The sequence below is a fragment of the Sus scrofa genome, chromosome 16 (assembly GCF_000003025.6).
Source record: "Sus scrofa isolate TJ Tabasco breed Duroc chromosome 16, Sscrofa11.1, whole genome shotgun sequence".
Lineage (NCBI taxonomy): Eukaryota > Metazoa > Chordata > Mammalia > Artiodactyla > Suidae > Sus > Sus scrofa.
In genome coordinates, this window is record NC_010458.4 from 78,273,628 (window position 1) to 78,343,319 (window position 69,692).

At 52.2% G+C, this 69,692-nt stretch overlaps 2 protein-coding genes across 7 annotated transcripts; one reads left to right on the plus strand and one right to left on the minus strand.

The window, feature by feature from the left end:
• On the minus strand, positions 28,038 to 32,119 carry C16H5orf38 (chromosome 16 C5orf38 homolog). Of its 4 annotated transcripts, none has more exons than XR_001301976.2 (5): positions 31,318 to 32,113; positions 31,021 to 31,138; positions 30,431 to 30,524; positions 28,958 to 29,292; positions 28,039 to 28,792 (listed from the first exon to the last, which is right to left on the minus strand). XR_001301976.2 is itself a non-coding variant. In XM_013984941.2 (5 exons), the coding sequence occupies exons 1-5, from the start codon at positions 31,613 to 31,615 to the stop codon at positions 28,424 to 28,426; spliced, it is 1,131 nt and encodes a 376-aa protein (XP_013840395.1). In that variant the 5' UTR covers positions 31,616 to 32,119; the 3' UTR covers positions 28,039 to 28,423. The 4 variants fall into 4 exon arrangements, 2 of the variants coding, with proteins under 2 accessions (XP_013840395.1, XP_013840396.1); XM_013984941.2 differs by having other exon boundaries at positions 29,041 to 29,292; positions 31,318 to 32,119; XR_001301978.2 differs by lacking the exon at positions 30,431 to 30,524 and having other exon boundaries at positions 28,038 to 29,292; positions 31,318 to 32,100.
• On the plus strand, positions 32,242 to 49,149 carry IRX2 (iroquois homeobox 2). Of its 3 annotated transcripts, none has more exons than XM_021076829.1 (5): positions 32,242 to 32,595; positions 33,924 to 34,329; positions 34,573 to 35,286; positions 36,085 to 36,159; positions 49,131 to 49,149. In XM_021076829.1, the coding sequence occupies exons 1-4, from the start codon at positions 32,347 to 32,349 to the stop codon at positions 36,135 to 36,137; spliced, it is 1,422 nt and encodes a 473-aa protein (XP_020932488.1). In that variant the 5' UTR covers positions 32,242 to 32,346; the 3' UTR covers positions 36,138 to 36,159; positions 49,131 to 49,149. The 3 variants fall into 3 exon arrangements, with proteins under 3 accessions (XP_020932488.1, XP_020932487.1, XP_020932486.1); XM_021076828.1 differs by lacking the exon at positions 49,131 to 49,149 and adding an exon at positions 36,831 to 36,948; XM_021076827.1 differs by lacking the exon at positions 49,131 to 49,149 and having other exon boundaries at positions 36,085 to 37,430.

Consider the following 69,692-nt stretch of genomic DNA (forward strand, 5'->3'; position numbering starts at 1 on the left):
GAGAAGTCCTGTCTCGGGAAGGAAACGCCTTACTGACACCTGCTTCTCCCGTGTGGACAGGGCAGTCGCAGGTGTCGGCAGAGGTTTTAAGTTCTGCAAACATTAGCTTTATCTGAAATCAATTTCCAAGGCAAAAAGTAAGGTGATTGGTATATAAAGTTTTGGGGGGTTTTTTTTGGTTGGCCATCCCTGCAGCACACGGAAGTTCCTAGGCCAGGGATAGAATCCGAGGCACACCTGCAGCAGGGCTGGGTCCTTCACCCACTGCACTGCAGCGGGAACTCCAGTCTTGGCTTTTCAAACACCCTTCCAGGCCAAGAGCCAGTAGAGAACTTCCTGATCCCTCTCGAGAAACTCCTGAGGAGCACAGCAGGCAGGAGGGGGGTTGAGAGGGAAGGCCTGGGCGGAGAACTGCACTGGAACACAGACCCGGCTGGGCCTCCATCACCGCCAGGCTCCCGTTAACTCTCGTTCTTTGAAGTCTGAGTAAATGACTTAGAAAAATCTTCCCAGAAGATCCCTCCACCCCCTGCCCCAGGGTCCCAGCCTCGCCTGTCATGGAGGAAGGTAAACGCAGAGAAGATTACATACGAATTGAACCCCTGATTTCAAGGGTTGAACATCATTTCAGGGACGTGCTACGAGGCTCAGTAATTGAGCCAGATGTTGTTGCCAACAAGGCGTCCATGGGATGAGGTGGGCTGTGGCAAAGCCTAGGAAAATAAAGACAGGGGAGATATGAATACCACAGACAGAACACACTGACCGAACACGCGACACGGTAGGCGTCTGCCCAGCGCACAGAGGCTCCGCGCCACCGGGAACCAACAGAGCCGCTGAAGGTGAGCTGATGCATCGGACACCTGCTGCCGCAGAAGCCCCCTGGACCAAACGCAGCACGGCCTGGTCCTCCGGTCCGTCGCGTGGAGTCCACACGCAGACTTTCCAGAAGGCCTGAGCAGCGCCTCCTTGAATGTAGATTACCGACTTCACTGAAGTGCTCAAACAGCACCCCCCTTTTTCCAGGCTGTTAAAATGTCACTGAATGAAAATAGCAGGTACAAAAAAAGGATGCGCCCCCCCCCCCAAAATAATATTTCAACGCGAACAAACTTGCTCTTTGCAGACTTGACGCATGGATCTGCCTGGTCAAGATGATTTCGGCAGCAGCTACAGGAATGAATCCCACAAAGGGACTAAGTTTAATCATCCAATCCCAGACTGTATTGATTTGGGGACTACTTGCAATGACTATATAAATAAGCCATTTCTTTGCAACTATCTACAGCCGGTCATGAACCCAAAACCTTCACAACCTGGTCCAAAGTGAATTATGCCCTGGAGAAATAAATTAATAAAACTAACACAGCCGGGCTCCTCCACCAACTTATTTTCACGTTTCAAGAGCTTAAAAATATAAAATCAATAATCATTTAGTCATAAGGGTAAATGAAGCGACATAACATCAAAGTATACCCTTTAGCCATTCAAGTCATCCTGGGTAATTTATCTCATCAAAAGGCAGTGGTAATAATCCTTTCCACTCGGAGACAAGCTGCCACACAGCTGCTGTATTATCCTAGAGTAAACAAGTTGGGAGAAAATATTAAAAATCAATATCTGTTTCCTTCTATCAGACCAGATGGCATCCATCATAAATCCGGCCCCGTAAAGTGTTCTTGGAGCTGGGTGCCCAGAGTGAGGAAGACGACGGAATTAACAACATAAAACGAAGCTCTGCTCAGTGGGGAGTGACAGCTGGATTTCTTTTAAAAATGCAGTATTTTACAATTGCAAAATTTTTGCTGAAATTATAATTATGGGGAAAAAAATCTATCGTAGCCATAGGGCACAGGGAGGAAGCAATTACCAGCCCTGTGAAGTGAAAATGCAAACGGCAGCTTTCAATAGTTCCTGCAAGTAGTCCCAGTTATTTGATTGATTGATTGGGTCATTCTTTCATTCATTCTTGCAGCCTGATGTCTTCAGTGGTGATGTTCAGGCACTGGCCCCTCCACCTGGAGAAGTTACCGTGTTGTCACCTCGCTGTCACCCGCCCCCCCCACGTTCGCTCCCAAGACACTATGCAGTTTCGACCAGCCTTTTCGGATCGCATGGCCAGAGCAGGAATAGCCGAGGTGCTGAATCTCAGCAAAGTCTGTCCCCCAAGATGGGGGCGGGGGGAGCTGCGTGATCCGGGGCCACAGCAGTGTGACTTTTCCCTTGACACACTGGGATGTGGGGCACCCTGACTGGGCCGGGAGCTGGGGCATCATGACCGCAGCCTGAGGCCTCTGCCTGGCGTGGACCAGGGGTGTGCTGGAGACAATACTGGACAGGCCCTTCCAAAGAGCGAAAACACAACAGCCCTCAAACGCAATCACGGTTCAGGACTGATCGACTCAAGTCTTTGCAAATCTGGTTTCAGCCGCCTCCACGCTGATAAACCATTCTTAGCTCACATAACCCATTGCAGACCGAATCGTTTTCCTAAATTCTGACACACGCCCCACCCCTACCCCGCAGCCTAGAATGTGACTCTTTGGTGATGGGCCCTTTTAATATAATAAACAGGTGACTGTCAAGTGAGGTCAGAAAGGCGAGCCTGACTCACCAGGGCTGGTGTCCTAACGAGAGGAGAAGATAGATACCGAGGGTGCTGTCTGCAGCCACAGAGAGAGGCGTCCATGGAAACACTGCAGTTGGCACCCTGGGCTGGGACCAGCAGCCTTACAACTGTGCGAAAGTAAAGTCCCGCTGTGTAAGATGCTCCACCTGCGATATTGTGTTAGGGCCGCCCCGGCAAACGTACACATCATCCTCGTAATTAACCACACTTTCAGCTCAGAATAACTGCTTCCTGAGTGTGACGGTTTTATGCACAAGAGAGGTTCATAAAGAGGGTCCTTATGTAACTGAAGAAGTAACCCCTTGAAGGGACCCCCAAATAAATCTCTTCCGGAGGGAGTCCTACTTTATGTCAGTTTATGGGATGACACCCATATTTTATTCTATAGTAAAAGCTTTCTCTCTCTCTGTCCCAGTAGCTGAAATGTCCTCAGGCCCGTTGTTCCCATCTTTAACGACACACTCACATTAAGGGCGCTATTCAGGTATCTCTGACAGGTGATCACAGCCTCCTGGTTCAGATCTTGACACCTGGTATTTGTAAACAAGAACTGAGATAAAATCAGGTTGTGGGAGAACCCTCATCGTCACTGATTTATTGGAAGTTGCTATTTAATCAAAAGCCCTTAATCATTTTCCCACATATTCCCATTCAGAGATTCAGTATTCATCACCTATGTGAGATTTTGAAGCTGCGTTTTTAAAAATCTAGATACAAGCCCTTAGATTTTCCTAGCAAATGTGACCTTAGGCTTCACTCTTCGCTTGAGCTTAAGGAACGTTCTCTGTGGGTCTTGGCTCTTTGGTGGTGAGTTTCCTGCTATTTGAATGAGATACAAGGTCATTCCAGAGAGAGTGGAGGGCAGAGCGCACAGAACATCTGGAACCGCGATGCCCACTGACGCAGAGCCGAGACCTCCACGGAATTCCACAGGTTCCCCCTCCCTCTGCCTGCGGGTGTTCCGAGGTCTCCTACGGGCCTGCAGCTGCACAGGCTAAGGCAGAGCAGGTGGAGGAACCACTGCCTTGCACGGGGTCAGAAAGTAAGAGGACGCTTCATGATTCCAAAACATGCCAAGTTCGAAGCACATTACAAACCACAAACTACAGCCAAAGTCTAAAGCAGAGTGCTGTATTAGAAGCCTTCACTCTAAAAGGAGCTCCCACCATGGCCCAGGCCTTAATAAACCCGACTAGCATCCATGAGGACACAGGGTCGAACCCTAGCCTCGCTCAGTGGATTAAGGATCCGGCGTTGCCGTGAGCTGTGGTGTAGGTTGCAGATGCGGCTCAGATCCTTCATTGCCATGGCTGTGGTGTAGGCGGGTGGCCATAGCTCCCATTCAACCCATAAATTCCATATGCTGCAGGTGTGGCCCTACAAAGAAAAACAGAACAAAACAAAACAAAAACTAAATTGGGCACTTTCTTGTACAAAGTGCTGGGAGTAGGATGCTATCTGTAAAATGATTTCATGCTTCAACTGTAACTTTTCTTTCATAGAAATGAAGAGCTGAGCTCTTGTTATCTTCTTGGTTCAGAACCAAAAATAAATATATGGGTTTTTGAGCGTTGAATTATCAGTTCTCTGAAATATCACATTAGCTCTCACATAACACTATTCATCAAATCATCTAATGGATTACAAATGAGACTCACTTGGGGAAAGTCACCGAAGCCCAGGGAACGCCACCCCAGAGCCTGACGCATAGCGTCTCTCACCAAGACGGCTGTGAAGGTGGACCATACATCACAACTGCCGCCAAGCTGAGGCCATCCATCACGGGAGCCTTCCGTGGGCCCCCAAGCCGATGATGCTCAGGACCTTTCTTTTAGGAACCATTTAATCATTGACACACTTCTCAATGGGTATTAAGGGAATGAACTCTTTAAATCCCTGTGGTTGCTAAGAGACTGATAGTCAACATATGAAATTTTTCATCTATATCAGATATGTTCTTTTTTTTTTTTTTTTGATGGCAGACAGGATCTTGAGATCTGCCGAGAGGCTTAAAATATGATTTGTATGGGGAAAAATTATACAATTTCATAAATGCTAGGCCCTTTTTTCTATAAACGATTCTTTTCAAGTCTAATTTACTAATGAACTTCCAGCATACACATTCTGGCTAATTACCATTATTTACTTTTATTTAGTGATTGACTATTTGACAGGGGAAATATCTACGTGCTGGCTAAGATTTTTCTATGTATGTCTTTCTTTCCTGCTTAGCTTAGACTAAGATATTTCCTAAGCCAGATTTGAGAACATGAATGAGATGGATAAATAATAAGAATAACAGCCATTTCTAAAACTGCAGCCATAAGGAAAAACAAATCTAAATAAACCTGTATATTTTTTAATTGATTCATTGGTCAAATACCAATCTTCTGCATCATCACCATTATCACCTCACCACCACCATCACCATTACCTCCACCTCCACCACCACCACCACCACCATCAACAGCACCTCTACCACCGTCACCTCCACCATCATCACCACCATCATCACATCATCACCACCACCACCACCACCACCATCACCATCAATCAACATCACCTCCACCACCAGCACCATCACCATCACCATCACCTCCACCATCGTCACCACCATTATCAACATCATCTCCACCACCACCACCATCACCATCACCATCAATCAACATCACCTCGACCACCACCACCATCACCATCACCATCACCAACAGCACCTCTACCACCATCACCTCCACCATCGTCACCACCATTATCAACATCATCACCACCACCACCACCACCATCACCATCAATCAACATCACCTCCACCACCTCCACCATCATCACCACATTATCAACATCATCACCACAACCACCACCACCATCACCACCACCATCACCATCACCTCCACCATCATCACCACCATTATCACATCACCTCCACCACCACCACCACCATCACCATCACCTCCACCATCATCACCACCATTATCACATCACCTCCACCACCACCACCACCATCACCATCACCTCCACCATCATCACCACCATTATCACATCACCACCACCATCACCATCAACATCACCATCAACATCACCACCAGCACCATCACCAGACTCAGATGGTACATCTAGTGGAGCTGAAGAAACCATGTCTTAAAATCTTATGCCTTCTAATCTTGTATTTCCTCTTAATTATAAACTATAAGATTAATTAAGGCACATATATTCACATACTACAGTAGCATCACATCTTCTTCCTATGAAATTTAGCATATATTTAACACCAAATAAGTATATATTTTTACATACAAACACATGCATTTTTTATTTTGGTCACCTATTTATATTATAATAAACTTTCTACGTTGTGCTTTCTCACTCTACACCTAATAAAAATCCATCCAAGAGCCAAATGAAACTTTCAGAGATAAGAAGTCAATATCTGAAATTAAAAAAAAAAAACAATCAATGGTGGATTCAGCAGGTTAAGTACCTCAAGAAATTATAATTTGGAAAGTAGAGGGAAATTGGAGGGGACATCCAGCAAGGAAGGAAAAGAGAAAAAGACTTCTAAAATAAGACATGTGACATTATCACATTTATTATTTGGCATAAGTTTATGAGTGTATAATCAAATAGATATATTTAAGACAGAATATTTGGAAATAATTTTGAAATTAAAAAATACATATGTCTTTGACTAAGAAATCCCATACCTGAGACCCTATCACACAGAAATAAAAGTACATAAGAATATACGTACAAAGATGTTTGCTGCAGGATCACTGCAAATAGAAAACAACTAGAAACAGTATAGTGCCTTTAATTAGGGAAATGAGTGAATAAATTATGGTATTCTACTTTCATGTCATGGAGTACAATGAAATCATCAAAAAGAATGAGATCAAGCTATACACTGCAGAAGTAAAGCTTAGGGAACTTAAAGATGTAGCAATCTAATGTATTCAAGAAGAGGTACCAGGAGGAGGAAATAAGACTTTTTAAAAGACTGGCATCTTGGTAACCTGGGGAAAATATCAAACAATCTAATATAAGTACATTTGGAGTCCCTGAAGGAGGAAAGGGCTAGAAACATATTTGAATAAATAGTGATTGATATTTTACCAAACTGATGAAAACTCTGAACACGGAGATGGAAGAAACCTATCCAAGCCCTATCAGGATAAGTGCAAAGAAAACTGCACAAGGAATACACAGACTTCTCTTCAGAAGCAATGAGGCCAGAAGATAATGAAAAAACCTATAATTAAGTGTCCAGGGAATCATCTTTCACAAGTAGGGCAAAATAAAGATTTCTCCAGATAAATAAAATCTGAAAGAATTGATGGCCTATAAGCAACATTAATAGAAAAACTTCCATGGTGAAGTTACACAATGCCCGATGGGAACTTGGATCTACATAAAAGGAATAAAGAATTCTGGAAATGGTAAATATATAGATAAATATTGAAATAGTCTCAATTTCAATATGCAACATTGAAATTGAATATTGAATTTTTAAAGGATAATTGACTAATTAAAGCAAAATGTAATATATTATGTGCTTTATACCATAGGTATTAATAAAATATATAACATTGGCAAATGGAAGCATATTCTTATAAAGGTCTCATATTATGTATTAGAAATATAATATTTAAAGGCAGATTCTATTGAATTAGAGTGGCATATTGTAAACTCAAAAAGTCACTAAAGGTATATAATTAAAAAGAGTGAGCCAATAATAGAGATAAAGAAAAATGATAAAAATTCTCAATCTAAAACAGGCAGAAAAAGTTGAACAAGAAAAGTGACAGATGGGACGAATAGCAATAAGGTAGATGCACGTCACCTCATAACAATAATTACATTAAATATAAGAGAGCTAAAGTCACCAGTTAAAAGACAGAGATTGTTAGTCTTGATAGACAAGACCCAACCATGTATGTCTATAAGAAATAAGCTGCGAGTATAGACACAGAGCTACATTAAAATAAAAGAATGGGAAAGAGTATACAATGCAAACTCTAATCCTAAGAGCACTCAACTGACTGTCTTGGTATTGGACAATGCAGATTTAGGACTATGGGTATTATTATGAACACAGAAAAGTATCACATAATGATAATACTGTCAATTAATCAAGAAAATAAAGGAATTGTAAATTTGTATAAACCTAATAACAATGCATTGAAATTCATGAGGCAAAAAACTGATCAAGTGAAGAAATAGACAAAGATTGTTGGTAATATTAACATGGTTTTCTGAGCACTCGCTCGAACAAGCAGACAGAAAATCACTAAGAACATAGAAGACCTAAACAATACAATCAACCAACTTTAATAAATTGATCTTTACAGCCTACTCTATCTTGGGATAGCAGAAATCATACCCCATAAGTGAATCTAAAATTTCTCCCAAATGGACCATATAATGGACCATGGGGTAAGTTTCAATAAATTTAGGAGGGATAAAATTATACTTCATCTAATATGATGACATTAAATTTTAAATAAACAATAAGAATACATTTATGAAAATCCCAAATACTTGGAAATTTAGCAAAATAACTTTAAATAACCCAATGGTCAAAGAAGAGCAAGCACAAAGGAAAGTTAGAAAATATTTTTAACTAAACAAAAATGAAAACCCATTTTTTCAAGCTTTAGCGAAAGGAAGTGCCTAGAAGGGAATTTATCACATTAAATGTTTGTGTTAGAAAAGATGAAAAGTCTAAAACAGTCTAAACCTCCATCTTCAGAAGCTCAGCAACAATTAAAAAAAGACCATCAATGTAAGGCCAAAATAAGAGAAGGAAGAAAATAAAGACCAGAGCTAAAGCCAATGAAATATAAAAAGGAAAAATCAATGAAACCAAAAATTTGTTCTTTGAAAAAATCAATAAAATTCATAAATCTCCAGTAGACTGAACAAGAGAAAAGGAGAAGATAAAACACACCAATATCAAGAATCAAAAAGGGCACATCTCAACAGATTCCACAAATATAAAAAAGACGATAAGGAAATATTATAAAAAGATTTATGCCAATACATTCAATCACTTACATGAAATGGAGACATCTCTTGAAAGGTATTCATTGCAAGAAAGCATAGAAAATCTGAATTGTTCTGTATCTATCTAAAAGTTATATTTACAATTTAAAACCTTCCCATAAAGAAAATTCTAGGCCCACATGACTTTGATGTTAAAATTTATCAACATTTTGAGATGAAATAATACACACAATCTTTCAGAAAACAGGGGGAGGGGAATTCTTCACAATACATTTTGTGGGACCAGAACTGCTGGGATACCAAGATACCACAACCATACAAAAAGGTAAGAAAACAAAACTACTAAAACCCATCATGAGAAAAAGGATGACCATTCCTTTACAAAATATGAGCAAATTAAAAGAAACTACAAAAAGAAAATACATTTTGACCAAATGGCATTCATCTAAAAAATTTAAGCTGAACACAATATTTAAAAGTCAGCATAATTCACTGCATTCATAAAACAAATAAGAGAAACTACATGGTTACTTCCACAGATGGAGAAAATGCTCTTGACCGAAGTCCACACCCGCTCATGACTAAAAACTCCACGAAGGGAAGCAGGGGCCATCCTCGACCTCAAAACCCACCTGCACATCACCCACAGTTTACATCACATTCGAAGATGAAGGACCACACGCCTTCCTCTTAGGACCAGCACAGGGCAAGGACGTCTGGTCCCACCACTTCGGTCAGCACTGTATCAGAGGATCTGCTAGTGAAATAAGACAAGAAAAAGAGGCAAAAGTCGTGCAAATGGCAAAAAAAAAAAGAAAGAAAGAAAGAAAGAAAGAAAGAAAGAAAGAAAGTCCACTCGTCCTCATTTGTAGATAACAAAAGGTTGTATGTTGTAAATCCCAAGAAACCTATAAAAGTTTCTCGAATTAAGAAATGAATTTAGTAAGGCAATATAATAAAAAGTCAATATACAATAATTAATTATATGTTTCTATGCTAGCAATAAGCAATGAGAAAATGAATTTTTTAAAAATATTCGTTATCAACTGCATCAAAAATATTTTGTAGGAACAAAGATAACAGAATATTTGTAGTATCTATATGCTGAAAACTCCAGAATATTGCTCAGAAAAATGAAAGAAATCTAAAGAGACAGGAAGCTTTCTAAAATGTATATGAAAAGGATTTAGGATAGCTAAGTCCATTTTAAAATAGATTAGAGATAGAGGACTTAGCCTGATTCCAAAGTTTGTCACAGCAGAAATGGTATCAGCATTAAAAGAGACGTGCAGCTCAGTGAAACAGAATACATAACCTAGCCAGATGCACACTCAAGCAGTCAACTGCTTTTCTGCAAAGATGGTAAGCAGGTTAGTGAGGGAAAGACAGTCTTTTTAATAAATGGTATAGGAGAACTGTATATCAGTTTAAAAAAAAAAAAAAAGCATGCCAAACACAAAAATGAATCACAGGCTTAAATATAAAACTATAAAACCACTTGAAGAATTAACAGAAAATCTTCATGACATTGACCCAGTCAAAGGTTACTTAAAATAAAAAAGCATAAACCCATAAAATAGAAATTGATGCATTGAATCTGGACAGAATTAAAAACTTCCGCTCTTGGAAAGATTTCCCCCCAAATGAAAAGACATGCCATACACTGGGGCATATATTCACAATTCATATATCAGACCAAGGGGTAACATCCAAAATATATAAGGAACTCTTATAACTCAATACCGGGAATACAAACAGCCAATACTTTTAAATGTTGGCAAAGATTTCAACTTGTCATATATAAACAAAAGATGTAAGGATCGATAAGCACATGAATAAAGGTTTATCATCTTATCAGAGCAATGAAAATTAAAATCACGAGATGTCAGTACAGATCCATTGGAACAGTAAAACAAATAAATTAAAAAAATAGAAAAACTTGAAGATGTCAAGTGTTGGCGTAGATTTAAAGCAATGCAACTCTCTCCATTTCTGGTGGAAACCGTCTGCTCGTGGGAAAACAGCTAGAAAGGTCTTATAAAGTCGGAGGTTCATTTACTAGACAGCCCTTGCGCAATATCCCACTTGCGCTCCTAGCTAATTACCCAAGAGAAATGAAAACACTCTACATCAAACTTGCGCATGAATTTCACAGCAGTTTCATTCTCAGCAGCCCACCCAGTGAGCACATCTAAAATCAGCCCTTCCTCCAGGGCCGAGGAGCAGCCTGGGAGGACAGGGCGGAGTTGGGGAAGGTGGCGGGAACTGGAAGCCTGGGGTTAAGACTCCAGCGGCCTCATCTCCAGGCCACCCGCCCCTCCCACCGCGGGAAAGGCCTGGAGGCTCCACGGGAGCAGAGAGCAGGTTGGGCCGCGCAGGCGCAGGTGGGCAGGATGCCCCTGGATGGCAGCATCCGGAACGCAGGCGGGGGGCGGGGTGGGGGGCTGGACCGGCCTCTGACGGAAGCCCCAGGGCCCGGCACGGGGCGGGGCGGCTCCCTCCCGGGGCGACGAGCCCCACGTGGAAACAGGTCCAACCAGTTGTGCTCTCTAGAGCCTGCCACCAGCGCTGGGGGTGTGGGACTGCAGGGCACATTCCTGCAGCGGCAGGGCAGCGGGCTGGTGGGGGGAGTGGCGAGGGGGTGCCAGGGCCAAGGCAGCGCGGGGAGATGGCCCCCCCGAAACAAATGAGAGCGTGCCCCGAATTTAGACGGTGACTTCAGCAGGCGCCGTGGTCCTGAGGGGTGCCAGCTGGCCCTCGCCTCTGCCTGGGGTGAGGTGGGGGGCGGGTTTGTGTCCTCAGCGGGAACTCTCCGTGCCCAGAGGGCCCCCTGGGTCTCCCACCCCAGGCGCACACCGCCCTGCCTGCAGCACGCCGTCCTGGGGCAGGCACGCTGGGCTCAATCCCCCCTGAAGTCTGTGTTCCCCACGTGTGTACTTGGTTGAAAAGTGCCCCCTTTCCTCCCTGGCAAGATAAATCTGCCAGGGACCTGCCAATTCTACCTCATTCAGAAATAGGGTCTTCGTGGATGTGATTAAGGTAAAAGCATTGGCCTGGATTAAGGAGGGTTCAAGGCCAAGTCCCCGAGTCCTTCCCAGATGAGACTGCCCACAGTGAGGCGGGGGTGGGGGGGGTGGGACGACAGGAGGCAGAGCTTGGAGGGAGGCAGTTGGGAGCCAAGACTGGGGGTGGAGTGGGGGGTGGAGGGGGACTTGATTTAGGACCTGTGGCCTCCAGAAGGGTGAAGGTAAATCCCTGCTGTTTCAAGCCACCCCTTGCCTTTGGGGCCGTTCTCATATCAGTCACAGGGAATGAACCCAACTGGCGCGCAGCTCTGCCCCCTGCAGGACTTTGGGGGCCCGTGCCCGCGTCCCCGCGTGCGCCTGGCTCCCACACCTCGGGAAGCTCTCGCCCTGCCACTTAGCTTTCTGCACAGCAGTCACCTTGTCCACGTGACCTCTCACGGCCTCTGACAAAACAGCCCTCCGGACACTAGACCTGTTGTCGTATCTCCCCGGCACGTCTCACTACCTAAGGAAAAAGGATGAATCCAGCAGATTCTCCGAGTTCTCTTGGATCCGTGTCTCAGCACCAGTGCCCAGCCAGGCCTGGCTCCAGCCTTTGCTACAGACCCTGTGAGCGGCCGCTCTCTAACGGGTTGTTGGCCAGGTTTGCGCCTGTCCCCGCCATGAAGCCCCATGGGATGGACCCCAAAGGCAAGCCCTACCTGCCAGCAGAGACCTGCTCGGGGCCTTCAGGTAGAGCTCCCGTCCTCACTGAGCTCTTAGGGTGCAAGCCTGGAGGTCACGCGGGTGGAGGAGAGCAGCCCCTGGCAAAAGCCCCTGAGGTGTTACTCCATCCAGCAGGAAGGGTGATGGGGCCCAGGGCTTAGGTCACAGTGGATGAAAAACCAGGTTGGACGTGGATACAGGTGAAGAGGAGGCCGGAAGGGCGACACTGCAATCCTTTTTTGTCTTTTTTGGCCCCGCCGCGTGCAGGGGCTCTGGCGTGGAGTGGCAGTTCCCAGATGAAGGATTGAGACCGCTGCAGTGGTGAAACCAGCGAGGCCCCAGCTCTAGGCTGCGGGAAACTCCCAACACTGTAATACTTTCAACAGGAAAAGCACGTTTAAGCTTCAGAAGGATGAGCACCCCCTTCGGCAGAGCTGAGCGGGAGTGAGCGGAAGCAGAGGCGCGTCAGTGATGCAGGCGTGGGAGTCTGAACACCGCCGTGCATGGGCGTGCCTGCAAACACATCCCAGAGAGGCGGGTCACCACAGGCGACGGGGCCTCAGGCGGCTGGAGTCACGTGGGACGTCCGCAGGAGACGCAGAACTCTTTGCTCTGCGGCATCTTACACGTTACTTAACCTGGTGACTGTGGGCGTGTCTCCGTGTCTCCTCGCGGGTCTCAGAAGAAATGTGTGCGTTGTGGTCTCTCTCCCCTCAATGCTGAGTTGTGCGCAAAGCCATCAGCCACTAAGGGAATGACGTTAGGTTTCACCGACAGCCCTTCTCACCCAATGTGTGCCAAGCTGGGGGCAGGGCTCAGCGCCCACATCCGACCTGGCACTGGGTGTGTGGAGTGTGGAGCTGCTTGCTGTCACCCCCAGTCTGCCGGTTGAACACCGTGACTTATATTTTGAGCCCCATATCCAGGGACACATCTGCTGGGAAGTAGAAGTGGCCAGTCGGGGAGTTTCCATTGTGGAGCAGTGGTTAATGAATCCAACTAGGAACCATGAGCTTGTGGGCTCAATCCCTGGCCTTGCTCAGTGGGTTAAGGATCCAGTGTTGCTGTGAGCTGTGGTGTAGGTTGTAGACGCGGCTCGGATCAAGTGTTGCTGTGGCTCTGGCGTACGCTGTCAACTACAGCTCTGATTCGACCCCTAGCCTGGGAACCTCCATATGCTGCAGGAGCGGCCCAAGAAATGGCAAAAAGACAAAAAAAAAAAAAAAAAAAAAGGGAAAGAAAAAAAAAAGAAGTGGCCAGTCAGGTTGTCTTTTAAGTTGATTGTGGGGTGGGATGTTGCCAGCTGGGAGGAAGACAGCGGTTGGGGTCAGGGAGGCAGTGGGAGGCTCCCGTGGACGTGGGTGCTGGTGACTTGGTGAATTCCTGCCTTAGCCCCAGTTGAGAATAAACACCATGTAGCCACACTTCTTTTCTTCCTGCTCACAGGCAGTGATAGAGGCTGGCCTCGTGGCTCTTTGTGCTTCGTGCAGGTGCTTGTAATACCTGTTTGGGTTCCATGACAAAGTCCCAGGACTGCGTGGCTTAAACAATAGGAATTTATTTTCACACGTTTCTGGAGGCCAGAGGTCCAAGATTGGGTGTCCACAGGGCGGCTTCCTCCCAGGCGTGTCGATGGGCCTCCTCCCCCTCCCCCCACCCCTGTCTTTGTCCTTACATGTTACTCCCCCACACGTGTCTGTGTCCTGACCTCTGCTCCTCACAAGGACACCAGTCCTATGGCCTCAGGACTCACTCCAGTGGCCTGAGCTCCTTTAAAGTCTGAATCTCCAATACAGTCACGTTCGGAGATGCAGGGGGCTAGGACGGCCACCTGTGAGTTTGGTAAGTACTCACTGTACCCCCTACAGTTCTCCAAAAGTATGTGTTGGCATATCTGACTGACTCATTAACAGAAAAAGGAAAACAAGTCAAACGCCATTTCAGATTCTCTTACCCCCTCAGGCATGAGGACAGACGGTCCCCGGGCAGGACCAGTGTCAGGTCAGGTGCAAAGGATGGAGCAGAAGATGGGGAGCCTGTCGCCCCAGAGATACATTGCAGAGTGGCCCAGGCTTGATGGTGATGCGCTCACTTGTGCACAGTGGACCACAACCTAACGCTCCCACTCATGGGTATTGGGCTTGTCTCCAGTTTGGGGCCATAACAAATAGCGCAGCAAGAAAGGTGGGTCAGCTGGTGGTCAGGGCACATGTTTCCTTTTTCTTCAGGAGACCTGAGAGCAGAATTTCCCGGGCAAGTGGGAAGAGTATGTTGAGTTTCAGACTGCACTGCCCAAACGGTTTTCTGAAAGGCTGGTTCGATTTCGCATCTCCACCAGCACTGTTGGAGAGTCTCAGTAGCGCCTCCTTATGGTCAGCACTTGATCTTGTCAGACCTCTTAATTTTAGTCTGATTCCACAGTGTGAGCAGTAAGTGGTGCCTCACTGTGACAGAAGTTTGAGCTTCTCTTAGGACTGCTGGTTGCTCCCATTTTTGACATTATGTATTTTTTGATGAGTGTCTTTTTAAGACTCATACTCATTTTTTACCAGACTCCTCATTCTTATCCCTTTTTCTTTTAAGGATATTCTCTATATTCTCTCTCTCTCCTCTTTTTTTTTTTTTTTTTTTTTTTTTTTTTTGGCTGTGCCTTCAGCATGCAGAAATTCCTGGGCCAGTGATTGAACCCAAGCAACAGCAATGACGATGCCGAATCCTTAACCGCGATGCCACCAGGGGACTCCTTAAGAACGTTCTTGTGTGTGTTTTAGCCAAGGACTATTTGCAGACCTCTAAATTGTGCAAAGTTACTCCTATGCTTAGGAGTAAGATCTATATGAAAATCATTTTGTACATGATGTGAGGAAGTGATTATTTTTTTCCCATATGGATATTGAGTTATTCTAACACCACGGCACTTTTTAAAAAAAAGTTAAGGACTCATAGACCTGTAGATCTATTTCTTGGCTCTCTATTCTGTTCTGTTCATTTGTGTGTCTATCTTTTCACCAATAGCTGACTACCAATGTCTTAATTACCTAAAGTCATAATAAGGCTTGAAATCAAGTAGCAGAAGCTCTGCAGGCTGGTTCTTCTTCAAAATTATTTGAAACTCCAAATAAGCTTTAGACTCAATGTGTTAGATTTTACAAAAATTCTTATTGAAATTTTGATTGGCATCGTATTCAATTTACGTATCAGTTTGGGGAGAAGGAATATCTTAACAACATGAAGTTTTCAGTCCCTGATTCATTATATCTCCCTTATTATGTATTAATTCCTTTAATTGCTCTCAGTACAACTTTGCAGTTTTCCACGTTGTTTTTGTATTTTACATTGGATTTAATTTCTTTCTACTTATTTAGTATTTCGACAATCTTTTAAATGGAATTTTAAAAATTAAAATCTCCCAGTTCCCGTCACAGCTCAGTGGGTTAAGAACCCAACTAGTATCCATGAGGATGTGGGTTCCATCTCAGGCCCCGCTCAGTGGGTTAAAGGATCCAACGTTGCCATGAGCTGTGGTGTAAGTCACAGACGCAGCTCAGATCTGGTGTTGCTGTGGCTGTGGTGTTGGCCGGCAGCTGCAGCTGCAATTTGACCCCCAGCCCAGAAACTTCCATATGCCTCAGTTGTAGCCCTAAAAAGAAAAAAAATTAAAATTTCTCATTAATTGTCACCTCTTTGTGGAAATACGATTGCTTGTCTTTAGTGTGGGCTTGGTGCCTTGCGACCTTGTTAAATTTACATGTTGTCGTAGATATTTTGTTTTTCATAGACAATCATGTTGTCTAGGAGACCTCTCCAAATTGTCTCCTTCTGCTTTGCTTGTGATTTCTTCGTTATCTTATCACAACGGTCAACATTGCCAGGATGATGATGGACAGAAGTGGCCGTCCTCACGTCTTTCCCAGGCTTGAGGGCACCATCTCTCGAAACTAACAGAGGTGTCGGCTTTAGGTGTATGCTGATGTCTTTTGTCAATCTGAACATTTAATTCTACCCATGGTTTTCCAGACATTGTTCATAAAGGAGTTGTAAGTTTTGACAAGAGTAGTTTCTGCATCTATTGGAATAATCCTATTGTCTTTCTCCTGTGCCCTGTTAACCTGAGGAATTACGTTGGTTGACTTTCCCAAATTGAGTCAATCTTAACTTCCTAAGAGACACCCCATTTGTGCATGAAATGTTACCTTTGATAAATTGCTGAACTCAATTTATTAATATATTCAAAGATGTGTGTTTTTATCTTCATGAGACATATAGGCCTATAAAATGATAATTTAACCATGACCAGGTAAGGTTAATCTCACTAATGCAAGGCTGGTTTGACATCTGAACATCAATTAGTGTAACACATCATAGTAAGAGAATTAAAATTTTTAAATATGTTTATTCAATAGACACAGAAGAATCATTTCCATGAAAAGGCCACTGCCATCGATGATTAAAAATTCTTAGCCACCTAAGTCAAGACACAAAAATCACTTGCACTTCTACGTAAAAAACAATTTGAAATATGCTGTCAAAATACGTTCCCAATGGCTTAAATATGTAAATAAATTTAATTCTAGTAATTAATAAGTGCTCAGATTTTCTAAAAACTATAAAATGCTCCTGAGAAAAATGTTAAAAGGCCTAAATAAATGGAAAGGTGACTGAGCCAACATTTTTTCAGAAGAGCGGATTTCCACAAATAAATCAAATTCCCATCAAACCCTTTAGACCTTTTTGTAAAAATGGAGGAACTACTGCTGTGCAGCGCCGGGAACTGTATCCAGTCTTGTGGTGGAACATGACGGAGGGAAAGTGAGAAAAAGAATGTGTGCCTATGTGGAACTGGGTCCCTCTGCTGTACAGCGGAAGTTGACAGAACATTGTAAATCGACTATAAAAAAAAAAGAAAAAAATTGAGGAATGAATTCCAAATTTACACGGAAATACAAAGGACTTGGAATTTCCAAAACTAATTTATGAAAGAAAAATAAAGCCAAACGACTTATACCACCAAATTTAAGACTTACTGTAAAGAGATAAAAACAAAACAATATGGTATTGATCTGAGGACAGACAGAGGTTTCAATGGGACCTTGTTGAGAAGCCAGAAATACAGCCACAGTCAAACGGGCAATTGTTTTCTCAGCAAAAGTGCCAAGATAATTCACTGGGTGAAGCGTAATCCTCAATAGCTGGCACAGAAGCAACGATGCACTGGATGGGACAAAGCTCACGTCGGCCCTCACCACATACCCGACAGAAAATTACTCCAAAATGAATCACAATGGGCCTAAATTTAAGAGCTAACATCATAAAAAAAATTGCAAAAATTACATAGAACGCCTCATGACCTTGGGTTAGGGAAGTGTTTCTTTAAAAGGATACACACACAGAGCTCATAAAGCAAAAAAAAATTTTTTGAAAATTGAATTTGATCAAAATTAGATGTTTTGCTTGTTGGAAAAACTCCAATGATAAAATTAAAGTTTTGAAACTGCAAGCCACCCATTGGGAGATAATATCCTCAAAGCATCTGTCTGAACAAGGACTTGTCTTTGGAGTCTACAAAGAACTCTTATAATGTAATAATTAGAAGAGCAATGGGATTTTAAAAATGACCGCAAGAATTGTACGGCCACTTCAGAAAAGAAAGTGTGTGCGTGGCCAGTAAGCCCATGACTAGAGGGTCAACACCGTTAATTCCTTGGAAAATTCCCATTAAACCTAATGACACGCCACTTCGTTCTCAAACTTACAGGTGGGTTTTCTCTCAGGGAGACAAGGGAGTTCCAACCCTGAGAGCTTAATGCCGTTGAAAGAAGACTGTATCACTCACATTTCCTGGAAAAAGAGGGCCAGCCACACAGCCACAGATTCTGGCCAGGAGGCAGACACACCAGAGGGTGGGGTTCAGGTGTGTCTCAGGTGTGAGGACAGGGTTCAGGCCAGAGCCCCTATTAGGGTTTCCTTGGAGGAGCGAGGTGGGGCAGGGTCACAGCTTAGGGTTGGCGAGTTTGGACCATGGCGGGGGCCTTGGGGCAGAGGGGTGGTGTCCTCCGCCTGGCACCTGTGGCTCTGGGGGGTTCCGAGGGAGGGCATCACTGGCTCCGGTGTGAGAGCCAGACGAGGAGGGAGGGTGCAGGTGGAAGGACGGGCGGTTTGCCCCCGGCCGAGCCCTTGTTTACCTTGAAGGATCCACTGGCTCCTGGAGGGATGGTCTCTCCCTGGGTCTGTAAGGCCCGCAAATGCCAGAGCACGGAGATATAGAAAAGAAGGAAGCATCGTTCACATAATTGGCACTGTGACAAATGAGGCAGAGAGACAGGTAGAAAATCAAAGGAAAACACAGACACCCCTCAACTGAAGAGACCAACTCTGCCCAGTGGGGACGAGAGTTTGAGCCTCAGGAGGGAGACCCCAAATGGTGCAGTCACTTCGGAATATGGTTTAGCAGTTTCTCTACAAGTCAAATATCCACTTACCCTAACCCAGCAATTCCACCCCTAAGGAGTTACCCAAAGACGCGTCCGCACAGACCCCTGTGCACTGATGTTCCCGGCAGCGTGAGTCAAAATAATGTTTAAAAAAGAAAGAACACAAGTGTCCGTGAACCGGAAACCGTGAAAAATGTGATATATGCACACGATGGATAAAAAGTCGTGACTCTCTGGTTCGGGCAGCGCTGTGTACAGGCAGACATGACTGTGACAGGCAGACATGACTTCGCAGGCACTCAGACACCACAGGTTTTACCAATGGCAAGTTTCCGGCAGCCCTGCGTCAAGCCCGTCTGTAGGCACCGTTTCTCCAACAGGATTGTCCTCGCTTCATGTCTCTGGGCCACATGCTACCAATTCTCGCAGTCGCCCAAACTCTTTCATTATGGTATTTGTCCTGATGATCTGTGATCTTGGATGTTACTACTGAGCCTCACTGAAGGCTCCGAGGATGGCCAGCATGGCTTTTTCTTTTTTACGGCCGTGCCTGTGGCATATGGAAGTTCCCGGGCTGGGGGTGGAATTGGCGCCGCAGCGGCTGAACCACACCCCAGCCCCAGCCACGCCAGATCGGAGCTGTGCCGGAGACCTGCGCCGAGCTTGCAGCAACACCCGATCCTTAGCCAGCAGGGCCAAGGATTGAAGCTGTGTCCTCCCAGAGACAAGGCCCGGTCCTTAGCTGGCAGAGCCACAGTAGGAACTCCACCTAGCATTTTTTAAATTTAATTTAATTGTTAACGTTTTAATCCATAAAGTATTTTTAGGTAGGTCGTACACTTTTTAGACATAATGCCCTTGCACACGTAGGAGACTGCAGTGCCTATGCACGCACAAGCTTTATGTGCACTGGGAAACCAAGCATGAGTGTGCGTGTACGAGTGTGTGTGTGTCTGCGTGTGTGTGAGTCTCTTTACTGTGATGCCTACCTTACTGGGTGGTCTGGGACCAAACCCGCCGCACTCAGGGGTTGCCTGTGTAAATTTCAAAAAACACCAGGCTCGCTGCAAAAGTCAAACAGAAGACAGCATTGTCCCTGAGCCACTGACAGTGCATCTAGACAATGCAGTGACAGAGCACCTCTGTGGCCTCTGGGGTAGGGACACACCCCTAAAACGGGATTGTGGGTTCGCTGCCCAAATTCATCAACCTGTGCACTCAAAATTACTGAATTTAATGGTAAGTCATTCCTCCCCAAAGCTCTTTGAATGCCCCAATGAGATCCTACTTTTCACATATCGGATTAGACAGAATCCGGGGTTTCCTTAAGCAGTCGATGCTGCTTAGGCTACGAGGAAACGTTCGGTCTCACACCACGTGGAATACAAAGCAGAAGAGAAATTAGACGGTTCCAGGTGAGGCTGCATGTTCAGCCTAGGACCCAGCCACTCTGGTCAAGCCGAGCCTTCGCCCGTGAGAAGCAGCCCCTGAGGGTGCTGCCCGCCGCGGCGCTGCTAGCAAACCAGAAGCTTCTAAGGGGCACAGACACCCTTCACCAGGGGCTGGCCAAGCACCTAGGAGGCGCCCCTAAAGGAAAGCAGGTACTTTTGAGCAAAAGAGGAAATCTCTAGAGAGTGATTTGTAGTGACGTCCTTGAGCCCCTGTCCAAAGACGGAGGCAACCCCAGAAAGAAAGGAGGGGTTCATTGACTTCTTGCCGTGAACTGGGCACATGTTCACGCGCAGCTGCAAGAAGCAATGGAGGAGCACTTGTCAGACGCCGACGAGGGCAAGGACCAAGACGGACAAACAGGGGACAAGAGAGACCGATGGGGGGATGAGAGGGGCCGAGGCTGCTGAGCACAGCTTCCAGAGCGTTTAAAGCAGGACTGAATTCAGAAGTCACTGCATTACAAAAATGCAGCTCGGTCAGGAAGCTCTTAAATTAATACAGGCAGAAAAAAGAAATCTCTCTCAGTATAAAACTGGTGACAGACAAAATTCTATTTTCAGTGAATTGCGAACACTGCTGAGGGCATCCCAAGCGTGCTGTTTTCTAGGTGCGAAAAGATTTGCAAAGGAGGAGAAAGCTACTCAGTGATTCACTGTTCAGAGTAATGTTGACATCAGAGTTTGGAAACTTTTATGCGTATTTTAAAAGAAACCAAGTGCATATGAAGGAAACAAGACTTCACTATACGGGGAGGGATCTAAATAAAAGTATTGTAATAGTAAATATGAATTAAAATGTATGGGGGCTTATCTCAGATATGATTTATTATCCACCATAATTCAGGATCTAAATTGAAAAGCTGGCCCTAAATATTCTTCTCAGACCAATGTAAGAATCTAGGAACGTCAGAGATTTCAAAAGATAAATATAAAAATATGCTCTTCTTCTCACTCTATTATAGTGTACACCCAACTCATCATTTTCGTATATAACTTTTGTTACATGCAAAATTTTGTATATAGCTTTAAATTTTTCTGTGGCCTTATGGTGGCTCAGTGGATTAAGAACCCGAGCTGTCTCCTCAAGGATAAGGGTTCAATCCCTGGCCTCTCTCAGTGGGTTAAGGACCCAGCATTGCCACGAGTTGCAATGTAGGTCACAGATGCGGGCTTGGATCCAGTGTCGCTGTGGCTTTAGCGAAAGCTGGCCGCTGCAACTCCGATTTGACCCCTAGGCTGGGAACTTCCATAGGCTGCAAGTGCAACCTTAAAAAGCAAAATAAATAAATAAATAAATAAAGTAGAGTTGATTTACAATGTTGTGTTAGTCTCATGTGTGTAGCAGCACAGTGATACAGTTACACACACGCAGGCGCGCGTGCGCGCACACACACACACATATATAGGTTGCTACAAAAGACTGAATGATGTTCATCTGTGTCGTATGCAGCGGTGTGTCTGTTAACCCTAAGCTCCCTCCCCAAGCCCCATACCTAACTCTGAAAAGTCAAAAAGGTCAAAAAATAGAGAAGGTGGTTCCCGGCTTTGCATTTGCGGAAGGATGCTGCCTCTGCCTTCTCACTCGGCCTGCCCTCCCACCGTCTCCAGCCCTCACGCCTTGAAGGGCTCTGGGGACACACACAGGCAAGGTGCCAGCTCTTCTCTCCTCAAGGGCCCCTCTTGTTCCCTTGTATACACACACCTACCCCCATCCTGGCCACCCCCAACCGTCCCACCTTGTTCCTCAGGCCAGGCAACCACCCAACTGGTCTCTAGTTCTTTCTGTAATTTCCACAATGTCCTGTGAGCAGAGCCACGCCGTGTGTAACCTTTGGGATTGGCCTTTATCCCTCCGCCTCAGGCTCTGGACACGCATGCACGTTGCTGCGTGGACCAGGAGCTCACTTCTGGGCATGGCTGAGCGTCAGCTCCACCACCGAGGGACCTCCGGGCTGATTCCGGTGTCTGTCTATCACAAACAAAGTGGCCGGGAACGCCAGAGCAGAGGGTTTGTGTGAGTACAGGTTTCTGCTTCTCCGGGAACATGGCCCAAGAACGCAATTGCTCGGTTGCGTGGTAGTTGCAAGTTCAGGTTTTATGAGAAACTGTCAAACTGATTTCCAGAATGAATTTCCCGTGCGATGTCCCCACCAGGAATATATGAATGATCTGGTGTCTCTGCATCCTCGCCAGCTCTTGGTGTGGCCACTATTTCTTTATTTCAGTCCCTCTGTTGGGTGGCTGCATTTACTGGGGTTTTAATTTGCATTTTCTTGATGGCGAATGACACTGAACACCTTTCCTGGGCTCATTTGCCATCTGTACAGACTCTTTGGCGAAATGTCCCTTGACTTAAATTCTAATTGGATTTTTTTTTGCGTTTTTTTGTTTCACTGTGGAGCTTTGAATATTCTTTATATATTCTAGATATTAGTCCTTTGTTGGATATATGGTTTGCAAACATTTTCTCTCAGGTTGCAACTTAGCTTTTCACATTCTTTCAGAGAACAAAAGTTTAAAATTGGATGAAGCCCAGCTGATCAAATTGTCCTGTTACAGACTGCTCTTCCGGTGTCTGGTCTACAGCGATGTTCCCTTGCCCTGGGGCCTGACGACCTTCTTCTTTTGCTAAAGGCTTCATCATTTGACATGAAAGTCTGTGGCGCATGTTTAGTTAATTACTGCCGAGCGTGTGAGACTTGGGTTGGAGCTTACGGACGTCCAATGGCTCCAGCACCATTTGTTGAAAAGTCTAACTTTCCTGCATTGAATTGCTTTGCGCTTTTGCCAACGTAGGTCAGGAATATGCATTCGGTTTCTGCATCCTCTGTTCTCTTCCAAGGATCTCCAGGTCTAGCCCTACCCCGACATCACACCCTCTTGACTCCTGTAGCCCTGCAATGTCTTGAAATCTGCAGACTGCTTCCCTCCACTTAACCCTGCTCCGTCAAAACTGTTCTGGCTAACCTAAGGGTCATGCTGTAAAAAAATCTATTTTATAATAAGCTTGTCTATATCGACAGAACCTTTGCTGGGATCTAATAGGTCCTTTTTTTTTTTTGTCTTTTGTTTTTTTAGGGGCTGCACCCACGGCATATGGAGGTTCCCAGGCCAGGGGTTGAATTGGAGCTGTAGCTGCCGGCCTACGCTAGAGCCACAGCAATGCCAGAGCCGAGCTGCGTCTGCAACCTACACCACAGCTCACGGCAGTGATGGATCCTTAACCCACTGAGCAAGGCCAGGGATCGAACCCACAACCTCATGGTTCCTCGTCGGATTCATTTCCGTCGCGCCACCACAGGAACTCCCTAATCAGTGCTCTAACCACTCCCTCTTTCTCACTCTGAATTTTTCAGTAAAAATATCCCAAGTCCAGTGTGCTTTTGCCAAGGTTCCGTTTCCCCAGATCTGTGTGCCAGGAGTGGTCCAGGTCACGCGGGATGTGGACATGAAAACGCAGCTCACTTTCCTCAGGGAATACAGCGTTTGGGGCCGATTGCTCACTCAGGAATTTATTTGAAAAGCTGCATGTTATTTTAGCTGTGCCTTTCTATCAGACCCTAAAATTTAACATCCCAAGGCGACCGTGCTTGTCACTGGAGAGCCAGGGCTCCTGAGGGTGATCAGATCTGCCTGGCTGACCAGTGTCAAGGACAATGTCGGGTGCAGAGGCCTGTGGGACGAGAAGAGCTGAGAAGGAGGTGAGTCCCTTTGCTTTTTCTGTTGTCTCCATCAACCCCCTGCTGTACCTTTTAGAAGTAACTGTGAATAACCAAGGGCAGGCCATTCGCTCATTCTTTTTTTTTTTTTTTTTTTTTTTTTCTTAATGGCCACACCTGCAACATACAAAAGTTCCTGGGCCACAGCCACAGCCACACCAGATCCAAGCCATGCCTGTGACCTACAGCACTTCTCATGGCAACGCCGGATTCTTAACCCCTGAGTGAGGCTGGGGATCGAACCTTCATCCTCATGGATACTAGTTGGGTTCATTACCGCTGAGCCACAATGGGAACTCATTCATTCATTCATTCATTCATTCATTCAATGTTTCTCCAGTACCTCTGGTTTGCCAGGCCTGGAGTCAGGGTGGCCCTGAGGTCAGAGAACCCTCACACCAGGCCTCCAGCAGCTCTGGGCATGGCAGCCACATGACCTCGAGAGAGAAGGGACATCTTGGGTAGATGCTCAGGGGAGCAGCTTGCAGAGGCTGGTGGGGCAGGGGCTGCCGGCAGACAGGCCAGGGGGCCCGAGCAGAGAGCGAGGGGCAGCTAGCCCCACAGCTTGGGCAGAAGCAAGGCCCAGGGAGCCCAGGCCTGATGGGTGCAGGAACTTCTGGAAACTGGTGGTTCGGGGAAGCAGCACCCTCTTCCCAGCCTGGCTCGGCGCAGCATGAGGAGCAGCGTGAAACGCAGAGGTCTCCGTCATCACGGATGGGCCAGGCTGCCCGCCTCTCGGCTTCAGCAGATTGCGCCGGAAAAGCCCAGTCCCTCTGGATGCAGTGGAGAGAATGGGAGCAGCAGCAGCGTGGGGGTCAGAAAAGCAGGGAGTCCTACTCTGGGAGTGAAGAGGTGTGTGTGGGGAAGGGGCTGTGGCAGCTGTGGCGAGGTGGGGGGGCGGCCCCTTCTCTTCTCCTACCTCTGCGGGCTGCACTCAGCTCTCCCCCAGCTTGCCGTCTCCTCACAGCCCCGTCTCTAGTCTGGACTCGAATTTTCTGAAATACACTGTGTTCAGAGAGAAGATGCAAAATTTGGGGCAAAGGCCTCCAGCTCCCCGCAGAGGCGTGCAGGTGGCCGGTGGCAGCAAGGCTGTCTTTCCCTCCAGAGGCCTCGCTGATGGTGCCTCGGCTGAACAGAGCGAGTATCCAGGCCTCTGCCTCCCATGGCTGAGCCACTGACCTGCAGGTCCCCGACGGGTGCCCAGGGCCCTTGGGTGCCATCCTGTCCGGGAGGCCTGTCTCTCCTGCTGCACGCTCTGGATGACGGCACAGTGACCATCCGTTTAGAGGCTACACCCCAGCTCCCCGACTGTTTATCTTCATGTTTGCAAGGGTGAGGGGATGAAGTCGGGAAGAAAGAGACGAGGAGTGTACTTTTTTGAGAATTTTTTTTTTTTAAGAAACTATTCCTGAATTGGTTTACTATATACTTCTGTGCCATGACACGTCTTTTAAATGATAACACTTATTTTTAATTTCCAAGCATGAAATAGTTCACATGTAGGAATGCACAGAGAACCGTAACCCCAGGTAACCATCACGCCAGGGGAATGTTTGTGATGTTTGCAGCAGATACATTTTTCAGAAATAAAACACTGCTACCAGAGTGGCCCTCCCCCCAGGCACTCAGTAGGCCCGCAGCGGAGGGAGACCCTCCTTCCCACAGCCCCACCCCCCACCTGTGAACAGCACCCTGACTGCTGTGCTTCTGTAAAATCCCACCAGTACCATCCAGGGGCCCATTATAATTTTATTATTATCATTATCATGATCATGACTGCTGTTCCCATTCAACCTTATGTGTTTAGGCTTAACCTTGTCCCTAGGAGCAGAGCTGCCTCATTCACTTTCAGTCCGGGGAACGCCCTGTTCCATGGACCACATGCATCCAGGCTGCCCTCACCTGCCCTTGGGGACGTTGCCAGGTCTATGCTCTGCAAACAGCGCTGCAGGGCTGTGCTGGGGCCTCCGTGCCCCAGCCTGGGATCTTCCCAGGGTGCACAATGAGGCAGGGAGTCCAGGGTGAGAGTGAGTGGCATCTCCTGCCCTTTCAGGTGGTCCTAAGGTCGCCCTAATTCCTTTGCAGCCATTGCAACTAACACAGCAGGGAAGCAGTGCCTCTTTGCTCAGCCCAGGCCTTGCTTGGTGTCATCAGTGGGTGTGAAGTGGCATCTTACACACGGTATGATTTCCGTGTCAAGAGTGAATGGGGGCCTCTGAGAATTTGGCTTTTAGGTTCTCCCCTGTGTAGAGAGTCTGCCTGCATCCCTGACCCATTTTCCCATTGGATGGCTTGGCCTCACCCATGGACTGGGGGCCCCTTCCTGACCCGACGCATGGTCTTTGTCATTATTAACATGTGCTGCAAATCTCTTCTCCCTGGGTTGGTGTCAGCAATTTAGTTTCTGTTCCACTAAAGTTTTTAGTTTGAAGGCAATCAAATGTATCAATTTTTTTCTGCCTTCTCTCCAACATTTACGAAGGAAAAAAAAAAAAAAATCCTCCCTTTCCCCTGGCTCTGCAACCCAGCTGTGTCAGAGTGTGTGAGAGATTTTAGGAAGGGCTGGTGTGTGCATGTGACTACGTGCCACCGAATCGTGGTCTGGGCGCGGTATTTGGGTACGTAAACCGAATTAAGAGTTAGCAAAAGGATATGAAACATGGCCCCAGACAAACGCCTTGCTTCTCTGATCTAAATAACTCTTCCTCTTCTTGCAATGTTTTCTTGCCAGCAGGGATCCTACCTGCATTCTCCGAAGCCTCCTTGGGGTGCTCACCCCCTCATGGCAAGCGCGCCTAGAGGGTCGCTCGAGTGTAAAACCGAGACCTCGAAGCCAGCCAGGGAGCAGGTGCAGGAGAAACTGGGGCGGGGGGCGGTGAGATACGTTCTTCCAAAGACTGTGTTGCAGGAGAACTTAAAAGATAAAAAAAAAAAAAAAAAAAAAAAAAAAGGAAAGGAAAGAACGAAGGAGGGAGGGAAGGAAGGAAGGAAGAGAGAAAGGGGAAGGAAGGAAGGAAAGAGGGAAAGAAAGAGAGAGGGGAGAAAGAAAAGAAAAGAAAAGAAAAGAAAAGAAAGAAAGAAAGAAAGAAAGAAAGAAAGAAAGAAAGAAAGAAAGAAAGAAAGAAAGAAAGAAAGAAAGAAAGAGAAAAGAAAAGAAAGAGAAAAAGAGAAAAAGCAAGCGAGCGCGGACAACTCCGTGCCTCTCCACTTGCCCAGATCCGCTCCCGCGGCGCGCGGACCTCCCCAGGCAGCGCGAGCGCGCGCGTGTGTCTGGGCCGCCGGTGTGCGCGGCCCTGAACGTGGAAGGCCGAGGACTCCGGGGCACTTCTCCTTCCAAACAGCCCACGATTGAAAAACGAGGGCGCGCGGGTCTCCGCTGCTCCGGAAACGGGTCCCTGGACCCTCGGATCCCTCCTCCCGGCCCGGCCCGCGCCGCTCCCATCCCCCACCCCGCGTCGCGCTCGGGGCCCGAGGAGCGCGGTCGCCTGCGGGGACCTGGGGCAGGAGGGGCCGCGGACCTGGGCGGGCGGGGAGCGGGGAAGAGCGGGGAGGCCCGAGACGGCGCCTGCAGGATGCTTAGAAATGGCGAGGAAAGGAATCTCTGGCTGCCGCGCCGGAGAAAGTTCCGGAAGCACGTTGGAGGCGGGGCGTCCGCTAAAAGCTGAGAACTTGCTGCGCGAAAGGGAACCGGGAGGACGATCTCGCCGGCCTTCGGGCGAAGGGCTCGGGCCGGCGAGTGCGGAGCCGGGTCGTCGGCGGAGCCCAGCATGTGCAGAGGCGCCTTCCCTGAATCCTCGGGCCCGGCCAGGCCACCCGGGTCCCGGCCTCGGGTCCCCTCCCGCGGTGCAGTCCGGAGGGCCTAGGCCTCAGAGTCCCTTTGAGAAGCGCGAGCCCCGTCCTCTCTCGGGGTTCTCGGACGGGAGCGGCGGGGACCCCTTAGCCTCTGCGGCTTGGGCTCCAACCTTGTTTCCACCTGCTGCATCAGAAGCGAGTTTGAGAACCTCTGACACCCATCAAACGTATGCATGGAACAGTGAGAGGGCTCGACGCCGCTTGAAAGATATTTGTTTCATTTTGACTTTAATTTTGTACAATTTATAGCGACAAAAAAAAAAAAAAAAAAAAAGAGAGAGAGAGAGAAGCAAAGAAAAAGGCCGACCGGAACTCTCGTGCTTTTCCCCTCGCGTTCTTGCTGTCTCTCGCTCCGCAGTCCCGCCTAGAAGTTCTGGGGCCTGAGGAAACTGGATTAGGAAACTCGATTAGGGAACACGCTGGAAATGTGCCTTGATACCCTGCAACGACTCACACTGCAGATGTTCCTTCATGGGGGGGGGTCTATGTAAATGTGTCTGCCTAATCGTAATTGACACCCCCCCATTTACACACTCCCGAATGGTGCCTGACAACCTCCGCCTGAGACAGGGCGACGGGCGGAGTGAGAGAAGGGTCGAGTGCGGCTCAGGTTTTATTGAAATGCTGCCGCGGTACTGTCCTTCCCCGATTTAAGCCCACGAGGGGGGAGGCAGGGCCGGAGCGCCCGCCGCCCATCGGTGGCCAGGGCCGCCGCTGCGGGGACGAGGTGGCAGCCGCGAGCCACAGCGCCCCCTCGCCGCCCGCGCGCACGACTTCGGGCCGCGCCACTGCTCGGCCTGCCTGCCTGCCCGCCGGCCGGGAACCCCAGGACTGGCCGCGCGTGTGGAGGGCGCCTTGGCCCGCGCCACCGCCGCTTCCCGGGAAGGACTGGGACGGCAAGCCCGCGATTTTGCCCTTTCCCAGAGCTTGGCCTCCAGGAAACCTGCATGTCCACGCCGACTTGTTCCAAACGCATCGGCCACTGTTGGGACAAGACACAGAAATGTGACCGCCTTAACCAGTGCCCCCCGCCCCCGCGCGTCCTTTTTAAACGCCCGCCCGCAAGGGGCCTAGGGGAGGATCCTGCATAAACCAGAAACCGTGCCCAGGGTAATCGCTCCTTTTGAGCGCGCTTTCGGGCAATTACCCGGTTGGCCCTGCGTGCATTCTCTTCCCTTCCAGCTCGGAGGGCAAAAATCAAAGCAACAGAAGCCAAGTGCCCATCGGTACCCAGGTGATCCAGAGGCCTTGAACACCCTCCTCGCCCTTGAGCGAAGCATCTAGGTCCCTGCTGCCTGAGATAGGCGGCCGTGGGGCCCGGGCACAGCCGAGCGCTCCCCGCGGTGAACGGAGACGCAGTTCCAACGAATCCTGGGCACCCTTGCAGGCGGCCGCGCGCGGAGCACCGCGTCGCGTCCCGATGCTTGCAGACTGCTCTTTCGACTGATTTTTTTTTTTTAAGAAGACCAAGCCAACTTTAATCTAGAAAAGGGAAAGTGATTTTTAAAAATCGGAGACCTTTAAAGCGAAACGGAGTTTATATATCCCGATAACAATGCAAAGCCTAAGTTTTAATGTCTCTGCGCAGGCATTTTAATTTGCTACAGTCGCTACCAATAAAAACGGCGTGTAGCGCGATTCGACTGTTTAATAGTGCGAGGTAGACGGTTTTTATTAGTAGCAGGCAGCAGTACGGAAAATTTAGATTTCAGTGGAGGAGTATAATTGCTGGAGGAAAAAAAAATACACTCAGAGCAGAGACCGTCTTAGGAATCGGCAGCGCTGAGCTGCAGGGCGGGCGAGGAGCCGGCGGCCGTTTCTGGAGATGCACCCTGGCGACGTGGGACCCTCCAAAGCCACGTGCCCATGTCTGGTTATACACTTAATTGATGTCAAAATCGAGTGTATCGGAGCTTCTGCTTCAAACGGGGGATGTTTTTGTAATAATTCGCTCTTTTCTTTTCTGCCCCTGGCAGAGATGGGGGTGGGGAGTTGTGGGGGGGGGCAAGGGGGAGCCAGTCCCAAATGCTAATGAAACACTACCAGGAGCTGGTCTTTAGAAATGGAAGTTCTTGGGGCCAGTGCTCCTTGGAGATAAAAATTAGACCAGATTTTTTTTCACTTAAACGGTGTAATTGGAAGCAAACCTGAGGCCTGTAACCTGATCTGTGGCTGTTTAAGTTGCTGGGCTAACGTGGGCCTGTCTCACCTATGGCCTCTTCCTGGCCGACTTCCCTCCTAGGAAGACACAAAGGCCATGGATCCTGTGAAAGGCGCTCTCCGCGGGGCTGCTGGGGCCTCTGGCTCTCTTTCTCTTTCCTTTTTAATGCTGCAATCATTGACTTAAAATCTGGTCCTGAACTGAATCAGAACATCCTCCTCGGGGGTCACAGCATTGTGGAAACTGCCCTGCTGGTCCTTGCACTGGCCCAGAGTGCGAGTGCGTGGGGAGCAGTGTGTGGCGTGGGCTGGGCATGGGGGCAGCAGAGGAGTGTTTGGGGGTGAGGTGGAGGGTGCCAGCTGGGGTATGTAAGAAGCTTGGTGGGGGGGAGCAGGTGTGGAGGACAGGTTGGGGCAAGTGGTTTGGGGGTGAGTGGGGGAGGCAGCTGGTGTGACTTGCCTGGACCCGACCCACCAGGAGCAAGGCGCCTGCGGCCCAAGGCGGATGGGTCTGCTCAAGCCCTGCGCTGCAGTTTACAATGGGTCCCTTGGACCTAGGGAAAGACAAATGCTGCCTGGCTGCCTTCAAGGCTCTGCAGAGGGTCAGGCCAGGGCTAGAGCATAGTGCTTGCTCCTGAGCTACAGCGGCGCCCAGCAGAGGGATGCGGGCACTACCTGGACCGAAATGCTACAACTTTGGCCACTCCTGGAGCCGCCTAAACTACCCAGCTGGGAGCCTAGAGCTGCCAGTGGGGAGTGGGGGGTAGGGAGCCTCAGGCCTGAGCTGCCACCTACAGAGTTCTCCCCAGCAGGTCAACCCCCCAAGAAGGCCTCCCAGGAAGTGGCACCTGCCGGCCCCTCCGTGGGTGTCCTGAATGCCCACCAGGGAGCCTCCCCTGACCCCCTCCCCCAACTGGGTCGCCAGACGCCCTCTTCCACTGGCCTCAGTGAGGGAGGGTGGAGGAGGTATGGGGCCAGGGTGTTTTCCAGGGCCCTCTGCTAAGCATCTTGCCCCCTGGCCCTGCTAGGCACCTCCAGGTCGCATGTTACCTGAGCCACCTGTGCTGCCAACTGCGCCGGCCGTCCCACCAGCCTGTCGCTTTCTCGTCCCTTCCGAGTGACGGCGAGGTTTCAGCGGTCTGTCCGGTGACAATCATTCGCCCGAGTGCTTTACAACACAAATCCGAGAGAGGAGACAACTTATTAAAACATAATAAAACAAAAAACCCTTTGGGGGCGGCGTCTTGCCGGCTGAAGCACGGAGGCGAACGCTGGAACACTTTCTAGAGCGCAGAGCCCTAACACTCGGACGGGGTTTCCACAAGGACTTTGGGGCAAAAAGCTCACCTCCGGGCCCTCCTGGCAGTTCGCCAGGAAAGCACCCCGGATCCGGGTCCCGCGGGGACATGTCGGGCGGCGGGGCAGGCGACCAAACGCGCGGCCACGCAGGGAGCCTTGCGCCGTGCTGCGGGCTGGACGGACCGAGGAAGGTGGAAGCGAGAGCCGCGCACGCCCCCCCCAGGAGGACACGGGCCTCGGTGCCACACCGCTTCCACTTCGCCGTGGCTCCCGGCCCGGACACTGGTGTCCCGTGCGCAGTCACCTGGGCCGACCTCCTCGCGGCGAAGAGGGGGGCACGGGCCATTCGTCCCCCAAGTGGAAGCGGATGGCCTCTGCCTGGTCCTTGCGGGCCGAACTGGGGCGGATCAGGGGCAGAGGGCCCGCGCGACGGGGGCCGGGGGGCTGGCCGCGGAAGGTGGGGGCGGGGGGGCGGGGGCGGGGGCCGGGAGTCCGCGCGAGTGGGAGGGGTGCGCACCGCTCGGCCAGGCCGGGCTGCGGGGCCGCGGGCCGCGGGCTAGGGCTGCGCGAGAGGCGACTGCGCCACAAAAGCCTGTGCGTCGCTCCCGCCTCCCGCTCCCTCCCTCCCTGCCTCCCGCCTCCTGCTCCCCGCCCGCCCCTCCTCCGGCCGCGACCGGGCGGCGGGTGCGGGCGGAGCGGGCGGAGCAGGGGAGGGGGCGGGCACCCGAATATGCAGATGAGCGCGTGACGGACAGCTCCGCGTTCCAATGTCCCTCGGAAACTCGAGCGCTCCTTCCTCAACTCCTCACTCCCGACTCCAGACTCCCCCAAACCCCGACCGCCGGCCTGGCGCGCGGCTGCGCCCACCGGCTCCGCGCTGCCGCCGCCGCCGCCGCCGCCGCAGCCCCGCCGCTCCCCCGGCCCGCGGGCCGCCCGGGCTAGTGCGCGGGCCGGCCAGTCTCGGCCCGCGGTCCCCGCGCCCGCCGCCGCGCCGCGCCCCGGCCGGGCGTGGATGGAGGGCGCCGCGCGCCCTGCCCGCTGCTCGGCGTGACGCGGGCCCCGCGCCCCGCGCCCACCATGTCCTACCCGCAGGGCTACCTGTACCAGGCGCCCGGCTCGCTGGCGCTCTACTCGTGCCCGGCGTACGGCGCTTCGGCACTGGCGGCGCCGCGCAGCGAGGAGCTGGCGCGCTCGGCGTCGGGCTCGGCGTTCAGCCCTTACCCGGGCTCCGCGGCCTTCACCGCGCAGGCGGCCACGGGCTTCGGGAGCCCGCTGCAGTACTCGGCCGACGCCGCCGCCGCCGCCGCCGGCTTCCCGTCCTACATGGTAACCGCGCGCGGGAGAGCGGGCTGGGAGGCGGAAGATCCCGATCGTGGCGCGGGCGGAGCGGGGCCGGGCAGAGGCGAGCGGGGCCGCGGGGAACGAGCCGTGGGCGGTGGCTCTGGAGCCGCCGCGCCGCTGGCGGGACGAGAGGCCGGGGCGAGGGGCAGGGCGGCTGGCCGGAGACGATCTCGAGCGCGCCGCGCTGCTTCCCCTGGGCTCCCGGGGTCGTTTTCCTCCGGAGCCTGTGAAGTGCGGCTCCGCTGGGGTCGGGATGGGATCTGCGCTAGGTTGTCCTTTCTCGCGCCGAAGCCGGGCGAGGCGTCCACAGCGGCCGGGGCTGGGTTCTCTGGGAGAAGCGCGCGAGGGTCGGGGCCACTGGGGCTTCCGGGGCGATGGCAGGGCGTTTAGCATTCGCTTGCGGGGCTCGGGGTCGCCAGGCTGGGGAAGGGAGGGGAGCATCGGGCGGCGGCCCCGGGGCCCGGCCTGGTCGGGCCAGGTCTCAGACTTAATCTGTCCCACAGGCCGCGCTTTCGAAAAACGTGTCGGAGGCCATATGGCCCGCAAGTGCCGCCTCGGTGCCCCGCGCACCGAGAGCAGGTCCCACATCCCCGACCCGGGGTGGGCCCGCGCTCTTTGGCTTCTGCGGCTGGGCCCGGCCCGGGTGGTGGCAAAGCGCGTTTTACACCTTGGAGGCCGTTTCGGGGGGGTTGTGGCCACCTCCCGCCCTCGGCTGAATTCCAGGGCAGCGACGGAGTAGCGGGGGCCCGGGCAAAGGCTGTAAAAGTCTGGAATTTAAACGTTACAGGCTGAATTAAAATGCTAATTACCGCGTATTTGAAGAATTCGAAACGGTGACTGGCTTCTGAGTTGCAAATTGGATTTGCCGAGCTTTAGAGCGGTGAATAGCGGAGCGGGGGCTCCGGGGTGGTTTTTTAACCGTAGAAGGGCGGGGAAGGGGGGCCGGGGGAGGCTGCAGCACTTGGAAGGGCTGGAGAAATTTAGATATCAAGAAGCTACCTGTGGGCCTGTGCGTGCGTCTGTATTCGCGTCGGGCTGTACCCCGAGGCTCAGAGGCGTTTGGGGGAAAATACGCCATCACCGGAAAGTGAAATCGTTCGAAAATTCGAGGGTAAAACTGCAGCGCTGTTCGTGATCAACAGCTGGCCTGAAAAGACCTGCTGTGTCCTTTTGCTCTGTTGCTGAGGGAAGCACAGCTCCAGCGCGGGGGACACCGTGGGAAAGGCGGCCGCGGGCGGGCGGAGGGGTCGCCTTCGCGCTGATGCCTGTCACGTCCCCCGGCAACCCGCTCACCAGGCTCCTGTCGGTTGCAGGGCGCGCCGTACGACGCACACACCACCGGGATGTCTGGCGCCATCAGCTACCACCCTTACGGCAGCGCGGCCTACCCGTACCAGCTCAACGACCCAGCCTACCGCAAGAACGCCACGCGGGACGCCACGGCCACGCTCAAGGCCTGGCTCAACGAGCACCGCAAGAACCCCTACCCCACCAAGGGCGAGAAGATCATGCTGGCCATCATCACCAAGATGACCCTCACGCAGGTGTCCACCTGGTTCGCCAACGCGCGCCGGCGCCTCAAGAAGGAGAACAAGATGACGTGGGCCCCCAGGAACAAAAGCGAGGACGAGGACGAGGACGAGGGCGACGCGGCCAGGGGCAAGGAGGAGAGTCCCGACAAGGCGCAGGAGGGCACCGAGACGTCGGCGGAGGACGAAGGTGAGCGGCGCGCAGGGGGGCCGAGGGCGCGGGAGCGTTCTTCCCAGGCGGGCCGCGGCGCGGGAGGGCGCGGGGGCGGGGGACGAGGCCCGCCGGCCGACCCTTCAGATCTGGGCCTGGAGTCCAGGGGCTCCCGGGAGAGCCCTTCCCGCTGGGACGCCGCTGGGGTGGGGTCAGGGCGAGGGAGCCGGGGGGAGGGGGCAGAGGGGCCCGGCTGCCACAGACGTGCCCGCGCCCCTGCAGGGATCAGTCTGCACGTCGACTCGCTCACGGATCACTCGTGCTCCGCCGAGTCGGACGGGGAGAAGCTGCCGTGCCGCGCCGGGGACCCCCTGTGCGAGTCGGGCTCCGAGTGCAAGGATAAGTACGACGACCTGGAGGACGACGAGGACGACGACGACGAGGGCGAGCGGGACCTGGCGCCGCCCAAGCCCGTGACCTCGTCGCCGCTCACCGGCGTGGAGGCGCCGCTGCTGAGCCCCCCGCCCGAAGCCGCGCCCCGCGGCGGCGGCGGCGGCAAGACGCCCCTGGGCAGCCGGACGTCACCGGGCGCGCCGCAACCCGCCAGCAAGCCCAAGCTGTGGTCTCTGGCCGAGATCGCCACGTCGGACCTCAAGCAGCCGAGCCTGGGCCCGGGCTGCGCGCCGCCGGGGCTGCCCGCGGCCGCCGCGCCCGCCTCGTCCGGGGCGCCGCCGGGCGGCTCGCCCTACCCCGCGTCGCCGCTGCTCGGCCGCCATCTCTACTACACGTCGCCCTTCTACGGCAACTACACAAACTACGGGAACTTGAACGCCGCGCTGCAGGGCCAGGGCCTCCTGCGCTACAACTCGGCGGCCGGGGCCCCCGGAGAGGCGCTGCACGCCGCGCCCAAGGCCGCCAGCGACGCGGGCAAGGCGGGCGCGCACCCGCTGGAGGCGCACTACCGGCCCCCGGGCGGCGGCTACGAGCCCAAGAAAGGTAGGCGGCCGGCGGCCCGCGGGGCCCCTGGGGGGGCGAGCCGGTGGGCCCCTGGGGGGGGGAGCGCTCCCGGGGCGCCGGGGAAGAGGCCGGGGCCCCGGTAGGCCCGGCTGGGAGAAGCCCTGTCCCTGGAAGGGGGGCGATCCCCGAGCGAGGGAGGATGGCCGCCCTGGGGACTCCGAGGCGGGAGACGCGAGGGGGTCGGGCAGGCAGAAAGCGCGTGGGGGTGGGGCGACCCCTGCCTTTCCGCGGGCCTCGCCCGTATTGTTGACTTGCCATTTGATGTATTGTCACTGCCGTTATTAGCATTATCGCGACTGTTTTCGTTTTGGCAAACCCGCCTCGCCACTAGATGCAAATGACGGCTTTTCTCCCTGCGGACTGAGCCTAAGCCTCGTGCTTTCTGTGGCTAATAGAGCTTGGCGGCACCTCCTCCCCTGCCTTGGGCTGGAAGGAAGCAAAACGTCGCGGTTCCTCCCCGAGGCCTTAGGTTTTCACGTCTTCAAGACGGAACACAGGGCCCATTTTCTTCCTCTCCTTCTCTTTCTGTCCCTCTGACGCCCCTAGGTCAGGGGGGAGCCTGTAAGACCTGGAACAGCAGGTCAAGGGGGAGGAGGACCCAGGACCAAAGGGTGTCTCTCAGACAGTGGCGGTGGAGACAGGTCCCCCAAACTGCTTGCGGGGTGCCAGGGGCAAGGTCACAGCGTGGGGGTGCGGGCTGGTAGCTGTGCGGCTTTCTGGGAGACAGATGGCTCGCTCTGGGGTCAGGTTCTGACTAACTGCCCCCTCCCCCGACAGATGCCAGTGAGGGCTGCACCATGGTTGGTGGGGGCGTCCAGCCCTACCTATAGAAGGGCCGCATGCAGAATGCAAGTAAGTGGGCTCCCTGGGGTCCCCCCTCTTGGGGAGCTCCTGGACCAATTGCTCTGGAAACGTGCTTAATGTCTATTTCTTGCTTCTTGTCACGGGGTCTGGGGACGGGGCATTGCAGTCTTCCCTGGTTTTTATCTCTTAAGAGGAGAGTGGCCCGGGCTTAGAGAGCCTCTCTTTTTCACTCAAGATCTGCTTTAAAGAATCACTCCTTTAACTGGAATGTATTTATTGCACCCCTGCAGTTGTTTTCTCTTTGGAAAAATAGATGATTAACTTCGTGTTTGTATGCAATTTAACCCCCCCTTTTTAAAACTACACGAGACACTTAGTAGACCCTTGCTTTGGTGAGCTTGAGCTCCCGAAACTTGGGGGAGCAAAGCCCTTTATGGATGATGTTGCAGAGCCAGCCTGGGGAGACACAGAAGCACTGGCCTTTGATCAGGTCACCCCTGTGCCCACATGGGCTAAGCAGGACCAGGCAGTTTGCCTGGCCGACAGCACGATTTCAAAAAAAATAAAAAATTGTACTTTACACGTAGGCAAAACTATTGCTCACAGCTCTTGAGGATGTGGAAGGGGCGAACGCATTTCAGGCGGACTCTGTATAATGAGATGGTGTTGCTGGGGGACTGGAGGATTTGGGATGACTTGGTTTTTTCCTTGGTCCACAGGTAGGTGTCACAATTGCTTTGGAAAAAAAAAAGTCAGCAGGCCATTCTTTCTTCCCAAGTTCGTACATATACAGATATAAAAAAATCAGTCTCAATCCAGACCGCAGCTTGTGCCCAAGTAAAAGAAGGATCCACAGGGCACTGCCAACCCACAGACTCTATGGGAACAGACTTTTGTTGGACATACGTGAATTTGTTGGCATAGAATAGCTTCCCCGATGTATGTGTGACTTTTGAAAACAATCTTTTTTCTCAGGATATCTTGAATTGATCACTTCATTGCCACGGTATATATTCTATAGGTGTGATAGGACTTACTGTAAAATTTATTTGTAAAAGATGTACACAGTAGAAATAAAATGTGATTATAGAACTTGAGTACTTAAGAAGTGGAGACAAATTTGATATTTATTTTTATAATGATATAAAGCTTCTAGTAATTTATGCAAGTTGTATTGCAATGGAATCTAAACTTTTTTGTAAATAAATTCTGCCTGGTTTTTATTTGAACATCGCTGGTTATACAATCTTTGTTGGTTGTTTAACAACAATTCTTTACTAATTTATATCTTAAATTGTAAATAAAAGCAAACTAGTCTACAACAACGTGGTGTTTGGGGCTCTTTGTCCTGGAAGAGTGACTTGGGCAGGGAGCCTGGCAGATAGTCACCCCTCCCCCCAGGTGTCTGACCTCAGGGTTTTTAATGAAACTGTAAAATTATCTCTCCCTTCTCCTGCTTATACAGAAAGGCAGATGGAAGAGAAGTGTACGCAGTGGGGAGATACATGATTTTAGATTATTCATAAGCACATAGGTTGTAAAAAAAAATCCCCATTCTGTGTTCTGAATATGCAAACAGCTTGTTTGGGTGGGTACACTTTAAAAGCCTGGCAAAATAAAATGATGCAGAAATGACGAGTTGGGATGTTGGGATCCATTTTGCATTTATTCTGGTCCAGGCTTACTGAGCCTCCTCGGTGACTTAGGCAACGGTGGTAACGTGGATATTAATAGTTACCCCCGCCATAAATTATTGAGGAAAACAATTGCTCGTTGTAACCTTGAATTATCCAAATTGGTGTAGATTATTCAGATTTATTGAACGACTCCTAATGCTCCTTTTCATAGAACTCACATTAAACACAAGGCAAAAATCTGGGAGGAGAGATTTATTTTCCTTTCAATGGCCCTTTTACCCTTACCCCGGGGGAAAGAAAAGTTTAAAGAACCTTAGACTATTGCCTTGCTATTGTGTTACTCACTATCTAATTATAGGACAAGCCTAGAATTTGTAGTCAGGGAACATATTCCCTTTGATTAGTATCATAAAAGCAGCAAAACTGTCACTTTAATTTTCAGCAGAATTATATGGATATCCATATAATATAATTTCAGAAAAGAAATGAACAATCATTTATTTCCTCTCCGAAGATAAATTGAGTGAATATAACTTACGGTTATAAAACAAGAATAATAGCTTCTTAGATTGCCCTTTAATCAATCATACACTTATTTTTCAAGAGGTTCATCTATTTTATTCCATGATTAATAATGTTGCAGCCTGAGAGCATTATTGGATCCCAGCGGGGGGCGTCCCGGATGCTTTTAGCTGCTTTGGAATGGTCAGTTGGGGTTCATTATGGGCTGATATTGAACAATTTATAAAATCTTGTCTAAACATCTGCCAGCTCCGATAGGCCGATGTGTCTGAGGATGGGAAATTGCTGGACCAGTTGATATTGACAAACGGATCTCTCTCCAGTGGCTTTTTGTGCTGTAGAAATTAGTGGCCTCTTGCTGGGGTCTTGTTAGAAGGGGTATTTGAAAGTAATCTCAGATACTTGAGGCGAAGCCAGGGGGCTGTGAACTGGTCACAGAGCCGCGCCCGTGGGGAGGAGCCATGTGGTCTGACTGCAGGGGCAGGGCCTGACCAAGGTTCCCATTTTCTGTTCCTTCTCGGGCATTTTGTTGGCTTTGAGTAGACAGGCACTTGGAGGTGAGCAGGAAGCGAATCTCTGGGGTAGAGAACTATTTTTCTCTCCTCGGGCCTCCCCTCGTGAGAGATCTGGCCTTGTTTGCATCCCAGCTATCTCTTGGCGAAGGGGGGATTTCTCACGTGGGCAGCCTGGCTACTCCGTGGCAGCACGTCTGGAAGAACACAAATTCCAGTCCGGGGACATCATAAAAGTGAGCCCGGTGCTCCTCTGCTTGTTTTGTCTTAGATGAAACCTCTGTAGAAGGTCCGTGAAGATAATGATTTTCCCTCCAGATAGCTTGTCACACTGCACTACTAAGGCATGAAGTAGTTGGCTTTCATTAATATTAGCCACATTTCCAAGATCAGCAGGGAATACAAAGCACATGGCAGCAATGGCTCTGTTCTGTGGACTATTATCATTTGAGTATTTTGAAGACTTCAGTGAAATGCATGAAAGTTAACAATATTTAACAAATGAAGCACCGACAGGTCCTGCCACCCAATGGAGACACACACTGACAGCAGTCCATCTAGGAAAACGTGGCGAGTGGAAACCCCAAGTAAAAATTGATCTCCTTGCATATGTTCAGAAATTGAAGCCTGGACAAAAGCTGCTCCCTTTGGAACAGAAGATTGTTTTACCTGGCCATCCGATCCCTTCCCTGCACACATGCACACGCGCACACACACACACACACACACACACGCACACGCACACACACACACACACACACACACATTCCCCAGGCCTCCTCAGGGACAACGTGCACCTTTCAGTTGGTGAAAACTCAAAGCAGCTCAGGAGATTAGCCCCGCTAACGAATCCTCTTTGAAGTTTATATGTCCAACAAATTATGAGAGATTTCCATAACTTACCCACCCTGCCTCCTGACCTGAATTTCCTTCTGGAAAACTTGATTTTTAAATGCGCACTAAGCACATAAAACCTGCAGGTGTTTAGAGGAATCTTTTTAAGGACGCGCAGAGTGAGTTAGGATTTCTCCACACAGATCAGTAGGAAGGAGGGGAGAAGAAGAAATGAGACAGAGGGACGGAGACAGAGGAAGCGACCCTCCTTGGGGAAGGAGGCTCCTGTATCTGATTTGTGTTCATTTATTTTGCTTTACCGTAAAAGCTAGCTAATCAAACCGTACGTCTCGGCCCATTTAAACTTAGGCAGATGTTGGCGGAGGTGGGGGAGAGGAAGCGCGGCGGCGAGGGCAGGGCGCTGGGGACGCGGGCCTGGCCTCCTCCCCTCCGCCCGCATGGAGCCCGCGCGGCCCGGCCAGCCGGCCCCTGCCCCGCGCGGCCCCGGGCGCATTAGCGCCGATTTATCGGAATTCGCGCTTTCATCTCAGGTGGGCCCCGGGGGCCAGGCGCTGCCGAGAGCAGGGGGAGCGTTTGCCCGGCGGCCGCTGCCTCCCGCGCCCATCAAATGTCAACATTTGTTCCCAATAAAAGAGTTATTGTTTCTGCAAAGCTGCCGGGCAACTGGCTTTGAAACTTGAAAAGAACTTCATCCACCTTTGTCTGCGCGGGGCGGGGGCGGGGAAGGGGAAGGGGCTCCGCGCAGCCCGCACCCCGGCCGCAGCCGCGGAGCTGGTCCAGGGGGCGCGGGAGCGGCGGGTGCCCGCGAGGCAGTCCTCCCGCGCCTGTTTACCCGGCACCTGCAGACCTGGCCCGCGCGAACCGCCACGGGAAAAGGCAGACGACGCAGCCGCCCTCCACTGCCCGAGTGCCTTTTAGGGTCACTGCAAATCGCATTTAAATATTATCCAAGAGGCTAAGAGTCAAGTCCATCTTTTGTTTCTTAACGTGACAGAATAAATGTGCCCCAAACTTTCTCCGCTAGAGTCAAAGTACACAGACATCAGTTTGGGGGGGAAAAAAATTCAAAGCAATCTATCTGTTTAGTTGGAGGCATCCCTTTTCAAATGTAAATAAGACGCTGGCTTATTAGAGCGTTCCCCCAAGTAAACAGTCTACAATGATTACCCTTTACTTCCACTTAGCTTTTCTTTACTTCCCCGGTGCATTGACAATCCCAAGGGAAGCGTTCATTTTAGCCCCCAATTAAGGATGCAAATAGACTCATGAAGTATGTGTTGTTTTACACGGCTTTTTACAAAAATAGCGTTTTAAACCTTTAACCAAATGTGTTAACCCAAGAGGCAGTCATGGGAACAACACGCAACAGTCTGTGATGTGTGGATATTGTGATCGCCATCATTTGAATTTCGACAAATCGCAAAGGGGACATGTCCCTTTGATGTATTTGCAAACCTTTATGTAAGTGACAAATCCCTACCGATATTTTAAAGGCTTATTATAAGGAGAAGTAATCTATGACAATATAATTTTCCACTTGCTGGAAATTACTTTCTATTGGCCATAATGAAAGCACACGCCAGCTCTCTTATTTGCTTGGGCTGGAATGCTAGGAAACTGGTGTTTGATGCAGTGCCCTTGGACCTCAGGAGATGGTAGGGGCTTCTTCCCCAGCTTTAGGGAGCACATACCCCCAAGTGCACGCTCCCCCTTGCTGGTTCACCTGCAGCTCCTGCAGACAAAGGCGCCTCCACCCTCCAAGCAGAGAATGGGCTTGTACATCCTCTCCCGAGGGCAGTGTTCTCCCTCTTTCTAAGAAAGATAAAAATGGAAGATAGGAAGGAAGGCTCTTCTGCTAATATCATGCAAATGGAATGAGTTATGAAATCTGCTGTCTGTTCTTTTGCAACCCCAGGTAAAAGGAAAGAGGAAGAATGATTTTTGTTTGTTTGTTTAAGAGTGGCCCCAAGACAATACGGAAAAGACTTTTGAAAAATGTGTCCCAGTGTTACTTTGTTCTGGATGAAACAGAAAACAAATGAAATCTAAGATTCTTAAAGAAGCAACTGTGAGGTTTGGGGCTGCCTCCCAGCGGGGGAAGTCGCTGGATCTTCAGAGGCTGTGCCCAGAGAGAAGAAACGAGATAACGCTGCACAGTGCTCACATTTTTTGTGGGGGAGATAAATTGACAATTGATTGTGTGTAAGTCCTGATCAATTATTAATCATTAGTGTCAACAACAGGGTTATAATTACCTTGGGTTATTTTAAAGAATATTTTTTTTTTTCATTTCTCTGATCGGGTAATTAGTTAATGCCCTTGAGTAATGATTCAAAAGGGAGCTGATGGGACCAGGCCCCTCCTGCTGGTGACCTTTAGGGAAAACTCACATTCTCCCTCTCCTTGTCAGAAATCCCCTCCCTGCCTCCAGTCTGCTAGCAGGCACCTTTCCCCCCTCTGCTATAAATAATGATTCCAGAGGAAAAGGGGAAAATGACAAACAAATAGAGCCCAGCTGGAATTAATAAGGCTGATCAAACGCAGCGTGCGGGGCCTGTGCGTGCCCCGCTGGACTCAGGCCCACAAAGGTGCGGGCAGGTCTTGCCGCCAAGGTATAGGGAAAGGGCAGCGGGAACATTTTAACCCTGACGTCGCCTAACGAGGGAAAACCCTTGTTTTCTGGCCGGACTAATACCAGCAGAGCCAGCTGCCTCGGCCTGGGGACGGGAAGGATACGTCGCGTTCGCCCGGCACGGGTTTAGGTCCCCCGCGCACCCGGCTCCCGCACCCATCTTTTGCCAAGGCGGGCGGCGGCGGCGGGGGGCGGGGGGGGCGCGTTCTCGGCTCCGAAGAAAAGTTGGGAGGTTGGGAGGTGCGTTAGCAGGTCAGATGGGGACACGTGGCCCAGGAAGACTGGAGAGGCCAATGGATGCCTTGGCGAACTCAGCTGGGAGAGGCAGCGTCAGCCCCGGCCCGCTCCGCGGCGCGGGGAGCGTGGACGCCGGCGGCCCTGCTCGTGGCCGTGCTCTCCACGGGGGCTCGCGGACGAAGTTCATCACCCAGGGTCTGTTCCGAGCCCAGGCGTGGCCCTTGCAGAACTGCTGCAAAGGTTTCTTCGGGGAACTGTCTTTTCTTCACAGTCTCCAGCCGTCCGGGGCTCTCCTGCCTGAGCACGTCCTTCCGCTGGCACCCCCAGACCCGCCGTCCTCCAGCGCGGTGCCGCCACCTGTGCAATGCTCGTGGGTCACCTCGAGGCCCTCAAAGGCAGCGACCGGGACGGAAGCGGGAGAGCAGAGCAGCAGCAGATCAAGGGAGCACGCAGAGCGCGGGACCTAAGGCCTGGCGCGGAGCCCTTGGCCCGGGCGCCGGGACGTGCGGGGGGCGGGGAGGGGGGGCGCGGAGGAGAGGGCAGAGCTGCAGCTCTGAATCTCCCTGCGGGGCAGATCGCCCCTCGTCCCCGCGCCGACGGCCTGGGAGGCCTGGGTCCAGCCTCGGGCTGAAGTTGTCCCACCACTTTCGGGCTCCCATCCCCTCGGGGAGAGGGCTCTGGCCCTTCGTAGCCTCCTTAGGGAGGCAGCAGCCAGCAGCCTGGGCCATCCACCAGCCTGCAGGGACGCGCGACGTCCGCCTGCTCCCAGGGGAGGCCCCATTCAGGGCTCCCCCGACGGCTCCCGGTAGCCCCCATCCTGGCCCTGCTCCCGCCTCCCTCGGCTCCAGGCCCCTGAGCAGGCTTTACTTACCCCCACCCCAGTTCCCACTCTGGATCCCCCACCCCAGGCCCTACTCCTCCTGGCAGGTCTCCCCTCCTCCTGGCCTCTCTCCTCGCTCCCTCGTCCCCGGCCCTGCCCTTCAGCCTGGCGGGGAGGCCGCCGGCCTGGAGCGCGCGGGGAAGGGGCGCCGGGCCACACTGCAGCCTCCGCAAACCGAAAGGGCCGCCTCCGAGTGTCGGTCGAGCGGGGATCCGTCAGGCGCCCTCCGAACGCCGGGGAGGAAGGAGCCGCCGCCAGCCCCGCGTCCGCCTCCTTTGCTCGCTTTTTTTGCGGGGCTTTCCTGCACGCACACGACACCCGCGCAGCGCTGGGCAGCAGAGCCGGGGATGGTTTAAGCCAAGCCGCGGAGACACTCGCCCCGCGCTGGCGGCCGCCCTCGGGGCGCGCGTCCGGATCCTCCAGCCAGGAGGGGACCCGGGCGGGGACCTCGCGCGCCCCCGGCCGCCCCCCAGGACCCGCGCAGAGCCTGACTGCGCCACCGGCCTCGAGGGGCCGCACCGTCAGGAAGGAACTAGACACAAGGGGCCCGTGGCCGAGGGCGCTCGAGGGAGCCGCTGGCGAAGGGGCCGGGCTCCCGGCCAGCAAGTAGCCTGAGACACCTCCTCTTCTCCTTTTTAGGGAATTTACCAGGCGAAGCGAGGGCTTTACGGGGCGGACCAAGCAAACCTCTTGGTTTAGTAACCTCTCCCCGCCAAGCGCTTCTCTTCAAGAACCTACTGGAGGACTGCCTGGAGGAGGCAAGGAGCCCACCTGGACGCGCGAAGTTCGCGGCTTGGCTTGGATGGCGGCGCCAGCGAGCGCGCCAGGTCGCCCGGATTCTGTCCAGCTACAGCCCCTCAGGATAATCCTCAGGATCAAGGGGGGGTCCTTGAACCCAGCCTCGCCCCAACTCTTCATTTCCGGGGCTCGTGGCTGCCAGACCTGATTGTGGTCCTCCTGTGGGGGTGGCCACTGGCTGCTTAGACCTGGACGTTCGGAGCCGGTAGCCCAGGTGCAGGACCATAGAAGCAGTGTCCCCAGGCTCCAGCAGGATGTGGGGGGGGGGGCTGTGGGGAACGTGGGGGCAGTCGAGGGTTGGATGGAGAGGAGGTGTGCTTTGTAACCTTGGGAGCCAGGACCTGTTGTTAACCTGGGGAGTCCTGCCCCAGCCCGGACCCCTTGGGCCCCATCCTTCCTGCTATCGGACTCCCAGGGGTGCTTCAACCCTGGAGAGCAAGACAACCCTCCAGCCCTCCAGCCCTTCGGCCCTACAACCCTGCAGCCCTGCAGCCCTGCAGCTACAGGGAGCACACGAGGCGGGGCCTGCATATTCCTGCCTGGAGCAGATCCGCTTCAGGCCTTAGTTTATTTAAATAGGAGGCTAAGGCCTGTTCCAGGTTTATTCTTTCTGGCCTTCAAGCAGTGGATAAACAGTTTGTTTTAAAAATGATTAGTGATACTCCCTTTCCTCAGATAATAGTCCGTTAAGTGGTAATGGGCCCGGATATAAACAAGAGTTACCGCGAAGGGGGCTGCTGTCTCCAGGAGGGCCTGTCTGGGGCGGGGGGTGGGGTCGGGAGGGGTGAGCCCAGGCCCTCATGAGAAACACAGTGGCTTCCGGCCTCCGTGGGGCTGGACCTTTGGTGAAGGGAGGTAGGAGGTAAAGCTGTGCTTTTAAAGAAGGTGAAGCCAACTTGCCAGGAGGCCACACGGGACTTAGGCTCCAGTTAGAGCTTCAGGAGAAGCCAACAACCTGCACAGCCCCCTTCCTCATGCCTTCACTGCAAAGGGAGCAAGCAGAGGGCTTAGCCCGAAGGTGGGCTGCAGGCTGCAGGAGTGGGGCCCCGGAGTCTCCCCGCCAGGCACACTCTTGCCTGTTACCTAGAGGCCAGGAAAAGCCACAGGCAGCAAACCTCTCACTTGGGAAAGGGGCCAAGGGGGTTCCTGCCTCTTAGGGTTCGGAGGCCTGGGGAGCCGGGTTGTTTTCAGGGCTCTTTCACAGGAGCGCCAGCAGCCTGGCAGGGTGCTGGAGGCAGCCATAGGCCATTCCGGCTTCACCTGCGGTGTGTCCCCCTTGAGGTGACGGAGAGTAAGCTCTGAATGCCCTCCTGGGCAGGGCCCCCGCCCTGGCTCTGGACAGCGGTCCTGCAGAAGGGGCAGCGCGGGCACATTGGAGGCTGAACCACTGGGCAGAGAACCTCAGACAACAAGGTGAGGCGGGCAGATGCCCTCCATGACCTTGGGAGGGGCACTGCCCTGCAGATGAGGCTGAGGTGGCTCTTTGAGGGCCCCAAGTGGCCTCCTCCCCGAGGCTCTGCAGGAGGCTCCCTTCTTGGGTTAGGCGGGCCCAGTGTCACAGACCTCATCCCAGCCCACAGCCCACAGCCCAGTGGGAGCCACTCAGGGGCTTGGCCGAGGGGACACGCAAGGTCCATGCAGTGTCTGAATTTACCCAGCATTTGTATGTCAAGCTTATGAAACTCTCTGTGCAATCGTAGGTCTTAGCTTTCTACCTGGGAAAGTGCACCTTCAGCTGTGACAAAATCACGAAATACGTGCAAAGCGTGATTTGCATGGAGGCCAATCAGCATATCAAAGAGGACTGGATTTAAGAATCACCACGTATGTCCGGTGTTTTGTCCTCAGAGGGTGGCAATGCTCCGACTTGTAATAAGATAAAGACCACTTAATTCACAGAGTTCCCGTCGTGGCGCAGTGGTTAACGAATCCGACTAGGAACCATGAGGTTGCGGGTTCGATCCCTGGCCTTGCTCAGTGGGTTGAGGATCTGGCATTGCCATGAGCTGTGGTGTCACAGACGTGGCTCAGATCCCGCGTTGCTATGGCTGTGGTGTCGGCCGGTGGCTACAGCTCCGATTTGACCCTTAGCCTCGGAACCTCCATATGCCGCGGGAGTGGCCCAAGAAAATGGCAAAAAGACAGAAAAAAAGGAAAAAAAAAGACCACGTAATTCATATATGACATATTTATTCAATTTTTGTTGTCTTCTTTTCAGCAAGATCACTCCTTACCTTACAGTAACCGCGATTTTCACTGTCTCTTTTCCGCTGATAATAATGATTCAAACACTAAAAAAGGAGTTGTATTCAAAGTGTACGCCACATACGTTCTTTTTTTCTTGGACTATGTACTTGCACCAGAAAGCGTGAACGAGATGCCCCAAAATAAGAGTAACCGACTTGTTTTTTGTTTTCCCAAATATCATTTTTCTTCTAAAATACTTCCAAGGTAGCTATGAAAATTTTAAGGCAAAATACATGTTACAATGTATAAATATCAAAAAAATTAAATACAAACTTTTTTTTTTTTTTAAAAAAAAAAAGCATCACTGTTTTAATTTCAAAAATGTCATTTCTGACAGGGGAGGACGCGCAGAATCCCAGGAGGGGTGGAGGCCTGGCAAGGCCGCTGGGTCTGACGCCAGGCGCTCCTGGCCCCCCAGGCCCAGTGCGGGGATGCTGGTACCCATCCTTGCTGACCCTCCTCCGCCCTTAGTACAGGAGGCACATCGGCCCCTAGACGGCTGTGAGAAGATCAAATGCCTATGGGTGCCTGGGCCACTGGGGCCAAGACCGGGAGCGTGGTCTCTAGGGACCAGGGACGGACGCCAGTGGATGTTGGCGGGTGGGGAGGGGCAGGGGGTTATGGTGGAGGCATGAGGCTCGGGTGCAGAGGGCAAGGGTGGACCTTTGACCCTGGAGGGCGACGGTTCTGGCCTGGGTGCAGCCCCGCCTCCCCGAGGAGCCTCTCTTGGCCAGTTTGCAACAGGCCCTTTGCAAGGCAGCCTCAAGGTAGCTGGAGGCTCAGTGCCGTGCTGTGCTGACACGCGGGAGGCTGGGCCCTGCCCTCGCAGTGTGCTGCTCACATCAGACAGGCCATCACATGTTAGCAATGTGCAACTTGCGTGTTTGACTTTTTTTTTTTTTGCTTTTTAGGGCTGTACCGGTGGCATATGGAGGGTCCCAGGCTAGGGGTCAAATCAGAGCTGCAGCTGCCAGCCTACACCACAGCCACAGCAACACAAGATCCAAGCTGCTTCTGCGACCTACACCACAGCTCACGGCAATGATGGATCCTTAACCCACTGAGCAAGACCAGGGATTGAACCCGCATCCTCATGGATCCTAGTCAGGTTCGTTCCCACTGAGCCGCAATGGGAACGTCTGACGTTTTAAATAGACTCTATAGTTTAGCACAGTTATAGGGTCAGGGAAGATTGCACAGAGAGTGCAGAGTTCTCATGGCCGTCTGTCTGTCCTCACCCCTTCCCTCCCCCGATCTTAACACCTTGCTTTAGTGGGGTGTGTTTGATGTAACTGATGGTAGAAAGCAGGTGAACCCTGTTTTTAAACCGAGAGACCCCAACAATCCTTTTCAGCAAAGGACTGCTGTCCGAGCCCCATCTCACCGCCGTGCGCATCTTCCCAAGTCACACACGCTTCCCAGCTGCTGTTTGACCTCAGTGTGGCTTTGTGGACAACTGCCCTTGTTCAGGGCTTTTTTGTTCCACATGAAGTGACATCGTGGCTTAAACCAATGGCCCTTAAGCCAGGATGGCTTTGGGGTCACTTGGAGAGAGAGTCGGGGTCTGTGGGCTTGGCGTGGCTCCAGGCGAAGGAGCGAGGAGAGGAAACAGACAGTAAGATGCCCGCAGTGGACCATCCGGCAGCGTGTTCCTGGGGTGGAGCCCAGCGGGATGAAGCCGGGGTCTCTGCCGTGCTGGCGCCTTTCCACCAGGACGACGGGGGATGTGAGGGCCCACAGGCTCTTGAAAGAGCCAGACGTTTCCAGAGACCACTGAGGTCCCGCAAATGGAGCTGACCTGAGAGCGTGGGCACAATGGCGTGGTGGCCGCCACGGGCTGTCAGAAAGCCCTCTGGTTTCCGTCGGAGGCCGAGACGGGTCTACCTGTTATGGGTTGTGATCCCCAGGGTGGGACAGGGCTCAGCCTGGCTCAGCTGTGGGCACACGGACCAGCCTTCACCACACTCAGCAGGAAGGAGGGAGGGGTGCTCCCCCCGGCCCTGACCTCTTGACTTACAAGGCTGTGTGTCCCAGCTTCGGCCAGCATGGACGGCCAGGAACCAAGGGGCAGAGAGCCCGGCTGCATTCGCCTGGATCTGAAACCAGCGCCGTAAATACCCGTGGACTCAAGTGTTTGCAGGCAGCAGAGGAGGAAGAAGACCATGACGGAACCCGGAGCGACAGGCTTGGTCGGAGGCTCTCCCTGAGGTCTGGGACCCCTGCGAGCGTCGTCACCCGCCCACACCGCTTTCAGGTTGCTTCCTGTTGGATGGCTGGGCTCCTGGCAATGGACTTGGGTGCCTTTCAAGTATTTACTGTTCAGTTCAACAGGAGTTAAAAGCAGGAGATGTAACTTGTCTTCTTTTTTTTTTTTTGAAGTTTTGGAAGTTAACAATTATTTCTCAATGGATTTCACTGCCTGGTTGAACAATCCCGATGTGGAATCCACGGGCCCATTAAAACCCAACAAGAACCCTAGGGGACATGGGTCTCTTAGGAGACCCCCAAGGTGTCAGAGGATGTCGGTCACTGTGAATCCTTGTTTGCCTTTTTTTGGGGGGGCACACCGTGGTGTATGCAAGTTCCCAGGCCAGGGATTGGATCCACCTCACAACAGCAATGCCAGGTCCTTAAGCCACTGTGCCACAGTGGGAACTCCTGGATGTCTGTAATTATTTATTTCTTTTTTCTGTTTTTAGGGGCAGGATTGCAGCACATGGAAGATTCTGGACCAGGGGTTGAACTGGAGCTACAGCTGCCGGGCTACACCACCGCCACAGCCAAACGAGGTTCGAGTTGCATCTGTAACCCACACCACTGCTCATGGCAACCAGATCCTTAACCCACTGAGCAAGGCCAGGGATTGAATCCGCATCCTCATGGATACTAGTTGGGTTCTTAACCCTCCGAGCCACAGTGGGAACTCCCTGAGTGTCTGTATTTAGAACACCCTGAGTTTTGGTCTTTGGTCCGTGGTCTTTGTCCGCAGGCACAGAGCAGAGCAACCTGCAGCCAGCACCGGGCCCCGTCCATTCTTGTTCACAGTGGAAAGACATGGGGTTTGTTCAAAGAGGACGTGACTCTCGAGCAGTAATTTAGGTTCTAAGCAGAGGGAATGTAAACGGGAAGGGAAACGAGATGCGCTAAGCCATGTATATCGAGCTTTTTGCGTTTGACTGTTTCGATGGGAAGGCCCCTGAGAGCGGACAAGTGATGCCTGCCGTGGGTCTCCTGCCGCCTTTCCCTGCCTCCCCATCCTCCTCTTGGGCGTCCTCGTAGCCGTCACTCCTCCGGCTCCCCCTGCACCCTCCAAACACTGTGATCCTGCCTCCAAGCCCTCCCGCCCTGAGCCTTGCTGCACAGCCTCCGCCATACCACAGACGTACAGCCGCCCGATCAAGGGCCTCGGGGGACCACCTGTCTGCAGAATGAGACCCAAGACTCTCAGCATCCCTGGCGGGACCCGGTCCTGCCAGTCCCCCGCACAGTCCCCCATGTTCTCCCTACTTGCTCAGGTTTGAAAACACGTCCCTGTGCTGGGGAACTGTGTGGACTGTTGGCTGCAGCGGGTTTGTGTGGACGGTGAAGGGCAGAAGGCAGTGTGGAGAGTCAGGTGCAAAATCCTGTGCAGACAGGTATGGGAGGGGGGACTCAAAGCCGAGCTCTCTGACAGGGTCTGCTTCGCGACCTCTGGCCTTGTTTGGGTCCTCTCCCCAGGACGCTGCCTCAACGGCTCTTTGGTGCAATTTGTTAGATGCAGGTGATTAGCATCTATTTTAAATACGTGTCCTTATGGCACACCTGTGAAACCGTCCATGTGCTGGTGAAACGTGTGCGGGGCGAGAAGCCGAGAGGGCGCAGCAGAGGTGGAAGGGCCGATGGGGCCCGATTCCCGTCCAGCCACCTGCTGGCGGCTCCTTGCAGGTGACGGCTCGCCATCTCAAGCGCCTCAGCCCCCGGTCACCCAGGAAGTGAGCAAACACGTTTTCTCACCTGAGACACCTTCTAGTGAAATCTTCCGTGAGATGCATTGGGTTCCTGTTAAGGAAAAATGCCAAGGGGACTGTAGTGGGTAAAACACGTTCGTTTATTCACTGAAGTTCACGGGCTTTTAACGGCCAAGGAAGAAGCAAGGCCTTTTAGCAGGTACATCAATTAAGTTAACAACTCTGCATGTAAATATATTATATATGTTCTCGCCAGAAAATGAAAACTGCAGGGACTGGCATGTGTGTGAGCGCGTGTGTGTGTGTGAGTGTGTGCACGCGGGCGTGCATGTGTCTGTCTGCACAGGGACCCGCCTGCACCCCCACAGAATGGCCTGAATTGCCGGCCCTTTTCCCAGCTCACAGGCTTCAACACTCCGCCGTTTTGATGCGTGGGCGACGCAAAGATGAAAAAGAAAGCTGTGAAATCCAAAGTTGTTTTTATTCGCGTCATTAATTGTGGTGGATGGCCTCGAAGGAAGCTAACTGTGTAAGCGCATTTGGAAACTTGCCTCTCAGCCTCGTATTTTATTGACAGAATTAGTGGCTATTAATTTGCTCCGGAGCTCGGCCAGGTTGGGCACGTGCACTGCCTGGTCTCAGAGGAGGTTTCATTTGGGGTGATGGGGGTGGCGGTATGGTTCTCCCTCGGGGGGTGCGGGGAGGGGGGCAGAGATTTACTGGCACCACTGTGGGCTGCTCCATCCTCACCTCTGGGTTTTGGTGACCCAAAATAGATCCACTAATCTAAAAACACACACGTTTCATGGCTAATGTCTAAACCTCAGGACCTTTTTTTTTTTTTAAAGACTGCACCTATGGCACATGGAAGCTCCTGGGCTAGGAGTTGAATCAGGACCACAGCCATATCTGAGCCGCATCTGTGACCTACACGGCAGCTTGTAGCAACACTGGATCCTTAACCCCCTGGGTGAGGCCAGGGATCCAACTTGCATCCTCACAGACCCCACGTCAGGTTCTTAACCTGCTGAGCCACAACGTAACTCCCAGCTTCAGGTGATTCTAGTGCGCTTGGTGAAATGAAGAGGTTTCACACACCACAGGCCATTTCTGCTGCCCCTGGAACCATGAAATATAGTGGAAGACATTTAAAAATACCTTTGCTGGCTCGTGGGAAGGTGCCGGCAGAGTTTAGTAGGCTTCCCGTGAAAGTCCTTTACTGGGAAAGCTGACAGGTGTTTCACTTGTATGAGAAAAACCATCTATTGTCCAAAGCGCTCCGAATCCCTAAGACGCCACTGACAGACCACGATTCAGGCCGAGCAGTATCGTTCACAGTTTCTATTCATAATTCCTCATAAGCACTCACCAGTGGCTAAAAAGAGCTTGGATTTTATAAGTGAGAAACCTGCAAGCCACATCTGGGTGAGAAGGAGGCGGAAGAGTCCCCAGTGGGTCTCTGTCCCTTCGTGTTACCGGCCTGGCCGTTCTTGAATGATTTTCATTTCAGAGTCTTACTTTAATCTCTCTTGTGAAGGCCGTTCCGTGGATGTGAATCTAGAATAAACAAAACTTCCCGTTTCTTTTCACCCCCAACCTAACTTCATCCAAACATGGAGTTAATGAGACAAGGGTAAGGGTTTTGCCTTCAGATGAGCTTACGAGAGAGTCCATCTTCAGGGCAGCCCTGGCTCCCACCCAGCTCTCGACTCAGAGGTGGGGGAGGCCCGCAGGCCCTCCTGGATACTACAGAGTGGCTGTGGCCCTCCAACCCTGTGGGGAGGGCTCTGGCTGGGGCCCAGCAGCTCCTCGCCTGCCGTGAAGCCGAGCTCAGACCACGGGTGCCGTGGTGCCAGCCCAGAGCCCGAGCCTGCATCCCCAGCCTGACACCTGCTGTGTGGCCTTGGCCTTGCCCACGTTCGCATGTTCCTTAATTCAGTTCACATAACTGCGCTGTCCCTGTGTGCCATGGGCTGGCTTTGGTGATTTAGCCCGTAGGTACTTTCCTTCTTATTAATAAACAAAAATTGGCAAGGAGGGACCCACTCAATTTCTTCTGGGGCTAAGAGTTTATAATCCCAAGAGTCTCTCGGTTGACATGTAACCGTTTCAGAGTCAGTAAGAGCTCCTTAAACAAAGGAAGTTCCGAGGGATGTTTGCGGATAACACCTATGTTCCATCAAGTTGTCTAAACCCCCTTGGACCAAAGCTCAAGTCAGAGGTTCAGTTACACGAGGGCTCAGTCAGTGGTGGTGGTTAGAAGCCTCACTGGGAATCTAGCCAAATGTGTCCCAAAGACATGCTTCTTGTGGCTCCAGGGACCGAGGTGTCTCATGCTACATAGGAACAACTTCGTGGACCATGGCTTGTGGCCATGGGTCTCTGGTGATGCCTCCTGGAAGATGCAAAGAGGTCGAAGCAATTCAGGTTTATTGTCAGGTTGTGGGTTCTACCCAACAGCAGGCCCAGCTTTTCTTCAAAGAAATAGAAGAGAAAGTATCAGTGGGAAGGACGTTGTTTCAGTTGTGTGTGTGTGTGTGTGTGTGTGTGTGTGTGTGTGTGTGTGTTTAATAAAATATATTGCGTTCCGAGGATTGTGGTCCACAGTCTGAAAGCCACTGGGAGAGTCTGTGAGTAAGCAGTGATTCATGCTTCTCTGATGGATGAGCAGGGTTCAATTGTGTTCCACTTGGGACCATTCATGTCTACAGGCTTGGTGCAGCCCCATTGCGCTCGGGTCTGTGGCGCTGCATGGGCTGCAGGGCCAGCGAACCTGGGCAGCACTGAGCCAGGCCTCTGTTACTCTCTGTGTATCGTGGGGCAGCCCAGCCTGATACCCCACCACCCACACCCCACTCTGGGCCCCATCTCTGCCTTCATAAAGAGAAGGCAGAGAGGGAGCCTGCCTGTCCATTTAGACAGTAAATACCCCTAAAAGGTGAGAGCAGCCAAAGTTTATCAGGTGAAAAACCTGGGACCACGGTAATTGTTCCTGGCTTCAGCAAACCGTTCATGGGCACAAACTTCATCCTTGACCTGCTAGTGATGACTGGTGACTGTCATGGCTTCTCCTGTCCTGGGGAGAAGGTGGCCTGTGACTGCACCAGGACCAGCAGTGGCTTCTCCTGTCCTGGGGAGAAGGTGGCCTGCGTCTGTAGCAGGACCAGCGGTGGCTTCTCCTGTCCTGGGGAGAAGGTGGCCTGCGTCTGCACCAGGACCAGCAGGGCCCAGAAATGTCTTCATGGCGCCTTGAGGGCGTCCTTCCTCTGGAAGCTCATAGCCTTCCTTTCTCTGCCCTGAGCACAACGTAGCCTCAGTCCATAACTCCACCAGCCACAAGGCATTCTGCGGATCCACCCGGAAATGGTTTTACAGTTCCCCTGCCCTGTGTTCTGAGCAGCCCAGGCCTCTTAGTTGGGTCAGAGAAAGGTTCTTGAAATACGTGGAAAGAAGAGAAGCACGCTGACAAGCACCATGTGATCAAAAGCTTAATTTCCGAGTGTGGTCCCACCCCGACCCTCGCCGCCTTGTCAGGTCCCAGGGTGGATGCCCAGCTCAGTTGTCTTCCAGGGCAACCCTCTTTCAGGAAACCCACTAAGGAATATTCGTCTTATTCCATTTAATCACCAAATCTGAACAAGGAGGAGGCCTCTTCATTAAAGGCTCTCAGAAATTCTGGCCAGCTGTCTCCTGCCACTTGGCTGAGGACGAGCCCGGGAGCTCTCCGAGGTGCTCAGCTCGGTTCGGCTGCTTATTCATGCTTTCATCATCTCATTCCTGAGCCAGAATCCGAATCCAAGAGACGTCCTGTGACTTATGGGCTTAGCTTTTGGCGTGCTTTAATGCATGTGACACACACGGAAAGTTCTGGACATGGTGGAAATCCTTGCCAGCGAAGTCTTTGTTTCGTCAGGTACGTTTAGCCCTTAAAATTCCTTGAGCTCGAAGTCTCAGGAAGGCGGGGAACGAAACCACAGTCAGCCCAGGTCAAGTGCAAGTGGAACTGGTGGGCTCTCACGTGCCCAGTGCCTGCGAGATGCTGAGTCTTTTCTGTGGCTCCGCTTTAGAACACGAAGGCTGCTTTTCCTCCAAACACTGTTCCAGTGCACGATGCTCTCGTTGCAGCCATCCTGGAATCCCATGTTCTCTGGCTGCCACCCCAGAATGGCTGCAGGGGAAGTTCCCGTTTGTTTAAACCAGGAAAGGGACAGCTCACACCTGCTGGAGCCTGCAGTCCCTGGGTCGCCGTGGACCTGAGGTGACCAGGCTGTAGGAGGGTCCACCTGTTTCAGGATGATGGGTCTCTGGGGTTAGACACCTGTCCTCATTGCCGTGGCTGAAGTCCCCTCTCACTCTGCAGGCAGATTGGTAGTCACCATGGGCTATCACAAGGTGGAATGACCTTGGAGCATGTGACCTTGGCTCTGTGTTTGTTCTGCTGGGGACTAAGCCGTCCCCTATGTGATGCTCCAACAGCATGATAAGGCTGACCAAGGTGTGCTGCTGTGTGAGGGCTGCTCCCCTTTCACATGGCCATTCTTCTTAATTAGGGGCTCAGCGTTATGTAAATGAGGGGGTCCGGGGCTCCAGGACCCCATGACGCGCTCCTGAGGACTGGGGCAGGCCTGAGTCCCCCGGCCAAGAGTGGAAGGGCAGCAGGCTGAGGCCCTCTGGCTTGCCTTGTGTAGGTTTTGCATTTTCCAATAAACATCCACAGCAGCAAAATCAGTACAAGTACCGACAGTCACCGCCGGGTGGGGGATGGGTTTCCCTGGGCATCCAGGGCTCAGCTGCTGGTTTGGGAGCAGAGCAGCTGCTGGTTTGGGAGCAGAGCCCACATTTAGGACAGGGTGGTGGGGACTGCATGGGCTCTGACCACAGGGGTCTAGCCTGGGGTGAGTGGTCCCCAGTTTCCCGCTTTTGAGGCCAAGCTCCTTCCTGTTCCTGAGAGTCCAGAGTCCCCCTTCCTGCGCTCCGCCCCCAGGGGCTGCCCTCCCCGCAGCAGAGGGAAGGGCGTCAGGTGTGTCTGGTCCTCCACTATAGGGGCGCCTGCCCTTGAGCTCAGGGTCCACGTGCCCTTGTTTCAGAGAGAGTTGGGGTGGGTGAACCGCAAGGCTGATGAGATGGCCGCTTGCTGGGCTGGTGGCGTGACCATCACTGGTCGAGAGGGGCTCCTGCCAGGTGCTCAGCCCCAGGCCAGCCTTGCACATGGGATTCCTGTGATGCAGTGGTGGGCCACACCTGTGGGTCACCCCAGAGCAGGGGCAGCCCCACTGCCCTGCAGGGCTGACGGAGCTCGTGTGGTGGTGGGACGGCGGTCAGAGTTGGGGAAGGCAAGAGCAGCCTGTCCCTGAGCCCCCTCCCCACCTGTTCCCAGGACCCTCTGCCCATCATCCCAAAGCCACAGAAGCAGAGGCACCTGAGTTCTTCCTCATCACACTCCCGATGGCCAAGTTCAGACGCTGCTACTATGGAGACCACGAGGTGTCTGCATGGCCAATGGACGTGAACCTGTGGGCTGATTAATACTGTAACTACTGTAAGCAATGAGAACACTTCCTCTTTTTCCCAAATGATGCTCACAGCTGTGGGCATGCAGTCTTCTGACCCAGCAGTTTCTTAATAGGAAAATAACTCATGGAATTTTACCTCCTGGGGATTTTAGACGGAGCTCAGCTCTTGCTGAGGAGGAAGCGGCCTTCAGAGATTCCACCCGGTGGCGCTGGGCCGCGGGCCTGGGCTGACAGGGCCTGGGCTGTGTTCTTTTCTCCAGGCATCCCAGATCTGCTGGCTCTTCTCAAAGACACTCCAGGCGCACTGACGGTCCCTGCCCACCTGAGGCGGTGAGACCGTCCAGCGCCTGGCCAAACCCCAGGGCGCACCCGGGGAGCGTGGCACTCAGGCTGGGCTGCGTCATCTCCCTTTGACACTTGTTGAGCTTGGCAGTATCCTAGGAGCTGAGTCAGCCCTGGCTCATCTCATCATGCTTCTCTCGGCTCACTTATTTGCAATTGGGCAAAAGCTAGAGAATGTAATGGCTTCTATTTTTAAACGTGAGGCAGAGCCATACTGTTCAGAATTCTTACGTTTGAGTGACTCCCCAGAGCCATCAGAGACTGGATAACTCAAAAGTATACAATGAAGTTTGTGAGTAATTTCACAAAGGTCTATACTGGGGTTCTGATAGGTAGAACCAGTACATAGTCCTTTAAAAATGCATATTTTGAATTGACAGCAACATGCAAATAGAGAGATAATCACATAGCAATTTCATTCTAAATTAACCGTGCGAGAGGTTAGTGAGATGCAGTATTTTAGGCATGTCGTTATGTCATGTGGTGATTTTTATTTCTGAGTGTGTGTTGGGCACAGTGAAGCCGGGAAGCAGACAAAACTTGTGCTGAGGTCACTTTCCTGATACTCCTCGTGTCACTCGCAGGCCTCGGCTCTTCAGCCGCAAGTGACAGATTTTCTGCTGAAATCTCTCATCTTCCCACACTGACTCCTCCCCCCGACTATGCATCTTGAAAGAAATGATTCATTTTAGATTAATTTAAAAATGTTTTGGGAAAACGTTTCTCAACATGTGTACAAATATTGGGGCCATCAAATTAAGCCCTTGCAACGGCCGCCACTTCAAACTGGGTTGGACCGACGGCCTCTCTTTGGCCGGGCTGGGCCCGCAGGGGAGCCTGGGGAGCCCAGGCCCGCTTTAGGGCCAGCCCTCTGCAGCTCTCTCATCTTGGAGGGACGTGGTAGACGGCAGGAGGTGTAATAACCACGGCGACTGCGCTTCCCCACGTGTCCCTCGGGAGCCTGGAGCATGATGACCGGCAACTACAGTGTCTCCGCGGGCAGCCAACCTTCACGACCAGAGAGGTCGTGCCCGAGACCCAGGGAGAAGTGCAGCCCAGCGCCACGCTGACTCGGAGGGCCGGGCCCCGCTGAAAGAGGGCTGTGGCCGATGTCGCCAGCTTGCCCCCTCGTGCGCAGCCACTCCCCTCCCTCTCGCTTCCTCCTGTGGAGCCTGGAAAACTGTACGTCTGCTTCCCAGAGCTTCTTGCAGAGGAGTCGTGGCCACAGAACCCAGTGCTCGTCAATGGGGCAAAATGGAACATGCCTGCGGGTTTTTTTAATCTTCTCAAGGACGTGGCTCTTGCAGTGGCAGCTCTGGCCCCCGAGTCGGATGGATTTTTTTTTTTTTTTTTTTTTTTTAAGGCTATTTTGAAAGTCACAGCTGGGCTGTGGCGTCCTCTCTTTCAACGCCGTCTGCCCTCTTCGGAAGCTGTGGCTGCCTCGACGGAGGAAGAAACGAGCCATTGACCAGACAAGAACTGGTGTGCAGTCTACATCCACAGGGCTAACGGGAATCAGAATCCTCTAGGAAGGCTTGACAGCGTGTGACCCCACCACAGGCGCTTCTGGAAATCTCCAGGAAATATCACACACCACACCCAGGGGGCTCAACGCTGGGAACCAGTGGCTCAGAGAAAAGCCTTCCCCGACTTCTAGGAGCTGAGACAGAAGCGTGTGTAGAACAGGGGCTGGAGGGCTCAGCCCCAGACGGCTCTTCATTCTCCGCCTCGATCAGAATCAATATTTACATCACTAACGATCTCTTCAGGGAGACCGGTTGTGTCTTTTTATGATGAAGCTTGTAAACCCTTAAGCCGAGGGCTATTCTAGCAGGCAGACAAAAGGCCGCCCGTTCTTTCTTGGAAGCACTTACAGAGACTAATTCATTATAATTAATCAATGATGTAAGCACTTCATTCATTCGTGTAGCACATCCGCATTCAACGCCCACTCCAAGCGAGTTTCTCCGCAAGGCACTTTTCCCCTATGACCAAGAGCTGGATGTGGAAAAATCATGTTGAAATATTACTGAGCATCAACCTCAAACATAAAACCTTTAAAATGGCTAATTGTTCATTCTAAACCATAAGGTATTTTGAAGAGCGGTGTAAGAAAGCTATTGGATTTCAGAGCATAGAGTAAGGAGTGAAGCAGAAAGACCCTGAAGAAATACCTTCAGAGTTCAAGACTTAAACCCTTTAAAATCTTTTTTGAGAGATAAAGTCTTATTTTATGGAAATCAGAAGCCGTGTCGCTGCAAACCGAGTTCAACCTACTGCACACGAAAGCCTCTCACCTCGCCTCAAGGTAAGAAGAGAAAGTTTACTGCTACTGAATCAGACTAAAATATTCATCCATCTGCACTTAGTCAACCACGGTTCTGATGGCATTTAAATTGAATTTAATGTAAATTTAAAGGCATCTCCATCTGATGTAAGAATAATGCGGGGTCACCATCGACTTCAGTTTTGAGACTTTAAAGGTAGCTGGTCCCACCGCCTTGATGCATAGGTATCATTGGGAGTTGCTTGTTATCGTATATTTTTAACATTTTGTTATTTTAAATTTGCAAACAATACTGAAGCCAGAGGTGGAATCCCAACCTTCGTGGCCTCCCCTGAACAGGCTCCCTAAGCAAGGCTGAGCAGGAACACCACGGGGGTCCTGCCTCGGACCACAGCGGGGAGGAGGGCCCTGCAGAGCTGCAGCTGCTGGCTTGAAAGCGCTTCCTCTGAGCTGGCTGACGGCCTGGACGCTGGGCACGGGCTTTCCACGGGTGTCCTATCCACGCACAGTGCAAAAGGTCTACGCCTCTCTCTCGCTCTCTTTCTGGATAATATTTTTTCCCCTGGTTTTGCTGTTTAAAAACAGCAAATGCTTGGGAGCTCCCGCTGTGGCTCAGTGGGTAACAGACACAGCTAGTATCCATGAGGATGCGGGTTCGATTCCTGACCTTGCTCAGTGGGTTAGGGATCTGGCATTGCTGTGAGCTGTGGTGGTAGTTCGAAGATGCAGCTCAGATCCTGTGTTTCGGTGGCTGTGGTGCAGACCAGCAGCTGTAGCTCTGATTCAAAAAAAAAAAAAAAAAAATTCTGAAAAACCATACAGCTAATACATGGGCTGTTTTCAGAAGCAGAGGCTGAACAATGGTCTCAGGCAAGGTTGTAGGGATTGTTTTGAGTGTGTGTACTTGTGAGGTGAGCCTCACCTCCCTCTGGGCACCAGCTGGCATGGAAGTTTCCAGCAAGGAGACCAAGACACCAGACATTGAGACTCGAGCACATGGTCACACGAGGATCCATCCCCCTGCAGGGGGGTTAGCACCCATGGGACCGTTTAGGGACAGACACGTCTCTGTGCAGTGTCACTAAGGATGCCAGTGGGGCGGAGCTGGGGGCATTTTTCCTACACTGTGCATGAACCAAGTTCATTTTTGAGGTCAAGTGTATGCTAAAGCCTATGAATTCCTGGTTTATTTTTTCTCTTAGATTTGGTTTTAGGCTGTTTTTTGGATCCACATTTGCCTTTTAGATGGAAAAAGAAAAGTGTTGACATTTGAAAATGAATGTACATTGTACAGAACTTCACAAAAATGCAGTTGAAACTGTAGAGTCCGTTTTCGGGAAATTCTGTAATGGTTTGGCTTTTCCCAGGAGGCAACTGATTCCGAGAGTTTGTGGAGTTGTTCCACACCCTGGAATCGACTGGGGTGCCCCTGCCTGTGCTCCGAGGAGGGTGCGGCTCCGCCCAAACCCACCGCTCCTGCTCGCATCCTGGCTCTGAAATCCGCGCCCCGGCTGGAACTCTCAGACCCCCTCCTGGTGGCTGAAGGCGCCTTTCTGGCGGCTCCGGGTTATGGATGAGGGGCTGCAGCACAGGCTGACCTTCTACTGCCCCCAGGGGTGACAGTGACAAGAGGGACGGAGGCCTGTCCAGGCCCAGAGTGCCCCCTGCACCCTCGGTGGCTGCTGCGTCGTCTGAGGGGCAGGTCTGCCCTGGACACGGAGGTCACCTCCGCCCATCTCCCGTCTGCATGAGCAGGAACCCCCTCCCCTCTAGCACCCAAGGCCTCAGCTGCGCCTGGACAGGGAGCTCCCTTCAGAGGCCTCTGCCCACGTCAAGGCCAAAGGGCCTGGCCCAGGGCACCGGAGGTGCTTTCTCTGCTCTGAGAAGGTGCCCCTCCCTCGGGGGGCCTGGAGTAAGTCTGACTTTCCTCCCAAGGACAGAGGCAGCCCGGGGCCAGTGGCTCAGCGCCAGGTGGGGTGGGCCCTGAAGTCCCTCGCGCGGCCCTTGCTGAGGGTGCAGCCTCAGCGGGCAGCAGAGACAGCAGCATGGGGACAGCGGCACTGGGCACCTCCCGGAACTGACCCACGGGGTAGGAGGGAGCCAGACTGGGGGTGCAAAGCTGGATCCAACCTGAAGACCCAACTGGGGCGGCAGCTCCATCCAAAAGGAGGGGGTGTTTCCGGGGCTAGAGGTGCCCCTGGACCTGGACCTGTTCTTCCCCTTCTGCAGGCAGAAGCCTCAAGACCAGAGCCTTGCTGGCTTCTGAGCTGCCCCTGGTGTGGCCGCCTCACTCCTGTGCCCACCAGCTCCATCCCCACCTCCAGCCTCCCGACAAGCCCCTGACACCTGCTGCAACCCTCCTCCTGGAATGTGGGCAGCGGAACTGGGGCAAGTTTCACCACTACAGCTTTTGGTCCTGGATTTCCATTTTCCACTCTGCCTGTGTTGGCTTTGCAATCTTCTGTTTTGTGTTTTCGCAAATAGGATTTTTATCTTATTGACTTGAGAATATAGTACACACTTGCTTAGCGTAGTGTTTCCTAAAAATTGCTTTGCCGTTTCTACACCCTCTTTGTTGTCGATGCGAAGAATGAATTAACAATCTATGAAAGGCATGGGAAAGAGCTTTATGTGAGCCCAGCTGAGGACTCCAGCCTGGGAGACAGCCGCACAGGTAAACTCGGAGGAACTGCTCGAGAGGAGTAGTTTTCAGCAGAATTTTATAGGTTGTCAGAGGAAGAACATCAAACAAGTTAGGGACACATGTTCTTTTAAGGCTCAAAAAACCAGTTCAGCACATACACAGCAAGTCGGTGTGGGCTCAGCACCAGGGAAGGGATTCTTATCATCCAAGGAGACCCAGCAGCGGCGTCCCTGGGAGGGAGACCGTTCATCGGCATGTATTTATTTTTATTTTTATTTGGCTGCACCAGTGGCGTAGAGAAATTTCTGGGCCATGGATTGAATCTGAGCTGCAGTTGCAGCCTACGCCACAGGTGCGGCAACACCCGATCCTTTAACCCACTCTGCCGAGCTGGGGGTGGAACCTGCCGAGACCTGAACCGCTGCGGTTGGATTCTTAACCCACGGTGCCACAGCGGGATCGCCCCAATTTTTGTTTTTAAGGTGGACCTTCTTTTCCTTCTGGTCACCTCGGCCCTTCTTTCCTAGTGAAAGCAGATGTGCGTTGTGTGAGGTTGGCGAAACAGGCTGCTCCAGTTAGAGCATAAGGCTCAGGAGCACACGTGTAGCAGCCAGGAGGACTTCCCCTCACCTCAGCGTGCGAACGTCTCTTTTATCATCTCTGAAGACCCCCATTTGTTTTCAAACCCTTGTGTTTCAGAGCTCAGCCTGAGGAGCTCCCACTGTGGCTCAGCAGTAATGAGCCGGACTGGTATCCGTGAGGATGCGGGTTTGATCCCTGGCCTTTCTCAGTGGGATAAAGGATCTGGTGTTGCCATGAGCTACAGTGTAGGTCGCAGGTGTGGCTCGGATCTGACCTGACTGTGGCTGCGGCTGCGGTATAGGCCGGCTCCAATTTGACTCCTAGCCTGGGAGCTTCCATGTGCCTCGAGTACGGCCCTAAGAAAAGGCAAAAAAAGGACTTGTCCTGAGCAGGAGCCCCCGTGGCCTGTTGTACCCTCTCCTCCTGGTGCTTTGCCAGTCATTTGCACCAGCAGTGAGTACAGGCCCCCGGCAGGTGCCTGGCCCGGCCACGCCCTCCCCTGACAGCCACAGGTGCGCTGGGGGCCTGGCTTGGTGTGAATGTGTGACTTGGCTGGTTCTGGGCAGGAAACTCATTTCCAACTCATTTCAGGCCTGAGCAGGGAGGGAGGGGGCATGACAACCCTTTCCTGGGCAGGCATCTGGGGTCAGAGCCCAGCTTCCTGTCGAGGCCCCAAGTCCTCACCAGCATGTCTGACCCTGGGCGGCGGTGGCGGGGGGGCGGGGGGGGGCTCGTCTCAAGGACCTGTTTTGCTCTGGGTCCCCTGCAGCCCCGGCCCCAGCCCCGGCTATCACCTTGTCCTCCACCCATTTCCAGGCCATAGGGCCTCTCCTTACTCCTTCCATGGGCAGCTGCGCATTTTTTTAAATTAAATAAAATGTATCCACCCTGTCTGTGCTTTGCAGTAAAAGGGAGAAGGTTCCCCTCTTACCCATTTGCCAACATGCCTTTGCGATTTAAGTAAGTTACTTAAGTCATTAAAATTTGCCTTTAGGAGCATTTAGGAGAATAGAAAACCAACCCACAAAATCCATCTCCCCAACAACCATTTAAAGACAAGAGGAAGGAGGAAATCTCTTTGGAACTGGCGAATAAGAACATGAAATTCTTACGCTGTTGATAAGCACTTGTAAAATCTATGAGGAAACTTTCCAATACTCCTCAAAGCCTCCCAGGTAGACTTGTCCCTTGATCTTGGGTTGGAAGACTCATTTCTACTGAGTTACCATGAATTTAGCCCAAATCCAATACACATACCACTGGGCATTTGTGACAGCCATGCTGTGGACCCTAAATTCTGTGTGGACAAGTGATCGTGCAAGAATATGAAAGTCCCTGTCGAGATGAGCAAGAAAGAAGGGCGTGCAAACGCGGCAGGCGGTCCCTCCCTGGTGGCCCTGGTGCGAGGCAGGACGAGTGGCCAAGGGCGGAGTGGAGACAAGGCCAGGGACTTTGTTTATGACAGAGGTGGCCTCACCTCACCAAGGCGGAGTAAGTGACATCAACGGAACTGAAGAGCCACTTGGAAAAGACAAAACTGGACCCAAATCCCCCTCCAAACAATGGAACACACCCCCACAGGGCAGATGTCCGGATGAAAAAGTGAACCATGACACTTCAAAGGTGCTGGGAGAGCACAAACTCCTGTTTAACCCGGCAGGTGAAAGCCTTCCAGCTGTGACCCAAGTAAAGACACAATTAAATAAGGAACACTTAGTATCAGGCAACACGGCGTAAATGACTGCATCATCCCCAAATGTCCCCCAGGCCACCAAGATCCAAAGCCACAGCAAACTGAAGAAACCTCAAAGGCTCCTGTCTTAGCTCAAGGGCTGAAAACCTTAGGTTTTGAGAGGTTTTAAAAAATCAAGGTGGGAAAAGATCGAAAACACGTAAAAGTGGGCCAAAAAGATGCAAAGACTGAAAGCACGAACACATACAGGTCGCCTCTAAGCCCGTGTCGCTGCCCACGGTCCCTGTGTGAAGAGAAAGGCGGACCTGGAGGGAGCTGGACGGCACCTGGCTGAACCGCGCGGGCCGCCCCGTCCGACTTCAAGCCTCGGCGCCTCTTGGAGGATTTGCCTTCCACAGCACGAAGCAGCGGGTGCACAGGCATCGTTTGCTGTCACGAGACCCCGAGTGGCACCTAGCACAGTGGCTGAGCCGTGGTCTCCTGGAGCGTCCACGGCCGCCTCAGACCAGGGGGCGGTCCTTCTTTGGACCAAGGTCTTGGAAGGTGGGAGTGGGGATTCTGGGGTCGGGGGGTTTACCCTGTGTTACCTGGGTGGGGTCTGCAGCTCATGACACCTGCCCTTCTGAGAGGGAGAGTAGACAGCCAGCCAGATGGACAGGGCAGAGAAGGACAGCGAGGAGCAGGGACTGGAGTGAGGGGCCCCCAGGGGCTGGAAAGGGCGGGGAGGACCCTCCCCTGCGGGCTCTGGGGGGCGTCCACCCTCTGGGCCCAGGGCTGGGACCGAAGACATGCTTGGTGTTTGAAGCTGCTCTGTTGGTGCAGCTTTGTCACCGCAGCTGCAGGATGAACGCAGAGAGCCCTTCTGGAGAAGGGGATTGTAAACTCCTGGAGCCACTGGGAACGGGGGCATCAGAGGACCCCCCCGCCCCCCGAAATGGGGCTTCGTGGAGTGCGGTGAAGTCAAAAGTGCCGGGTGAGGCTGCTGAAGAGAGAAGGTGACATGAGAAAGGCAGCCTCATCCTTATTTTGGTAAAACGGAGCCTGGGCAGGCCCACGGGGACCCCTGTGCAGGGAGTCACTCAGCGGAGGAGGGGACGGCGGGGAGGGGGCTCGGCGGGGGGTGCCTGCTCTTGTTTCCTGCAGGACGAGCACACACCGCAGAAGCAGGGCTCCATTTCCGAAGAGATACAGGGCAGCCTCGAAACAGGAACGCATATCTCCCAAACTGATGTCAGTACAGGGGCAAAAATAACCCATTTGAGGAACTTTTAATCGCAGGGACTGCATGTATCTCAAACTAATATAATAAGTACAGGGGAGAAGATAACCTGTGTGAGTAATTTCAGTCGCTGCAGTCTGTGTTCCTTTAGAGGGATATGTTTGAAGGCTGACATAATAGGTTGCCAAGAGGTATCTGATGACTGTTTAACACATGACCTGATGTGTATCAAGGAGAAGAAATACCCAGAGGTGCATGGTGAGCGGTTAATGCTGCTTCTCCCCTGGTGGGGGCTGTTCGTGTTCAGTGCAGTAACTTTTTTAATATGCAGAATAAATGAGACTCATTCTTTTATTCTCTGTGAACAACGATGCAGGTAGATGGAGAGGGCAGAGGAGGGACTAAGACTGAGAATTATAAATGACCTTGTAGGAAAAGCTACAAGAGAAACATCATCAGAGCCACAATTGAAGGATAGTTTCTTTTCTTGAGAAAGGAAATTTTCAACGCGAAGACGGTTCCAGGCAGAAATAGTGCTCGCAGTTCTATTATTGTTTGGAATTACCGAGAGGTGACGAGAGTGGCTGTTCCATGTGGGAACAGAGGTTCGCCCTCCCAAGTGCATAGAGGCCGAGGAAATACGCCGATGCCGACACTGTGGCCCAGACAACTGACTGTGTAGCAAGTCCCCAGAAATCCGTCCTGGAGAATGTATGTCCCCCCATCCCCCCTTCCCAGATTGTGTTGAGGGGGCAGCTCCTGCCTCCCCTATGCAGCCATGAGGTCTCAGCTACCCAGAGGCCTGACGGCTCCAGCACGTTCCCCAACCCCTGCCAAGCCTGAGCCCTGGGAGGAATGAGAGGAGGCAGCGAAGGCTCAGGAGAGGCTTGTGGAGGTTGCCAGGGAAACATTCTGGTGGTAATACAAAGCCACTCTGTCCAGAGGGCATGGCTAATGAGGAGGTGTGCAGCGTTGCTGGGCACTGGCAGCCCTATGGTGACCATGAGGCTTTTCCAGCCTGGGATGACACTGATGCTCCATGTCACAGAGCAAGATGCAGGGTACACCTGTGGAGTCCCCTGCACAGTTTAACTTCTCCATCCAGTGCCCTGGGATGCTCCCTGGTGCTCCGGTCTGCGTGAGGAGGGCCTTTAGTTACTGCAGCTGAAAGCTTCCTCTTCACACAGTGCTCAGAGAGCAGGGTATGCCGTTGTTTCCCCTGAAAAAGCAGATGTCCACAACTCGAGGGGGCCGAAGAAGGCTGGGGGTTGAGGCAGACAGAATGGGGCAGAGAAGCCCAGACTCAGCAAAGGGCTTAGAAAATGTACAGCTGGGAAACCCACAGACGTGTCAGGCCAGCGAATACCAACCGGAATGAGGTAGAGGCACTGATTCTTCGAGGAGGGTGACTCCTGGCTCAACTCTCTCAACTCCGCCAAGAAACCTCGGGTGTCTGGTGGCGGGGAATAATCCAAAACCGTGTGTCGTGTGAAGGGACTAAAGCGATTGCAGTTTCTGACCTTAGTGATTAAATGCGAATCAACACATTTCTAAGTTTAGAGTAATCAGGGGAGAATTGAAAGCGGCAGAAATCTAGCCTGCAGCTTCCTAGAGAAGACCGGAGAAACGAAACAGGATTCAGATAGCAAAAGACCAGAAGCATCAAAGACATCTTTTTAACTAAAAGATAATGGGCAGGAGGCCAAACATATACATTTTTTTTTTTTGTGAAAATAAGTAAAAGGAACTGGCATGAAATCATAAACCATAAATAAACTGAACTTTATGAAAAATGTACACACCCAGAAAAAGACTGAAGTGGAATGCCTGAAACATACAACTACGGGCCGGTTAAATCACACAGGAGTTTTTATTTCATTTTTCAAGCTTTTGGTAATATGAGTATATTTATAACCATAAGCTTATCAGAAACTTAACTTGAATATACATTTATTTTTTCTGTGTTCATGAAATACATGCAGTAACGAAAACTGCAGAAAGAAACGTTCGGTTTTGTTTTCACCAGACATTTCGCTCCGATCATTGCAGGGAAGTCGGAGGGGCTGGGATGGAAAGGCTTGGCCAGAGGCCCCATGCTGCCCCCCAGGCACTGCAGGGATGCCCAGCACTGATGAGGTGACCCCTGTTCTCTAGGGAAAGCTCCAGATGACCGTGACGATGGCCTCAGGGGCACTGCCTTGCGCTCCGACCCCAGCCGATCGCCAGGCAAGCTCCCTCACACAGCCAGTCATCAAACACCCACGCAGCGCCCTTGGGCAGAGGCTGAAGTCGCCATCGAGACATCAGGCGTCCCATCCTGTGGGTGTTTCTTCATCCAGACTCTCACTACAGGGCACGCAGGTCACTGGTCTGAGAGGGAGACCCCTCTGCCAGCTCTAAGTCACCTGAAAAAGAGGCCAAACCCCCGTCTTAGGGTTAATGACCGAAGGGGGCAGTTCTGGTGGGAGGGCGCTCCCCTCCCCTGCCAGGCTTCCAGCAAAGCCGGACGAGGCGAGCCAGGTCCTCTGCCCTGGGGGAGGCAGCAGGACCGCTCGGTCAAGGTGCAGGTGGTGGGCACCTCGGGATGCTTCGGGGCTCTGGCAGCGTGGATGTCCCACCTGGGCCTCACTCCCCTGGTCCTGGCAGAAGGCAAATGCCACCCCAGTGGTTGCTCAGGGCTACTGTGAGTCGGATTGTCCCCAAAGCGCGGTGCGGGAAGTCCCCGCGGTGTTGAAGGTCCAGCTGGTTTTCGGGGGTTTCTGGTTTTCCGTTCAGCATCTGGTGGGGCTCGTGAGGTTGGGGATGAGGCCGAGGTTCAGTCCTTTTCCAAGTAAGAAAAGCCAAGGACCCAGAAGGCGTCAGGGTGAGAGGGAGCAGCGGTGCTTTCCCCAGCTTGCAGGTGCCTCTGTGGAGAAAGGAGCGCGTCGCTCTGCGACACCCCGTAGCGTGAGGTGGGCTGTGTGCCCACTCGTGGTGCCCAGCCCGTTTCCTGGTGCCCATCATGGGATTCCGAGCCGTGGATCTTGATGGCAGCGGCCTTTTCCATGTGATTTTTTTCTCCATTGTCCTCATCTTCTTTAAAAAGGGCCAAAGAGGGCACTTTTGGAGATCAGAATCCCCTCCCACCACTCCCCCCCCAGCCTCCCCTGAGCCCCTGAGGGGACCCCAACTCCCATCTGCTCAACATTGACCATTTTTCTGGTTTTTTTGGGGAGGCGTTTTGCTAACAGTTCCCCAACTCCCTTGTAATCTTACAGTGACCCCAAAGCAGCTTCTGAGTAAAGGATCTGGGGCAAGGGGTTTATCGGGGAGGTGACCCAGAGGACCTGCCACGAGAACCCTGAGACATGTCTTGGTGGGGCCCCCGAGGGTGAGCAAGATGTCTTTATCCACAGGTGGCTCCTGGGCAGAGAGAAGAGGCGTGGGGTCAGGCAGGGAGCCTGAGTGGGAAGGGAGCCCCCTGCACAGGTGGCCTCCACTGGGGAGGCGGGGGTGGGGGGCTACAGGGGGTGGGGCCTCCAGACATCTGCTTCTTTGCAGGGAGTTACCTGCCCTCCTGTCCCTCCCTGCTGGCCCCGAGCACCTGCTATTTGTCTGCCTGGCGAGCACAGCCAGCCCACCCCCCAACCTTCTCCTGACTGACCTCAGGGCCAGTCTGGCTTCCCTCTGTTCTCTGCCAGATCCTGGAAGGAGTGTCCACGCCTCCCTGTCTGTCCCCATGACTCTGGTGCCCTTGAGTTGGTCCTGTTGAATTGCCTTGTCGAGCTTGCCAAAGGTGGCCTCTCCGTTCCGCCATCCACAGCCCGCCCTTCCTGGCCTCCGCTCCTGCTCTCGGGGGTCCTGTCTCTCTCTCTCTGGGATGCTTCCTCCTCATGGAGGCAATTCCTGGAGGTTCCCACGCTTCCTGCAATAAAGATTTGCCCCCACAATGGCTGCATGTGCCCTGCAGGCCCTGGACCCCTGGGGAAGGGGAAGGTGCTCTGAACACCCAGACCCCTGGGGAAGCCGAGTGAACCTTCTCCAGGCGCTGGGAGGGTCTTTGAACCTCATCCGTGACAAACACCCAAGACCCAGATGGGATGGAACACGGACTCATCCCCTTAAACCTGCCTGAGGGAAATCGTTTCCGCTGGCACGTGCTGGCCGCTTTTGGACGCTCCCGCGGGAGCCGGGGAAGCTCCGCGGGTGGGGCGGGGAGCCAAGAGCCCTCCTTGTACCGCCTCGAAGGGTTGAGACCTTGACACATTTCGCTTGGGATCTTTTAAAGCTGTCGTCAGCCCAGAGTGATTTTCATTCACTTGGCTCTGGAGTGGATTAAAACCATGTCCCCGAGGTAGCAGATTAACAGATTAAAAAGGCAGAGTAGGAATCCAGCCTGTCTCCTTGCCCACAGGACAGAGAGTAACTGTCAGGGGCTGTGAGGTCTTCCGTGAGGCGTCACCGGGCTTCGTGCCGGCTTCCTGGGACCCTGTGCTGTGTGTTCGGACCCAAGGGTCCCCTGGGTGCCCCATCTGGGGCGAGACCTGTCCAGCGCCCCCCTAAGGGATGCGCTTTGCAATTTTTTCTTTGGACACAGGGAAATGTGGTTTCTTTGTTCCCAGGAACACTTGGAAGAGTGTGACATCCTGTGACTTTATCTTGGCACCTTTTTTGAAAGGGAGAAATAGATTCTTCATCGTTTAGTGTCGAATTTCCAGGGAAAGCCAGAGAAAGGCATCAGAGACAACCTTGCCCTTCAATGTGTTATCACATTGGAAAATTCAGGGTTTGTGGGTAAAAATTGTTTACCCATAGATTTTTGGTTGAAAAATTTCACGTTGAAAAATTCAGGATTTGTGGGTAAAAACGAGAGTTTGGATTCAAACCGCCTGCAACCTCACCAGCTGCCTGGGGCGTCTTCTGGCTCGAATTTGCCGAACTGTTGCTGTGCTCTGGGTGGGCTGTGTTTAGTGCCTCGTCTTACATTTTGTAGTTTAGGGTCGATTTCTGGAGCAGAATAGGGACTTCTCCATCATGTAGGAAAATGCTATCTCT

What these genes read in the sequence shown, in the direction of transcription:
- C16H5orf38 (XM_013984941.2), bottom strand. Translation starts at nt 31,615, where the DNA reads ATGGCCCGTGCCCCCCTCTTCGCCGCGAGGAGGTCGGCCCAGGTGACT. An exon ending in TGGCAGCACAGGTGGCTCAG is followed by an intron (nt 30,525 to 31,020) that starts GTAACATGCGAC and finishes GTCTTTCCCTAG; the next exon opens with GTCCAAGGGACCCATTGTAA. An exon ending in AAGGCCTCTGGATCACCTGG is followed by an intron (nt 28,793 to 29,040) that starts GTACCGATGGGC and finishes TTGTCCCAACAG; the next exon opens with TGGCCGATGCGTTTGGAACA.
- IRX2 (XM_021076829.1), top strand. Translation starts at nt 32,347, where the DNA reads ATGTCCTACCCGCAGGGCTACCTGTACCAGGCGCCCGGCTCGCTGGCG. An exon ending in CCGGCTTCCCGTCCTACATG is followed by an intron (nt 32,596 to 33,923) that starts GTAACCGCGCGC and finishes TGTCGGTTGCAG; the next exon opens with GGCGCGCCGTACGACGCACA. An exon ending in CGGCTACGAGCCCAAGAAAG is followed by an intron (nt 35,287 to 36,084) that starts GTAGGCGGCCGG and finishes CTCCCCCGACAG; the next exon opens with ATGCCAGTGAGGGCTGCACC.